The 60948-nt window shown below is 37.5% G+C and overlaps 4 protein-coding genes across 5 annotated transcripts in view; 2 read left to right on the forward strand and 2 right to left on the reverse strand.

Moving 5' to 3' along the window:
* Positions 1–956, reverse strand: part of LOC127639913 (CCR4-NOT transcription complex subunit 9) — a 4416-nt gene extending 3460 nt beyond the window's left edge. The window contains exon 1 of the mRNA XM_052122248.1: positions 806–956. Within this exon, the coding sequence (XP_051978208.1) occupies positions 806–823 (18 nt within the window). The 5' untranslated portion in view covers positions 824–956. The remainder of the gene's footprint in view (positions 1–805) is intronic.
* An 11619-nt stretch (positions 957–12575) lies between these two features.
* On the forward strand, positions 12576–16828 carry LOC127639665 (growth/differentiation factor 8-like). The gene is made up of 3 exons (XM_052121799.1): positions 12576–12985; positions 14488–14855; positions 15524–16828. Exons 1-3 carry the CDS (start codon positions 12631–12633, stop codon positions 15890–15892), a joined length of 1092 nt encoding a protein of 363 aa, XP_051977759.1. The 5' UTR covers positions 12576–12630; the 3' UTR covers positions 15893–16828.
* Positions 16829–19973: 3145 nt separating this feature from the next.
* LOC127639572 (signal transducer and activator of transcription 1-alpha/beta-like) lies at positions 19974–36546 on the forward strand. Its single transcript, XM_052121649.1, has 25 exons — positions 19974–20159; positions 21792–21936; positions 22502–22652; positions 23767–23862; positions 24296–24385; positions 26506–26584; positions 26898–26989; positions 27092–27243; positions 27387–27545; positions 28683–28775; positions 28879–28938; positions 29656–29679; positions 30415–30502; positions 30606–30647; positions 30748–30831; positions 30999–31097; positions 31430–31565; positions 32017–32072; positions 32196–32287; positions 33431–33570; positions 33865–34053; positions 34355–34430; positions 34892–34961; positions 35239–35271; positions 35467–36546. The coding sequence occupies exons 2-25, from the start codon at positions 21809–21811 to the stop codon at positions 35485–35487; spliced, it is 2250 nt and encodes a 749-aa protein (XP_051977609.1). The 5' UTR covers positions 19974–20159; positions 21792–21808; the 3' UTR covers positions 35488–36546.
* A 311-nt stretch (positions 36547–36857) lies between these two features.
* On the reverse strand, positions 36858–59275 carry LOC127639707 (glutaminase kidney isoform, mitochondrial-like). Of its 2 annotated transcripts, XM_052121877.1 has the most exons (18): positions 58993–59275; positions 54067–54163; positions 52353–52471; positions 51556–51685; positions 51337–51416; positions 51028–51191; positions 50716–50774; positions 48016–48048; positions 47869–47927; positions 47505–47571; positions 47367–47417; positions 46127–46303; positions 45868–45999; positions 44829–44921; positions 40316–40377; positions 40090–40166; positions 39874–39937; positions 36858–38829 (listed from the first exon to the last, which is right to left on the reverse strand). In XM_052121877.1, the coding sequence occupies exons 1-18, from the start codon at positions 59181–59183 to the stop codon at positions 38676–38678; spliced, it is 1809 nt and encodes a 602-aa protein (XP_051977837.1). In that variant the 5' UTR covers positions 59184–59275; the 3' UTR covers positions 36858–38675. The 2 variants fall into 2 exon arrangements, with proteins under 2 accessions (XP_051977837.1, XP_051977836.1); XM_052121876.1 differs by lacking the exons at positions 51028–51191; positions 51337–51416; positions 51556–51685; ... (1 more) ...; positions 54067–54163; positions 58993–59275 and adding an exon at positions 48857–48905 and having other exon boundaries at positions 50716–50748.
* Between the last annotated feature and the right edge of the window lie 1673 nt (positions 59276–60948).

The following is a 60948-nucleotide window of genomic DNA, read 5'->3' on the forward strand; positions in this document are numbered from 1 at the left end:
TCAATATCTATTCATATACATTTTTAAATGTATTCTTTATTTAAATATCCTTTATTGTTGTAACTACTAATTTTCATAAAATTAGAACATCATTTTTTATATATATTCATTTTAACAATAAATATATTATATTACATTTATAACATTATAAGTAAATATATAAAATACATACATTTTACATTGTATTTTTTCATTTTAATATTTATTATTTAACTTTCCACCTATTTGTACCTACTTTTACAGTTTTGTATGATTGGTGTTCTGATAAAAGCATATTACTACTAATATAGAGAAACACTTTATAATAAAGATGTATTTGGTAACATCAATAAATGCAGTAGGTATCGAACCAACCAATGAACAATATATTTTACAGTATTTATTAATGGATAAAGTTAATTTGAAAACTTACAATTGTTTATTGCAAGTTCATTTTAGTTCATACTGCATTAAATGTTAACATACTGTGTGTGCCTGAACAGTGGGAATATATGTATAAAGTACTGCAGCTTTCCAAACATGATATATGATGTACATTTGTATTAGTATCACATTTATAACTACTGAAACTAAAACAACCACGTTTACCATCTGAAACTCAAACCAAAGACTCAATATGACTGCATTACTGCACAGTTAAGCACACTTTAACAATTATTCACCCAGAAATTAAGATAATTATATGAATATAATGGCATAAACAAGGCAGTAAATATGTTTTAGTGAATCACCATAGTAACTGACTACATTAGCTTTAGCCGCTTTAGCTCTTACAGTCCTCACACAAAGACCATCCCAAACTCACCGCTCCTGTAGCCAACATCCTCCCTATCACTTGACTGTGATCTCCAGAGTAAATATGAGCAGCAGGTTTAAAAATATCGAGAAATAAATCGGGTTTACATGAGCAGAGATGCTAACAGACAACAGACCGCCTTCCGCTCCTGCTACTTCTTCTGTTTGAGTAGAACGCGGGTAATTACGGATCACGTGCTCATTACTGCCCTCTATAGACTTTATTCAGAATAGCACCATGCGTAATATTTGGCGGGAATGAAAATGAGGCTGGAAAAGATCGAATTTACGCTCTATACCACGCGTATAAATGTCCTAGGTCACATCTGATGAACTAGTGTTGTCTGCTGGAATCTTTTGGAAAGTTGTTTTTTCAATGTTTCATCATGTGAGCCTAGAAACCTACAATAGAGGTCTGCACAGGCCTTACAATGAAACCTGACCCATACCTGAGACCCTAACCGGCCGAACCCCTTCAGATTTTAAGCTCAACCCGAACCCGAAATGACTTACTATCTAATTTCTTCTCCTAGTAAGTACTGTTGCATTAGGCTGTTTAATTTAAGCACATAGGCAACATTTTTAACTGTACTGAAACAGTAAACATACACAGTTTTAACAAGGCACAGCAACCCCTTAGTACACTAGAGTAGAAGAGGAAAAAGCATTGCCTTATGCGCTGAAACAACTGGTGCAGAACAATATGGAATAATACAAAACAATGCAACAGTTCCATCTTTACAGCTTGAACTTGTTCAGATTGATGAATCTTTATGACAACAGTGCAAAAAAAAGTCTACATTCTGCGCAAAGAATGAAACAGAGCACAGGTGTCTCAACATGCGTTTTTGACAAGTTGAAGTTGTTGTTTTTTTATCCGCCTTTTCTCCCAATTTGAAATGCCTAATTCCCACTACTTAGTAGGTCCTCGTGGTGGCGCGGTTACTCACCTCAATCCAGGTGGCGGAGGACATGTCTCAGTTGCCTCCGTTTCTGAGACAGTCAATCCACACATCTATCACGTGACTCATTGTGCATGACACCGCTGAGACTCTAAGCGTGTGGAGGCTCATGCTACGCTCCGTGATCCACACACAACTTACACACCCCATTGAGAGCAAGAACCACTAATCGTAACCAGGCCCGGATTACCCAATGGGCATTATGGGCATTATGGGCACGGGCCCAGGGGCCCATGCGCACTTGGGGCCCAAGCGAGGGGAAGATTTTTCCGAAAACGGAGCGTATATTTGCACTACGTGCCGGCCCGGTGCCTGTCTTCTTAGCAAAAAGACGCTCGACACAAAATAACTACTGTAGCGTAAGGCGTGAGGTGCATGATGGTAGCTTTTGACGCGTTCGGCCAGAGTTCGAATCCGCCTTTTGCCGAACTTCGCTCTTCTCCCTTTTCCCAACACATGCAGGTACTTACTGCTGGTGGTGACACGTACTGCGTGCATTTGAGCAACACTGGCAACAAAACTAGCACTAGTGTAATTGCTAAATAAGTCAATTGCCATTATGCAACGTTTTAGAATAGTATGAATTAGCAGAATATCCAGTGTTATGAAAACAGTAGGTCAACATAACTACAATGCATTCTTTAATTCCCTGTCTTATTCTGCCCTCTGGCATATCGAAATTAATACAAACCTTAACATAAAGAGACGGACAGTGTTATTAACAGACAGTAAAAATCATACTAATAATACTATGTAAAAAAATCTGATGAGCCCAGAATATAAACTCAACGTGTTTAATTACACGTTATAAGCATTGCCGAATACACTCAAATGAGATCGACTCAGAAAAGACGTCAATAAATGCACGCGTCACCTGCTACATCCTCTTTGTTGCATGCACAAATTATGATCACTAATACAAAATACAACATTTTATTCACAAAAATGTCTCTATTTGTAGAAATTGCTGCACATTCGTTGAATTCTGAATTTTGCACACAAAAGTTGAAAGCAATTTGTTTGTGAGAACATATCTATTGTTAGAAGAACATATCTGCAACATTTATCAAGTTCACGGATAATTGTGCGTGCATCTGATCTATTAAATTAGTATTATTAATCATTATGATACTAAAATCATAATAAAGTATGTATACTACAAAAAATCAGATGAGTCCAGAATATGAACGTAACGCGTTTAATTTCACGTTAAGTATTTTCCTCCCATATAAAACATTATAAGAAGCTAAATGTGGCTTTATGCATATTAGAATGTCCCCTTATTATGTCAAAATAACGACTTATTATTATATTGAAATAACGAGATAAGTTATTTTTCTTCCTCTTTTTCACCTTAAAAATGAACTTAGAACAACACAAACACAAAAGCGCCTCAGTGCACTGTCACTGATGGCCATTGAATCTCAGCTGGTCATGGACTTGGATTTTGATGACATTGTAACTGAGTTTGCTAACAGGAAAGCCAGGAAGAAGTCTTTTAAGGGCAGCCGGAGAGAGGAGAGGAGGAGAGACAGACAGACAGACAAAAAAGTGAGGAGAGGAGGAGAAAGAAAGACAGACAGACAGACAGACAGACCCTGAGGAGAGAAGGAGAGGATGAGACAGACAGCCCCTGAGGAGAGGAGGAGAAAGACAGACAGACAGCCCCTGAGGAGAGGAGGAGAGCATGAGACAGACAGACAGACCCTGAGGAGAGGATGAGACAGACAGCCCCTGAGGAGAGGATGAGACAGACAGCCCCTGAGGAGAGGAGGAGAGGATGAGACAGACAGCCCCTGAGGAGAGGAGGAGAGGATGAGACAGACAGCCCCTGAGGAGAGGAGGAGAAAGACAGACCCTGAGACTGAGGAGAGGAGGAGAAAGACAGACAGACAGCCCCTGAGGAGAGGAGGAGAGCATGAGACAGACAGACAGACCCTGAGGAGAGGATGAGACAGACAGCCCCTGAGGAGAGGATGAGACAGACAGCCCCTGAGGAGAGGAGGAGAGGATGAGACAGACAGCCCCTGAGGAGAGGATGAGACAGACAGCCCCTGAGGAGAGGATGAGACAGACAGCCCCTGAGGAGAGGAGGAGAGGATGAGACAGACAGCCCCTGAGGAGAGGAGGAGAGGATGAGACAGACAGCCCCTGAGGAGAGGAGGAGAGGATGAGACAGACAGCCCCTGAGGAGAGGAGGAGAAAGACAGACCCTGAGACTGAGGAGAGGAGGAGAAAGACAGACCCTGAGACTGAGGAGAGGAGGAGAAAGACAGACAGATAGACAGACAGCCCCTGAGGAGAGCATGAGACAGACAGACAGACCCTGAGGAGAGGAGGAGGTATTGTGTGTGTGTGTGTGTGTGTGTGTGTGTGTGTGTGAGAGAGAGAGAGAGAACAACTTACATGAAATATAGTATTATCAAAAAAAACAAAAACAAGCTGCTTTATTTTACATTTGATTTCCATTTACATTTAGGGCATTTGGCAGATGCTTTTATCCAAAGCGACTTACATGTAGTACAGTTGTCAATAGTTGGACAGGTCATACACCAGCAATTGTAATTTGTATTGTAAGCAACCAATATTATACCATAATACTTACAGCATCATGTAATGTGTCTACTACCATTTCACTATCATTCAATCATCAAACAAATAATTTTTTTAGTATAAAGAAGAGAGAGTATAAAGAAGAGTAAAAAAGTTGAGTTAAGATGATCTATACTGTTTGCATCCTTTTCATCACAGGAAGAGGAGAGGGGGAGAGAGACAAAGAGCGGCAGCCCCTGTAGAGCCGAGGAGTAGAGGACAGGAGAGGAGGAGAGAGACAGACAGGAAAGCTACATTAATGGGTGTGTGTACGTGTTTGTGTGTTAATTATGGAAGAATTTGATTCATATAACTGGATTGGTAAAGGTGAGGCACTATGTGCTTGCATATGCCAGCTAGTTGCTCGCTATAGGTGTTATCAGCAAATAGTATCCAAAAATACAAAAGCTTGATTGTGTGGGTGGGGTGGGGGGCCCTACAAGACATTGTGCCCAGGGGCCTCTGAATTCTTAATCCGGGCCTGTTCATAACCACGAGGAGGTTACCCCATGTGACTCTACCCTCCCTAGTAAATGGGCCAATTTGGTTGCTTAGGAGACCTGGCTGGAGTCACTCAGCACACCCTGGATTCGAACTCGCAACTCCAGTGGTGGTAGTCAGCGTCAATACTGCTTGTGCTACCAAATTTTTTTTATTTGACATGGTGTTTAAAATGTGCTGGTCCTGTGAGAGATGCGGTGCAAATGTAAAAGACATGCATCCATCATGCATTTAAACAACAAAACACGTTCGCAGTGAAAGGCCCCTAACTCCGTTTACACGTGTCTGTGACTGTGAGTGAGAGGGTATGCACGAAACAAGTTCGGTAATCCTGTTTATTTTTTCATTGATTGCAAACCCAAACCCGATGTCCTACTTGAAACCCATCAGGCACGGGTCAGGTTGCAGACCTCTAGCATACAACCCATTGACTGTACTTCTATCCTTCAACGCCTCATTTTAATTCACGTCAAAAATCTAATATGGTGCTACTCTGACGTCCATATATTTGATACGCTGGTCTACTCAACGCCAGCACTCCGACTTCGATACGGCGATCATCCAAATGGCGTAAATTATGGTTTCTTCGCAGGTTTTCTTTAAGCTGTAGGGTCGTTCCCAACAGAGTTTTCAAAAAAATAAAGACAAGCTCTGAGTTTTTGAGCCCCACGCTTTTCATCCAGCCGAAGCTCTTGCAAGAGTTAAACAGGGATGGCCATTTCTGGAACGCAACCTGGCTCACAGGCAATACTCTAATATACAGTCCATAACATTAGGCATAAAAAAATTATATATATATATATATATATATATATATATATATGTACCTCATATCATATAATAATAATACATATACAGGATGAGGTTGGCACATTTGTTTAGGCCTAGGTGTCACATTTATTCAGACGATGTCCCAATTGACTATTTATTACAAAATGTGTTCATTTGTTTTTTAACCATAATTATTTCCAAAATAGTTTATTTTCTCTCTATATATTGTAAAATATAGCCCTCTATATAGTAGAAGTACTGTATATATAATTTCAATTTCAATTATATATTTTATAATTAATTATATATTTATTTGAGAAAAGTATTATAATAAATATGTGTATAGGTAAATAAAAAACCTGTTGTAAAAAAAATATGTTAAATAAAAGTGCTTTACCATGAGACAAAAGGCTGATTATTTCTCGGTTTGTGTTAGAAGGGGTATGAAAGAGCATAAAGTTGTGCTAATCTTATACATTTTTTGCCACTGACTGGATCATTTATTCCCAGACACATCAATGCATTTTTTTAATGTTACGCAACTGTTTGGGAGGTTTTCAAGAGTCATTTATTAAGAATGTCTGCCTTACCAGGAGCAACACATTGCCCTGAAGTGCTACTGAGAAACCAAGTCTATTATCACCTTACACTAATGGTCATTTTAATGGAATATATACAAACACATCATAACGCCAGATCTGTAGCTATTTAGTGTCAGAATCTCTAAATATCTTGATATGTCTGTTAGAAATTCTGCATTAACAAAGACGTCCATAAACCCCCAAACCTTTGGAAGGGTCTGGCCAATGGTTGACGAAAAAACCCTCCCAAAATGTGGATGTTTATATGTGAAGGCATGAGAATAATTGCTAACTGACCTAGATCCAATCCATAGGGCAGGTTAATTAATCTAGAAGAACGATCGCAAAATAGGATGGTTTAAAGGCTCCACTTTTTGGTAACATGGGGAGTCAGTATAGAGCTTGTAATCTCTTGCTGCCATGGCACAGATAGTGGAATATGTACCCAATTATGTAGCAAGGAGGTAAGACAAACAGAGATGGGAATTAAAGATAAAAAGAATGTTTGGGAATTTTTGTTAAAGGAATATTCTGGGTCCAATACAAGTTCAACATAATTTGTGGCATAATGTTGATTAACACACACACACACACATACACACACACACACACACACACACGTGTATAAATATTGACAATGAAGAGTTTTCCACTAGAAAGTAACTAAAGTAGTGACGCTGCGTTCAGTAGTGTTACTGTAGTTCAGCGGTTTTAAAAAGAGTTTAGTCATTCCAGTAACAAACTACTTTTCCACGAGAACTATTTTAAATGTCATATTGTATTGCACTCATAAGAAAATTTGGTTACATTGTTTGCTCATTCAAAAACCTTATTTTTTGTGACATAAAACTTTTACCACTCATTATTTCCACACGCAAATGGGCTTGCTATTCGTCACAAATGTTTGCCAGACATTTGCAGCTCTACTGACAAACACTTTTATGGCAAACCTGTGGCAACAATGAAGAGTTTGTCACAAAGCTCATTTGCATGTAAAAACAATTAGTGGGGAATTTGCAGCAAGTTTTCTAGAACTCACCATTTCTAGGGTGGGGCCGGGTTGTGATTATACACACCCTGTCCCTTATCAGGCTAATTAAGCCTCGGAGAGGGATAAAGGCCATGGCAGACGGTGGTGCGACGAGAGAGATACAGTTTACGGACATGTCAGTCATGTGTGTTTGTGTATTCTGATTTAAGTGTTATATTAAACTATTATTTGTATCGTCAAGCCGGTTCTCGCCTCCTCCTTCCCATTGATCCCTTTACAGGGTGGCTCTGATTTAATTATAAAATTTGTAATTTGATTATTATGTATTAAAGAATTTCCCCTGTAAGTACTGTAGCTTCAAATTAGTTAGCTAGAAACTTTTAGGGTCTTTTGTTTAACTTTGTAGCCTGAAGTGTAGCAAAATACTTTTAAAATAAGTACCCTTACAAAAATTGAGAGTTCGCTGCAAACTTGTGGCAAATTGTCCATTGTTGCCAAAGGTTTGCTGCAGGTTCACCAATACCAGTGAAGAGCTGCAAACTTCTGGCAAACATTTGCGGCAAATTATAAGCTAAAGTACGGCAAGTTTGCAGATAGTTTGTTTTCTTGTAAGGGTAGCTTAATGTAGTGCAACTACTGTAAATTATGAGTAGCTTTTAGCTTGCCAAGCTAGTTTCAAAATTGCTTGCCCAACACTGCTATACACTATAGTCTTGAATTAATAATTTAATAAGTGTCATTTAGAAAGGTTTGTTAATAGCTGCTGTTTCCTTTGTTTCAGGCAGCACAGAAACTGCCCAGAGGCACACTAGATGCAATTAAAAGGTACTGTTCCTCAGTTCTGTAATGCTTAAACAGAATTAACCCATGCGTGTGTTGTCATGTTATGTTTTCCAACCATCAGTCTGCAGACAATAAATGTCACCGGGGCATTAAGGAACATTCTGTATCATGTTAAACCAGTTTAAGAACTTGATTAATGTGAAAACAAGCCATGAAACACAAAGAGAAACAGGAAAGACAGAAGAATTGGCATATATTTGCAGACATGGGCCTGACAAAACACTCCAACACATTCAACCTGCTTTCAAGGCAAACATTCTCCTTTGTGGAAGGTAGTTAAGGAATAGGGACATGCCATGAGGGTCTACTAGTCCTTGTCCATTACCTGACTAGTAAATTTTAAAAAATGTATCCCTTTGAAGGCACCACCTCTGATTTTGAAAGTATGTCGTTTTGCATATCCCCATTACAGAATGGATCAATTCATAACAGTATTGGCAAAAACACACATTTGCATTGGCAAAATAACGCACATCTTTGCATAGCAGCTGATGCCGAATGCCCCAAATCTGGCTAAAAGTATCTTGAGCTATTTTAAATCAAATGATTAATTAGACAAAAATGGAAACCTGCATTTAGATGCACAGGTAGCAGCAAAATCATTGGAAACCGCAGCATATGGAGCTCACTACAATGTCATTATTAACCTGAAGGACAGACACTTCATTTAGGGCTGCTGTGAGTAAAAATATTCAAAGAGCATTGTTTTAAGATCAAGGTTCCCATGATTTCTTTTCTGCCCCAAATTTATGAAAGCACACATTAAGTGATATGAAACTTGTTTTAAGGAACTCACAAATGCCAAATAATAGCCCCTCTGAAATATTCGTGATAATGGTGTTTTTGTGTGATTTTTGTGGTTTGTTGGTTCTGAAGCGTGAATGTCTGCGCTGTTGGAGGCCACAGAGAATGCCAGTGCAGTACTGGAGACTGCAAACCACAGAAAATAATGTCATAGTCAGACTCAAACTCACAGCAGAGAGAATTAATGTGTGTGTATATATATATATATATATATATATATATATATATATACACACACTCACCTAAAGGATTATTAGGAACACCTGTTCAATTTCTCATTAATGCAATTATCTAATCAACCAATCACATGGCAGTTGCTTCAATGCATTTAGGGGTGTGGTCCTGGTCAAGACAATCTCCTGAACTCCAAACTGAATGTCAGAATGGGAAAGAAAGGTGATTTAAGCAATTTTGAGCGTGGCATGGTTGTTGGTGCCAGACGGGCCGGTCTGAGTATTTCACAATCTGCTCAGTTACTGGGATTTTCACGCACAACCATTTCTAGGGTTTACAAAGAACGGTGTGAAAAGGGAAAAACATCCAGTATGCAGCAGTCCTGTGGGCGAAAATGCCTTGTTGATGCTAGAGGTCAGAGGAGAATGGGCCGACTGATTCAAGCTGATAGAAGAGCAACTTTTCCTGAAATAACCACTCGTTACAACCGAGGTATGCAGCAAAGCATTTGTGAAGCCACAACACGCACAACCTTGAGGCGGATGGGCTACAACAGCAGAAGACCCCACCGGATACCACTCATCTCCACTACAAATAGGAAAAGGAGGCTACAATTTGCAAGAGCTCACCAAAATTGGACAGTTGAAGACTGGAAGAATGTTGCCTGGTCTGATGAGTCTCGATTTCTGTTGAGACATTCAGATGGTAGAGTCAGAATTTGGCGTAAACAGAATGAGAACATGGATCCATCATGCCTTGTTACCACTGTGCAGGCTGGTGGTGGTGGTGTAATGGTGTGGGGGATGTTTTCTTGGCACACTTTAGGCCCCTTAGTGCCAATTGGGCATCGTTTAAATGCCACGGCCTACCTGAGCATTGTTTCTGACCATGTCCATCCCTTTATGGCCACCATGTACCCATCCTCTGATGGCTACTTCCAGCAGGATAATGCACCATGTCACAAAGCTCGAATCATTTCAAATTGGTTTCTTGAACATGACAATGAGTTCACTATACTAAAATGGCCCCCACAGTCACCAGATCTCAACCCAATAGAGCATCTTTGGGATGTGGTGGAATGGGAGCTTCGTGCCCTGGATATGCATCCCACAAATCTCCATCAACTGCAAGATGCTATCCTATCAATATGGGCCAACATTTCTAAAGAATGCTTTCAGCACCTTGTTGAATCAATGCCACGTAGAATTAAGGCAGTTCTGAAGGCGAAAGGGGCTCAAACACAGTATTAGTATGGTGTTCCTAATAATCCTTTAGGTGAGTGTGTATATATATATATATATACACACTCACCTATATATATATATATATATATATATACAGATATATGTTATGGAATATTCCAGGTTATTTACCACATCGACACAATCTCAAATCTTTGAAATGAAATATTTAATATTTTTAGCTAGTAATAGCTGTTTAAATGCATATGATAATGCATATTCTAAAAACACCAAAGCACAAAGTTCTATGCTGCAGCTGCAATCTTTGAGAGAGAAGAGAGCCTGTTCCCACTACAAATTTGTGGATCCATTTTCAGGTGCTTTAAAAGCTATTGTGTATCAATGTACACAATAGCGTAGAAGCAACTACCTAGCAACAATCTTGAAATGCCCAAGCAACTGCATTGCAACCATGCTAAAAGATCTAAGAAGACCTTAGCAACTACCTAGCAGCCATCCAGAACACCCAAGTAACTACATAACAGCACACTAAAAAACACTCAGAACACCTCAGTAACCAAACAGTAACATCCTAGCAAACACCCAGAAGACCATAGCAACCACACTAACATGCTAAAAACCACCCAAAACATCCTAGCAACCGCATAGCAACTGTTATATTATCAATGACCTAGCAAACACCTAGAGCACCCAAGCAACTGCATAGCAACATACTAAAAATCACTCAGAATACATTTGCAACCATCCAGAACACCCTAGCAACTTCATAGCAACAAGCTAAATAACACCCTAGCAACAAAACAGCAAAATCAACCACCGAGAAGAACATAGCAACCACATGGTGACATACTACAATACACCCAGAAGACCCTAGCAGCCATTAAACAACCATTCAGAACGCACTAGCAACTGCACAGTAACATGATAAAGAACATTTAGAACACCTTAGCAACCAAACAGCAACAATCCTAGCAACCACCCAGAAGACCATAGCAACATGTAAAACAGCCTAGCAACCACATAGAAACTGTTACAACTATACTATCTATGCCCTAGCAAACACCTAGAGCACCCTAGAATCCACATAGCAAAACACAAAAAAATCTCTCAGAACACCTTAGCAACCATCCAGAACACCATAGCAACTGCAAAGCAACACACTAAAGAACACTCAGAACACCTTCGTAACCAAACAGAAAAACCTAGTAACCACCCAGAATACCATAGCAACCACCTAGCAACATAATGCAAACTACCCAGAAGACACTAGCAACCCTCTAGCAACCATCCAGAATACCCCAGCAACCACACAGCAACATGTTAAAAAACACTCCGAACATCTGCAACCACCTTAATATAGCATATTGCTACAACAATCCAATCAATGCCCTAGTAGACACCTAGAGCACCTCAGCAACTACATAGCAACATACTAAAAACCACTTAGAACACCCTAGCAACCACCTTAACAACCATCAATCAGTCTCCTAGCAAACACCTAGAGCACTTTAGCAAATGCAAAGCAACAATGAAACCACTTAGAACACCCTATCAACCACGTATCAGTGCCCTAGCAAACACCTAGAGCATCCTTGCAACCAAATAGCAACATGCTAAAAATCACTGGAACACCTTAGCAACCATCCAGAAGACCCTAGCAACCTACTAAAAAAACCACACAGAATACACAAGCCACCATCTAGCAAATACCTAGAACACCCAATCAACCACATAGCAACAATAAAAATCACTTAGCAACCAAACAGCAACTCCCTAACAACCACCCAGATAACCCTAGCAACTGCATAGCACCTGCCAATAATCATTCAGAACAAATGAGCAAACAACATAATCACCCTAGAAACTAACCCAGACAAACCTATCAACCACATTGCAACAACTAATAGCCACTCAGAACACCTTGGCAACCACATAGCAACACCACAACAATCCCCCAGAAGACCCTGGCAACTGAATTACAATAACTCAAAACCCCACAAATACCTTAACAACTACAGTACATAGCTATGTCCTAGCAAGCTGAAAGACTATATACATGGTTCCATCAGATCTAAATTGATAGTAATCACAAATAATGTTAAACATGCTATTTATTTAGGACATTTACATGATCAAATTAATGGTAAGTGCTACTAAATTGGACCCTGAAAAGCTAATTTTTTTTCCAAAAACTACTGATTTCAGGAACCCCGAAAACCGCAGGACAACTCTGTCCTACAGTATCTCATCTGGACTTCTTCTTAACAAATCAACCAATCAAAAGATATCTAACAGCAGGGAATCTTAAGTATAAAACTGCCTGGAGGCTGTACATCTGTCCAGTGCTGTTTGGAGAGAGTGCATTAAGGTGCCTTCGATTCCCAAAGCGTCTCCAAAAGTGCAGTAGATATAACATGTTTCTTATTCTTTATCTGAGTCTTTGGAGTGTGTTGGGTTCAAACAGCCAGACCTCGAGTACAATGTCAACATCGCAAACATTTGTGACATCTGGAGAGGAGAATGGACAGTGTACAACCTGTCAGTTCAGACAGCAGAGTAAACTCATGCGTTTGCAGTCTATAAAGTCTCAAATTTTGAGCATCCTCCGTTTGGAACAGGCTCCGAACATCAGCAGAGACACGGTGAAGCTGCTCCTACCTAAAGCACCTCCATTGCAGGAGCTCCTGGATCAGTATGACCAAAACGGAGGCATTAGTGAGGATGAAGAGCAAGGTAGCAGTGAGACCATCATCACTATGGCCACAGAACGTAAGTTTACTGCAATTTATATACTCTGTGATATGTTCTACTGAACCAACTGGCAGGGTCATTCATTCAGTTGTTGTTGGAAGACATCCAAACTCAACAACACATGTTTCATCCTGAGCTGTGCACTGACAGACAACATTCAATGCATTTTTGGCCTGCATAATATGAGGGCCCCCAGGGGAAAATTATAATCCTCAGAGGTTGCTCTTTAAAAAGTCAGGAGACTTATTGAAGATCTCAATCATGTTTCATTTCAGTAGTGATGTAGGCTACATTGCAAACACACCCAAAGTAGGGTTTGAACCTGTACCTTTCCGATCCTCAACCCAGCACACTATCCACTCTCAACTTAGCATCAAATGGAGGTACCACGTTGAAAGTACAAAATGATTTCTGAGAAAATTTTGTTGTTAGAGCGAAGTGGTTTTTAATTTAATCAGAAATGATGAGGTGAAGGATGGCCTATGGTGTAGTATGCACAATGTGAAGACCCAAATTACACCATAATGGCAATGAGACATGTCAAGTTTAGAGTCAGTGCTTAAAAGTGATGGTTAGTTATCTTTTGAACTATAGGTGGTGCTTTCTTCAAACATTTCAGATGTTTGACGATGTCAGAGAAAAAAAATTGTACTATCGAAAGCTTCATGACTCAAGGAATCCACACACACCAACCTCATTATTTTAGGCAAAATTGTTTAGAATTAATGAGCTAAATTAGCCATTTTTTAGATTTCTTGACCCATAGGTGGCACTGTCACCAAACTTGGCATACATCTTCAGATCATGTCCCTAATGAAGCATACCAAGTTTAATTTCGATAAATCAAAGTGTTGCAGAGATACTGCCTCACTCCCTGTTTCACGTCCATATTGTTAACATAGTGTTGTCATAACTTCAACAAAGGTGAAAGCATATTTTCTCTGTGGCTCAGTTTGGAGATCATCTGAGCCCATTTGTGGGCAAATCGGACAAAGTCTGTAGGAGAAGTTGCATAAAACAAACAAACAATAAACGTTACAATCCAAGATGGCTGCCACTGAAAATGGTGGAGTTTTAATCTAAGGGGTTCATTACAATCACCGTGAGGGGAAAAACAGTAGAATTTTGTTTCTTTGCCAAACGGTTCAAAAGTAGGAAGCAAAAGAAAAGTAAATATTTTAACTGGTGGTGGCACTATAGAGTTTGTCCAAAAGACCCCACAATTTGTCAGGAGGCTATTTATACTCACCCCTATCAGTGTGCCAAAGTTCCTCATTTTCCTATGTACGTTTCGGAATTGTGCAAGAAATTGGTTGTAATGTAGACCAACACAGTTTTGTTCAAACAACTTTGTTCCCACAAAGGTTGCTATGACTTTGATGCTGCTTTTAACAAAAAACATATTCATGATACCTTCAGGGCTTGGACCCTTATTTCGGTACATGGGAGAAACTATGATTTCTGATATATTTTTTGAAGGGGAAAACAGCCCATATTCAAAGTAATCTTCACTTTTCCAGCTCAAGCTATTACCCAAGAAGGAATGCCCAAATGTTGCATGTTCTCACTGAGCCCAAAGATTCTACCTGACAACATCATGAAGGCCCAGCTGTGGATCTACCTCCGACCAGCCGTGGAACCAACCACAGTCTTCATCCAGATATCCTGTCTGAGGCTGTCTTCTGAAAGCAAAAGTTGCTCAAGAATACGTTCACAAAAAATCGATGTGAATGCCCAGACAAACTCCTGGCAACACATCGACATGAAACAGCTATTGCAATTGTGGCTCAAACAACCAGAGAGCAACTTTGGAATAGAAATCAAGGCCTTTGATGCAAAAGGAAATTATCTGGCTGTAACCTCTGCAGAATCGGGAGAGGAAGGACTGGTGAGTATTTGCCTGTGCATGCATGGGTGCATACTGTAAGGTAATGCTTGCTACAAAATACTGATTGCTTGATCTGCCAATGGTTTACCTGGGATGGTATAGCTTAGTGCTTAAAAGCATAGATCATGGAGGGAAAATGTACATTCATACTATACAAGGGGCAATTCGTAAACTATCACCATTATACCATTATACCCTCGAGCAAAGCACTACACACTCTTGAACAAAGCCCAGTTTTCTGAGGGTGTCTGTTCATATACAGTAGTAAGAGTATTGTAAGTCAAATGAGAACTGACAACTAACTCAAATGCACAGAATGAAATTAAAGTTGTTATTTGCCATCAAATCAAATCATCAATAAAGTACTTCAATATGGTGGCTACGCCAAGAACATCAAAGCTCATTGGTTCTTATCGGATCTTGCTACTAAATGTCATGACTTCATGTTGCACGTTTGGTTATGAGGCATAAGGAGAACCAATGAGGTTTGCTGTTTAAATGCTTTATTAATGATTGGAGAGTCAATAATGGCTTAAATTTCATTCTTATCCTGCCTGGTCTCTTAAAAGGTCACAATAGTATGAGATGTTACTGCGATTTGTTCTAACCATAAGTGTAACCCTTTATGTAAACCCTAGACCTAATTTTCATATATCCATCTTTTTCAGCAACCATTCTTGGAGGTCAAAATATCGGACACTGGGAAGCGGTCGAGACGGGACACTGGCCTCGACTGCGATGAGCATTCAACCGAATCTCGGTGCTGCCGCTATCCGCTCACTGTCGACTTTGAGGACTTTGGTTGGGACTGGATAATTGCGCCCAAGCGCTACAAGGCCAATTACTGTTCTGGCGAATGTGTGCAAAAGTACCCCCATGGTCACATCGTGAACAAGGCCAACCCACGGGGTAGCGCTGGTCCCTGCTGCACACCCACCAAGATGTCACCCATAAACATGCTGTATTTCAATGACCGTGAGCAAATAATCTATGGAAAAATCCCTTCAATGGTAGTAGACCTCTGTGGATGCTCCTGAACCCTAAACAAGGGCTTCTAGAGTTAATAAGACCTTATCGATCTGGACTAGAGGGAAGTGAACATAACCTTTACATTGTCCCTGACAAAATAGTTCCTGATAAACCAATCCCAACTCTCCAGCTTAGCCAATTACTTTTAGTTTGGACTGTTGCACACAAAGACAATATTAGTGAGGTGACAAGGGTTTCTTTGTGTATGTTGGCGTAAATGCTTCCTCTGTAAATGTATTTGAGCATCGAGATGACCTGATGGGGTTTACTAGAATGTAAATCATTTATAAATTAATGTTGAACAAAAGGCTGTACAGATGATTATTTATATAGAGTCGCTTATTCCCTGTGACCCAAAAACAGAAACACTGACCCAGAAACTCACTCAACATGACGTCCGAACAAACCTCTTCCACATGACTTTAGGAATTCTGTAGTCGATCCAAATCAGCAAATGGGTAGTTGACAAATAATGTGGACTCTTTGGTTAAATTTTTTTTTATAAATGTTTAAAGGAAAGTAAAAAGTAGTTATAGATGCTATAACTGGGTTTTCACCACTTTAATCACCTTTTTGCTTATTGGAGCTAACTTAAATAGTAATGTTGTGTGGAAAATGAATTTTTAAAAGAACAAATTTACCATGTTGTCAAAAAATAAATGTATAGCATAAAAAAATGCTCTTCTTAAATTATTTAAAATAGAAAATAACTAGATGTCAATATGCAACATTTTATGTTCTTGTCAAAAATGCTGTTTTAAATTGCCAGTTTTCAATAGTTCTGCTGCATAATGTCTTAGTCTAGAGATGGATATAGCTATTTTGGATAGTTTCGTTATTATTATGGATATAGAATAATCGGTTTTATTATTATTTGTTTTAAATAAAGAGTTTTCAGTTAGTATTTGGAGTAACTCTTGGTTACTGTTCAAAATCATATTGTTGGGGTGTAGTTTTGATCTCAAGTTAATAAAATGACTGTTACTAATGTTTTTGATGAGTTGTTTTCGTGTGTCCTGAAGGGACCTCTTCAAAGCTGTCCCTCCACAACCCTTAACAGAGTGACACCTCTGACACCGTTCCAAGCATGTGGATCAAATTATGACTCTCAAAAGCAACAAACCCGTATTACAGGGAAGTTTAACTTCCCTCTTCACCATTATTTTGTTCTTTGAAGGGCACCCTGCAGTTGGGCCCCTTGATGCAACAACAGTAGAAGTTTGTCCTCAGCCTGAGGACAATGAGTGCACATAGTTATGTCCTGATTTGCATTGCTGTATACTTTGTTGCATGATTTAACCATTGCATTACAATGCATGAAAATATAACATTAATTATCATCAGTTTAAGTAATTAGCATGCTAAGTCAGGCGAAAAGACACAAAAGATCAGGTCTTGAAACAACACATTTACATTTATGCATTTGGCAGATGCTTTTATCCAAAGCGACTTACAGTGCAATTATTACAGGGACAATCCCCCCGGAGCAACCGGGGGGATTGTCCCTGTAATTAAGTGCCTTGCTCAAGGACACAATGCTGGGGATTGTGGTGGGGATCGAACCAGCGACCTTCTGTTTAACAGTTCAGTGCTTTAGCCCACTACACCACCACACCTCTACAACACAAACAACTTCTATACTTGTACATGGAGAGCAAAATAAACAGGCTTAGCAACTCTTAAAGGGAGAGGAGAAGGCTTCCCATTTCTTTCATAGTTGGTGTCAAAGGCAATACCTCCACAGTATTTCAAAGTAAATTCATCTGTCACTTTGTAGAAGCTCCTCAAAAACCATTAACAAATCTATGCACGATAACAGAACATATGACCTCAAGACATGAAATATGAATTGTTGGATACATATTAGAGTGGTTGATTTAACATGTTAATATAGTGCAATGTTTTACATAGAAATTATGTGATAAAAACACACACACAATTACTCACAGTATGCCTCTTTAACATACGCAAATTCTATAATAAAAGCAATGAGAAGCATCAGCAGGGGGCAGTCGGCGCACCACAACAAACCTCACAAGCGGTGCAGACACAGAATAAGAGCTGCTCACACAGATTGTGTTCTTGACAGTTGGACGAAGCACAACGTAATGCTGGGATCTCAAACTACTTTTAACTTGACACCGCATTCTAAAAAAACAGCATTTATGATGCTGAAAACCAGTGAGACGGTTCAAAAGTGTCCATCTGACATATATGTTCATAGACTGACAACTGAATAAAATAACACAGATGGAACACAAGAAAGCGTCCTGTGGAAACAGAACAGATTGACGAACTCAACTGTAAAATGTATTGCTGTGAACTGTAGGTTTGTGCAATGAAATGGGAATACAAATATATATATTTACACTGGTGGCCAAAAGTTTGGAATAATGTACAGATTTAGCTGTTTCGGAAGGAAATTGGTACTTCAATTCACCAAAGTGGCATTCAACAGATCACAAAGTACAGTCAGGAAATTACTGATGTAATAAACAGCACCATCATTATTTGAAAAAAGTCATTTTTGATCAAATCTAGAAAGGTCCTATTTCCAGCAGCCATCACTCCAACACCTTATCCTTGAGTAATCATGCTAAATTGATAATTTGGTACTAGCAAATCACTTGCCATTATATCAAACACAGTTGAAAGATATTTGGTTCATTAAATGAAGCTTAACGTTGTCTTTGTGTTTGTTTGAGTTACCACAGTATGCAATAGACTGGCATGTCTTAAGGTCATTATTAGGTCAGAAATGGCAAAAAAGAAACAACTTTCTCTAGAGACTCGTCAGTCAATCATTGTTTTGAGGAATGACAATGCTTGAAATTGCCAAATAACTGAAGATTTCATACAGAGATGTACACTACATTCTTCAAAGACAAAGCACAACTGTCTCTAACAAGGACAGAAAGAGATGTGGAAGTCCAGATGTGCAACTAAACAAGAGGATAAGTACATCAGAGTCTCTAGTTTGAGAAATAGACGCCTCTCATGTCCTCCGCTGACAGCTTCATTGAATTCTACCCGCTCAACACCAGTTTCATGTACAACAGTAAAGAGAAGACTCAGGAGGCCTTATGGGACGAATTGCAAAGAAAAAGTCACTTTTGAAACAGAAAAACACAAATAAAAGGTTTGAGTGGGCAAAGAAACACAGACATTGGACAACAGATAATTGGAAAAGAGTGTTATGGATCTTAACCCCATTGAGCTTTTGTGGGATCAGCTAGACTGTAAGGTGCGTGAGAAGTGCCCGACAAGACAGTCAAATATATGGCAAGTGCTACAGGAAGTGTGGGGTGAAAGGTCACCTGAGTATCTGGACAAACTGACAGCTAGAATATTAAGGATCTGCAAAGCTGTCATTACTGCAGGTGGATGTTTTGATGAGAGCTCTTTAAAGTAGTTTAAGAAGTTCTGAACATCTTTTTTCAAATTGTAATAGTAATTTTTCACCTTATTAATGTCCTGATTATACATTGTGATCAGTTGAATGACACTTTGGTGAATAAAAGTACCAATTTCTTTCAATAAGTGCAAAATCTGTACATTATTCCAAACTTTTGTCTGCCAGTGTATACACACACACACACACACACACACACACACCTGTATATAATACAGTAGATAACGATATTGCTAAGTTAATAATTTATAAAAATTAAAAACAATGTACTGTAGCTTTGAAATTTTGACTGCACAATAGTTACACAATAGTTACACAATAGGGCTCTTTTCAAACAGAAATGGACACAACTGACCAACAAGCCACATTCACACAAACACAGTATCATTATACATATGTTTCTACCGCTTATGTAAAATACAAAATCTTTTATTTTTTTATCTTTCTTGTATAAAACATTATGATGCCTATAATAAAACATATTCTCCCGCAGATTTTTTTTTTAACCAGGATATAAATCAAGTTTCAGTTTCTTATAAATCACGTGGGATCCGCAAGTGCTCAGTCCAAAATTCCACCCAACGTCATAGAACACATCCCAGCGCGCGGATTGGCTTGCGGTTGTGGGCACAAACACAATCCAGCTCTCTGATTGGTTCTTTCACCTGTCACTCAACCACACACGCTCTACGCACAGAAGTGCGTTCCTGCAAGAGTCGGAGAAAAACGCGTACTGTAAAATTAAACGCAAAACTACAATTACGGGGAACTGACCTGTTCTTCCCTATTATTTCTGCGCATAGAAGAAAATAACTTATACCTGTGGATTTTTGCGTTAAACCGACGCATCTGAATAAGTGGGGGTGAGTAACACAATAATAGCTGTTATTTCCGCGTTCAGCATTTTTTCTGCATTGAACTTAACAGGAAGTTTTGATCGTGATTGATTGATTAATGCTTGATATTATAACGATAAAGAATAAATGATATTTGAGGCTATTAGAGGACATCAGTAGATGTGCACTGGCCATCTGCAATCGGTCATGTTTATGATTTACATGTGTACATCAGTGCAGGCAAAACAAAACATTATGAGTTCCTGTTATTGTGTTATGTCATATAATAATAATGGATCTGTCAGCTTTCATCCTTAAGGAATAATAAGAGAAACGTCAAACTTGCTGTGCTTTTTGGGATTTTAAAGTTGCAATAGGCCCATTTAATATTACTGTAATAAAGCATACAATTATCATAACGTGTTACCATAGATTTAGGAAACATGCTAAATTGAAATAATGGAGTTTATAAAAACAATTCTACAGCCAGTATTTTCTACTTTGAAATGTCCATTTCTGTTTGTGTTTTGGCATGTGTGATCCATTCACCAATAGTATTTCGACACCCTGGGTTGCCATATTTGAAACAAGTTAGCAGCAAACACAGCGCGCTACACCAGGGAAGCCAGCAATACATCTAGCTAATATGGACAGAGTTATAAAAAAATCCACACAAGCTGGTTTATAATTTGCAAACAATAAAAACATTGCAAACTTATACATTAGCTGATCAAATTAGTGTAAGGCTCGTCGCTTGCCATTGTCAGTTTTCTCATTCCTGTTGCGTGCTCCTGCAACCTGCACAAGCTTCGAGTCTGGTGCGGAGGGGGTGGACGAGATAACACTCCAATATTTTTAATTTGGACCGCAGTACCCATTTTAAACGCTTGATGTTAATGTTACATATAGCTCCTTCAAAGCACATAAACACACACAAGCACACTTTTGTAGCCCATTATGCCCATCTTTATGCATATCTGTGGTAATAAATATCAATATAATATTGTAAGGAATAATTGACGATGGACCGTTGAATTATTGAAAAATAATGCACACCCGAGGTGGTAATGCGGTCATGATGCGCAGCATGGTTACCACAGCGCAAGACATTTAAAACGTTTCAAGACATTTTCTGGATTTCGTCCCTAAAACACTCTTGTGAGTGAACTACTTTCTTCCTCCATGGATTCCGCGTCGTGCTTTGATACAGGATGAGCCTTCATTGCTAGTTCGAAAAACGTCACTTTAGAACTAGCAACGGAGAACGTGCTACTTTTCAGCATTGGAGTAGCAGGGCACTTTTCAACCACATTACCCCCGTATTCTGGTTGGTCACACCTCCTGCGTTCAGATTGGCTACTAAGAGCTACTTACAAGTGGTCTGTGATTGGCCAGTTGAGAAGTCGTTCGTATAGTTGTAGTAACAATAGTAAACAGAAGGACATCATATCGTATAAGTTGCAGAAAAACAAACAGCCACTAAGTTCAAAGTTCAGTGTGAATTTTAAATGGTTAACATTAGACAAGACAATACTATCACATGTCTTTATACATAAAAAAAAAGAGAGAATACACCCAATAAACCACCCCTCTGCCCCAGCCGTTATAAAGACACTTCTCATTTCTTGCTCATTTACTTTTACTGTTCAATTCTCTCAGCCTACAGAGTCGCAGAAATGAGTCAGTGGTTGGAGCTTCAGCAACTGGATTCAAAGTTTTTGGAACAGGTGGACCAGCTGTACGATGACAACTTCCCAATGGCCATTCGCCAGTATCTAAGCACCTGGATAGAGAGTCATGACTGGTGCGGACGATTGCCTTTATGGCTTCCATTGCTTTACAACTACATTTGACAAATATACAGATTTGAAAGCAAATCGTAAACATCCTGTTAATGCTGGGTTTTATTTCTTCAGTTTTGTGTCTTTTAGTTTATGTCTAGTTGCATTGAAGGCATTTATATATGCTAGTGTATAGAGGCTAACCGATAATTGATTTTGCCGATACTGATAACTGAGGGGATGGAAAAGGCTGAAAACTGATCAGAGTATAATTTGCCATTTAGTAGTTTTATAATTTGACGAAGTTATTGAATGCAAACACTGTAGATGAACTTACCTCAAACTCAACATTTAAAAGTGAATTAGCGGTAGCATCACAAACATCATATGTGCTCCAGACCTAGTGGGGGCAGTAGAGAGCCTAATGCTTTCATTTCAGTTGTTGACTGCAAAGCGTAAATGAAAAATGTACTTTGTGCTCTTTTAATTCTAGGGAAGACAATATATTACTTCTGTTCAGTAATAGAATCAATTTAAACTTAATCTGATGTAAATCATCTGATGTGAAATATTATTCGTTGCCCATAGGGACAATGTTGCTAATGTGGAGAACGAGTCCCTGGCCACCGTGAGGTTCCATGACCTGTTGACCCAGCTGGATCACCAACACAGCCGTTTCGCGATGGAGAAAGACTTCTTGAACCAACATAACATCCGCAAGATCAAACGGAACTTGCAGGTGTCCGTCCACAATTGACCACTTCCTTTTCAGGCCTCGATATACTTCCTGAGAACTTCCTTTTCGCTATTCGTTCAGGGGTAAAAACGCATAGCAACAGTATACTGTTTCTGAACATTCAGACACACCGCCGTGGGAGGCATTCACCATTTAGAAGTACATTTAAATATGAGGACGCCACATGTTAAACCTGAAAAATGTGTTATCAATGACTTTATGCCTCATTCGGAGTAGAATTCAGATGAGATCAGTAAAATAAGCAGTTTTAATCACTCGATGATTATTTAAAGTAATATATATGCACTAGAAAAAAAAAATATTTTTCTGGTTTATATTCATGACGCTAATGCCCTAACACAGTATACGTGGCCATAATATGCACCGGTTAATCTCTGCTATTGTGATTTATGATAGCACTGATACTACTGCAAATATGAGTGTATAAAAGTGTTATTGTGCAGAATAAAGTCAAAACAAAAATCATGGGCATATGTTACTTAAGACAGATGTGTGAATGGCTTTCGCTGCATATGGCACATGAGTGAATGGGCACTTGAGAGTATTTGATTCCTTTAGTAGACTAATTAAACAAAAAATAAATTGCATGACATGGTCATGGAAAATCTCTCTAAGCTAACAATTATACAGATGTAGGTCAGTTGTACCAGGTCTCTAATAACTCTACACGCTGATAACAAACATAAACAGAACTTGCTGTTGGCATCAAGGTAGGTGGAGCTCTAGGTCACACCTTCCCTTGATGTGGACCAATAGCAGTAAGAAGGTGTTTTGCTGTCGAATAGAACTTTTCCTAAAAGTTCGCCCCAGTGAGCTAAAACGAATCACCGAAACGAACGCAAAAGCAGCTTCTTTTTGGCCAGATTTGTTTTTAATGGCGTCACACCTTTTCGTTCTTCGATTTCACAGGAAGTGTATCGAGGCGTTTAGTGTCAAGTTTCACCAATCTCTGAATCTTAAGTCTAACAACAGCAAAACAAGTTATAATTGAGACACTTTTACCTTTTGAATGTACTTTATTAAATGTCAGAACCGATTTAAATGTGAAGTTTAATTTGCATGGGGGATTTGGAGTCATCTGAAACCTTTTTTCTAGAGCCTCTTCCAAGATAATCCTGTTTCCATGGCGATGATCATCAGTAGGAATCTTAACGAGGAAAGGAAGATTCTGGCCTCTGCTCAAACAACAGAGGTCAGTAATAAAGTGCAACAGTCTGAAAAAAAGTGCAACAGTTTTTTTCCATATGCAAATACATTTTTAAAGATATCTTACAAACCTTTAAAGACAGACCTACCGTGAGCTCTGAGGTAGTTAATCAATGGTATATGCTTCTGTTGAAGCTATCACTCCATGTTATTTTGCTTATTAATGCAATTCTTAGTGAATAACTACACTACCCATGAACCTGAAGGAAAACGTTCCACCAATCAGAGAATCATGGTCAACAAAGTGTTCAAAAGAGCTCTGATTACACAAGAACTAGTTTTAAATGGAGATAGAATGGCTCAGCATGCCAAGCTTTTATTACGTTGTACATTTATGCAATATTAACATGCACATTGCAAAATCTAGCAGAGAGTAAAGTGGTGTGTTGAATTGAATGTGTCTGTTTGTTTTGTTCCAGAATCAAGCAGAGAGCACCCAAAACGACATGATCGTGGAGAAACATCGAGAGATGGACGGAAAGGTGAAGGAAATAAAGCTGAAAGTACAGGTGATTTTCTCACACATGAATGCTCAATTACACCTCTTAGCAGGGCTGTATATACGCTGTTTTTATATTTACTATTGTAATTTACTACTTCTACTACAATGTTGTTTTGAAACAACAAAATATATTTTTTACAACAGGGCTGTACAGTGCAATATGTACAGAGTGCCCTCGCAATAAGTTTTGCGTGCCCTCAACATAATTTTTGCACTCTCTCAGAATAGTCTTGCGCTCTCTCAGAATAGTTTTGCGCTCTCTCGCAATAGATTTGCGCTCTCTCGCAATAGATTTGCGCTCTCTCGGAATAGTTTTGCGCTCTCTCTCGCAATAGTTTTGCGCTCTCTCGCAATAGATTTGCGCTCTCTCGGAATAGTTTTGCGCTCTCTCTCGCAATAGTTTTGCGCTCTCTCGCAATAGATTTGCGCTCTCTCGCAATAGATTTGCGCGCTCTCGGAATAGTTTTGCGCGCTCTCTCGCAATAGTTTTGTGCTCTCGCAATAGATTTGTGCTCTCGCAATAGATTTGCGCTCTCTCGCAATAGATTTGCGCTCTCTCGGAATAGTTTTGCGCTCTCTCTCGCAATAGTTTTGCGCTCTCTCGCAATAGTTTTGTGCTCTCTCAGAATAGTTTTGCGCTCTCTCAGAATAGTTTTGCGCTCTCTCGGAATAGTTTTGCGCTCTCTCGGAATAGATTTGCGCTCTCTCGCAATAGTTTTGCGCTCTCGGAATAGATTTGCGCTCTCTGCAATAGAGTTAGCTCTCTCGAATAGTTTTGCGCTCTCTCTCGCAATAGTTTTGCGCTCTCTCGCAATAGTTTTGTGCTCTCTCAGAATAGTTTTGCGCTCTCTCGCAATAGTTTTGTGCTCTCTCAGAATAGTTTTGCGCTCTCTCGCAATAGTTTTGCGCTCTCTCAGAATAGTTTTGCGCTCTCTCGGAATAGTTTTGCGCTCTCTCGGAATAGATTTGCGCTCTCTCGCAATAGTTTTGCGCTCTCTCGGAATAGATTTGCGCTCTCTCGCAATAGAGTTGCGCTCTCTCGGAATAGTTTTGCGCTCTCTCTCGCAATAGTTTTGCGCTCTCTCGCAATAGTTTTGTGCTCTCTCAGAATAGTTTTGCGCTCTCTCGCAATAGTTTTGTGCTCTCTCAGAATAGTTTTGTGCTCTCTCGCAATAGTTTTGTGCTCTCTCAGAATAGTTTTGTGCTCTCTCGCAATAGTTTTAAGCAAAGCAAACGCTATTTTTTTTTTATACGTTTGATTCAAATTTGTTAGGGTGAAGTTAAATGTATATATGTTGTATAGCCATTTTGTTTATTTATTTTTTCTTTATATTTAATGTTTTTCTGATGTGTTGTGAATAGGATTGTAAATGAAAATATTTAAAGAGAGAACATAAAACTAGAGAGGTAAAAATGGGTAGGCATAATAATGTTTGGCTTCAGCTTATTCCTTTTTGGACATTTAAAAAAGATGATGTTGGATGATTGAACTGTCATGAATTGTATAAATGCATAAATAAATAAATAAATGAAAATGAAATAATACAGTATGCTTTAAAACCAGGGTTTCTGCCAAAACAAACTTACAAACAAATCATAAACTTACTTTAAATAGTTACTACAGTATTACTTTAGTGAAAGCATTTGTTAATGCCAAAAAATAAAACATGGTTCGCTTACAACAGTCATGGTTACTACAATATTACTATAGAAAACTTATTTTCACCAAAAACTACAGTTACAGTCTACAATGTTACTAGAGTAAAACCATAGTTAAACTATGATGTTTGTATAGTAAAATGAAACTAACCACAATATTATGGTTTTTATTACCATAATTTAAAATTTTCTGTATTATTACTATGGTTTTACTACAAATATCAAGGTTAAAATATGGTTAATGTTGTAAAACCATGGTAAATTTATTTCAAGGGAACCCAAAGCTACTGTGAGGGAACGCAAACTATTGTGAGAGTACGCAAAACCTTTTGCAAAGCACGCAAAACTATTTCTCGGGAAAAAACTAAATCCCTCCCTGTCCTCTGTAAATATGTGTGCTTGCGTTTGCAATTCATCTTTACTCCTCCAAATGATCCTGTAAAATATTTTTGTTTAATCTCTCATCAGGAAACTGAGCAAAACATCAAAAATCTCGAGGACCTGCAAGACGAATATGACTTTAAGAGCAAAACTCTCCAAAGCAGAGGTGACAGAATTAGTGTTTTCAACAGTGTCAAATGATTTGATTTGATTTGAGAGTTAATAACTTGACTTTACTTAAACGTAAATGTATTTAATTTGGGTTAAAACAGTACACAAGTCACATCAACTGCATTTACTGTGGCTTTTGATGTTTTTTGTCCATTATGGAGCTTGACAGCCCAGAGTCACTTCACTGTCATTAAATGGCAAAAACACATGAAAGATTTTTATTTTTTAAATTCATATTTTTTAAAGGATGTTTGGGTCTAAAGACATTTTGTAATGCATTTCGATTTTTAATTGTTTCTATTCATCAGAGGAGCTGAACGGGACCATTTCAAAAGAGGTCTTGAATCGTGAGAGATTGGTCATTCGTGCCATGTTCATGAAACTCAACGACATGAGAGAGGTGAGAACATTGCAGACAGGTTGCAATGATGCTTATAGTTTAATGAAGAGAACTGTAAGTGTACTGTTGTGTTAAATCTCATGTATGTGTGTGTCTATGCAGAGTGTGATTAGTCAGATGTCGGAGGTGTTGAATCTCATGGATCAGGTGGTGTTCGAGTTAATCTCATCAGAACTGGCTGAATGGAGGCGTCGACAGCAAATGTCCTGTATCGGTGGACTAACCAATGTTTGCTTGGACCAGCTGCAGAACTGGTAACACACACACACACACACACACGATGTTTAATAAACAGCTATTCGGATCAATAAGATTTCACTGTGGGTGGGGCTATGCTAAAATGCTTTATACTTAGTTAGGACTTTCGTTTAAAGCTCCTTTCCTTTTTCTGTCTCAGGTTTACTTCCGTAGGAGAGTCTCTGCTTCAGCTCAGACAGCAACACAAGAAGCTTCAAGAACTTGAGCAGAAATTCACATACGACAGTGATCCCATCACTCACAGCAAAAGCACTCTGCATGACAGGATAACATCAAATCTCAAAACTCTCATCACAAAGTAAGAGTCCTTTGCAGCTTTTAGGTACACTGGTATGTTTACATACACTTTAATAGTTCAGTTTCAGTCAGACTAAAACAATAATTCATCTTTTTAAATGTCATGTAAATGCTTTAAATTGAAACAGTCCAATTTTTGCGAAGTCGGACTAACCGACCTAGATAATGCGATTGAAGCTCGGCTTTGTACACCGTCTACACGTTAATCAGACAACAATCCAACCTCAGCATTGTGCACATGCTCCGAAAGACAGAGCTATGTAATCGAACATTTAAAGGAAGGACGTCAGCTTGTCAGCTGATGTCGTCCGATTAACACGTATACATGATGTACGAAGTAGAGATTGGCCGATAGTGGATTTCACCAGTACCGATAACTAAGGTGCTGGGAAAGGTAGATAACGGAGTACGTTTTTATCTATTTATTTATTTATTTTGTATGCCCTTTTCTCCCAATTTGGAATGCCCAATTCCCACTACTTTAGTAGGTCCTCGTGGTGGCACGGTTACTCACCCAAACAGGATGGTGGAGGACAAGTCTCAGTTGCCTCCGCTTCTGAGATCGTCAATCCACGTATCTTATATCATGCATAAAGTGCATCTGGAATTTAATCAAATTTGGACTCTTGTAGCCTCTGTCTGGCCCTCCCATCACAGGAAGGAAAGACTAAAAACATTTAATATTGGCTACCAATTTAAAAACACTTTTGGCAGACTTTCAACACATTATCAAATCAGCACAATCCAATATCAGTCAAACTCTTATTTGTATTTGTTTATATAATGGTACATAAACCAATGTGATATACTGTATACGTGAAAAACATGTCTTGAGTATTTTAAACTTGCTTACAGCCTACCCTGTTTTACTGATGAGCGATGTTAAGTCCATGTTGAATGTGTGCATGTTTAAGTTTAAGTGAGAGTCTGTGACACATTATTTATTTTGAGCTTGTGTTGGTTTGTTTTTGTATGGGGATACGGTATTAATTGTATTTGTTCGGGTCTTGAAAAAGGTCTTAAAAAGTCTTAAATTGGATTTAAAAAACTCTGCAACAATCCTGTTGCATGTGCTTGACCTAATCATAATTGTCTAATCATAATTGGTGCTTGTGTGTGTTTTTGTGTATGTGTTCAGCTCCTTGGTAGTTGAGAGACAGCCGTGTATGCCGACCCAACTCCAACGACCACTGGTGCTGAAGACGGGAGTACTGTTTACCCTCAAAATCCGGTAAACTTTAACACGTTAGCGTCTTTGCTGACTTGTCTATCTCTGGAAATAGAGCCAGACTATATCATTAAGTTCTAACGAGTCAAGTTCCTTTATGTTCCAGGCTGCTTGTAAAACTTCCGGAATTCAACCACACAGTTCGAGTGAAGGTGCAATTCGATAAGTAAGTGTAGTCCAAACTCTGACTCAAACTGAAGTCATAAACGCCAACTTTTCTCTAGATAACTTCAGTATTTAATATATTCCTTTAGCATACTTTTATTTAACATTAATATTTATGCAAACAAGACAGTACTGTATTGATATTCCTCAAACATTTGGGTTAGTGGTTGTACAAAATTCCCAACCCAAGTATTAAACTATTTATTTAAATTAATTGAGCCAGATCTGCTTAACTTACAGACTTTGTGTCTGTAAGTTGACTGATGGGTTTCTAGAGAAAGCCGTTTCTTTTTTGCCATTTTTAGCTAATATTGACCTTAAGACATGCCAGTCTATTGCATACTGTGTCAACTCAAACACAAAAACAATGTTAAGCTTCATTTAATGAGCCAAATAGCTTTCAACTGTGTTTGATATAATAGACTATACTTTGAGATCAGTTGAATTCCACTTTGGTGAATTAAAGTACCAATTTCCTTTCGAAAATGCTAAATCTCTACATTATTCCAAACTTTTGTGCGCCAATGTATAGGTATAATTAAAAGTACAATTTGCAGAATTGGGTAAGAAAAATAATATAGAACTAAAGCCTAAAAACTAAATTGACCTAAAACCATAACACTGTTCTTTTACCTTCATTTCCTTCATGAAAGGGAAATCTTGTTGAAAATGCATATAGAATATTTATTTAACAATTTGTTGTCTTTTTGTCTTCCAGGGATGTTGTTGAGAAACGGAAAGGGTGCGTTCTTCATACTGTTTTCAATATTTACATACCATAATAATTACGTTTATTTCAGTAACAAATCACTTTACAAAAAAAGCTCTATTTCTTAACAATGCATTAGGTATCATGAACTAACACAGAGCAATATTTTTACAGCATTTAATCAATCATAATTATATATACATATATAAATATGTATGTGTGTGTGTGTGTGTGTTTATATACACAGTATATATACATCGATAAGCCACAACATTATAACAGCCTGCCTAATATCGTGCAGGTCCCCTTCGTGCCGCCAAAACAGCTCTCAATTATGCCAAAAACAAACAAACATCTAGTGAGCGGCAGTTCTGTGGGCAGAAACGCCTTGTTGATGAGAGAGGTCAATAGAGAATGGCCAGACTGGTTTGAACCGACAAAGTCTACAGTAACTCAGATAACCCCTCAGTACAATTGTGTTGAGAAGAATATAATCTCAGAATGCTACTCTGAGATGCGGGTTGGCGCTGTTTTGGCGGTACGAGGGAGACCTACATGATATTAGGCAGGTGGTTTTAATGTTGTGGCTGATCGGTGTATATACACACACTGATATATAATTTTTACCGATTAATTGTGCCGATAGTTGCTTTTTGGAAACGTTAACGAATACAACATTTTTGTAAATTGATACCGTTGATTTTAAATTGGTCAAAATCTACTTAAATTATTGGAATTTCTCTTACTTGGAACCGTTCCCTGTTTTAGGTTTCGAAAATTCAACATCTTGGGAACAGCCATGAAGGTCATGAACATGGAGGAATCCAATGGAATGGCAGCAGAATTCCGTCACTTGGTAAAGTGGAAAAAGAAAGCAGCAAATTATGGTTCCAGTTAAAAGAGCATATTCAGTCAAATATGCAGTTTGTTGTACTCAAAAATATGTTTTTCTTACCCAGCAATTGAAAGAGCAGAAAGTTGCCGGAAACAGAACCAGTGAGGTGAGAAATTTCTTTGTAATCAACATAAGATTACCCAAATCATTTTTCTGTTCATAGTTATGTCATTGACATACACAACTATTGATGTAATGTTTGACAGGGTCCACTGATTGTCACAGAAGAACTTCACTCCATCACCTTTGAAGCAGAAATCTGTTGGTCTGGACTGGTCATGAACTTTGAGGTTAGAAGATCCTTCACATGTAACATTTCAATCTTGTCTTTTGCCCTCTATTTATTCACCAACTACACAAAGCTCAATTAATAAACTCTATAATAATATAAATAATTCAGGCTACCAAATGGCTTGTCATTAAACTTTTTTCCCTACAACTCTCTCTCTGTCTTTAGACCACATCTCTGCCCATTGTCGTGATCTCCAACGTCAGTCAGCTACCCAGTGGATGGGCTTCCATCTTGTGGTATAACATGCTGATCTCTGAGGCCAAGGTTAGCCTGACCACTCTTAGTGCAGGCCCACGTTTTTAGTAGTCTTCAACACTGACTACTTCTGGTTACTGTTTACTTCCTTCCCCATTGGCCACCTCTCAGTGTGGTATCCTGTAATGGTACAGTGTTTATCTCGGCAGCTTTTGTTGTCTTCAGCCTAGATAGTTTCACTTACATGACTAGAAAATAGCCCCTCGGTGGTGTTATCTAGATGGCCGCCAAGTGAGCTGACTAGCCAGAATGGCACACTCTATTTGGCGTAAACCTCAGTTCTCCTTGTATGATCACCATTTTTCTCTGTCTCCATCTTTCTCTTTGCCTTGTTTCTCCAGAACCTTTCGTTCTTTGTGAGTCCTCCTCCGGCAACATGGGCACATCTATCAGAGGTGCTGAGCTGGCAGTTTTCATCCATCACCAAAAGAGGCCTCAATCAAGAACAGCTAAGCATGCTGGGTGCTAAACTCCTGGGTATGTATGATGACTAAAGATGAATAATTACTTGTTATAGAGCTGTTCAGTCATGACGTCAATATGTAGGCTAATTTACCATGGGTTTCCTTGGGAATTTCTATAAGGATTTTATAGTAGCGTTACAACTGTGGTTCGCTAAATTAGACATCATTTGTCAAGCTAATGTGAGCTTACTTGCTTGATGAATTATGCGTAATTAAGCGTGAGCGGACAAACATTGTAGTTCTTAAGACCTTACGAGGCAGTTAGACCTCTTATAGAACAAAATGGGAACTCTTCAAGTCTCTTCAAGTAATGTTAAAACCAGACCTCATTTTACTCTTTAAAATAACAGCTAATTTAATAACCCATTGGAAATTCCCAATTGTCCCTCGTTCGCCAATTCCACCATTTTCTTTCTGGTTGATGCTGTAAATTAAGCATATAGTTGTGACACTTTGACCAACAGGTCCCAAAGCAATGATGGACCCTGAAGCTCAGATTCCTTGGAATAAATTCTGCAAGGTGGGTATACACTTTGTATATCTGGCACTGATTCGTTTAGCCATTTAACTTCTCAAGAGTTGAAAGGTCGCAAATTCTCATTAAATCAGATTTGACAGGATGGTTTTCTTCCTTAATGTGTAGGCTGGCAATGAGAAGAACTTCACCTTTTGGTTGTGGATTGAAGGAATTATTGACCTTATTAAGAGACACCTGCTGAGTCTGTGGGATGATGGGTAAGAATTCAGATGTTTGGATTATGTTACTCCCTAAAAACACATGCATCCCTGCTGAAAAATCTTCTGGTTGTTTCTAGCAGGTCATTTACAATCAACTCAAGCTGGTCTAGATGGTTGATCACCTAGACTAGCAGATGGTGGCACCGAGGTTGACCTGTGGACAAGCTGGTTAGCGCTAGTACACCATCTTGCACCACAAACAAACCAGCTACCCAGTTTGAAAAATGTATTTGACCACAATAAGTAGGTCTGACCTGGTTTTTCCTCACAGAAATTTCAAGAAACCTGGAAAATCCAGCCTTAAACAATGGTAGGTGGTTTACATGGTTGGCTTCTAGCTGGTCATTTACAATCATCTCAATCTGGTCTAGATGGTTGATCACATAGACTTGCAGATGCTGGTGCTGAGGTTGACTTGTAGACCATCTTGTTCAAGCTGGTTAGAGCTGGAAGACCACTTTGGACCTACAACAAACCAGTTACCATGTTCTAAAAACATACTTGACCACCATAAGCAGCTCTGATCAAGTTTTTTCCTGGAGGTATCTCAAGAAACCTGGAAAATCCAGCTATAACCTTATTTTAATGGTAGGTGGTTTACATGGTTGGCTTCTAGATGGTCATTTACAATCAACAAAATTTGGTCTAGATGGTGGATCACCTGGACTAGCAGATGGTTGCACCAAGGTTGACTGGTTTGAGCTCGTACACCACTTTGGACCAGTAACAAACCAGCTACCATGTTCGAAAAACCCATTTGACCACCATAAGCAGGTCTGACCTTGTTTGTCTCGCAGTCATCTCAAGAAATCTGGAAATTCCAGCTGGTTTTATATGGTTGGTTTCTAGCTGGTTATTTACAGTTATAACAAGCTGGTCAAGACGGTTGATCACCTGGACTAACAGATGGTGGCGCCGAGGTCGACCTGTAGACAATTTTGATCTAGCTTTTAGACCACTTTGGACTAGCTACCATGCTCTAAAAAGCCATTTGACCATATTCTGCTATGACCAGGTTTTTCTAGCAGGAATCTAAAGAAAACTTTCCCTTTTTTATGCTTAGACATCACTTTACCCTTGCGTCTGCTCAATTTCGAACCCTTTGAAAATTTCCCACTTAATCCTGCTTCTCTCTCTTAGGTGTATAATGGGGTTCGTGACTAAGGACTCAACTAGAGCGCTGCTACATGACAAAGCTCCTGGGACATTTCTGTTGCGCTTCAGTGAGAGCAATCGTGATGGAGCCATTACGTTCAGCTGGGTTGAACATGATGCAAACGGTGAGATATTTCTTCACTCTGGTGCCACGTGATAAAGTGACCATCAAACGCACGCATCAAAAAGGTCTAAATCCATAAAGACTGAGCACCAGGCAACACAGGCGTGTTCGATTGAGGATTGAAATCACAAAGTATTATCTGTGAAACTCAAATTTAGCAAACATCTTCAGGGAAAACAATTGCCTTCTCAATAGGTTTAAGGAAACTATAGCACATCAGGAGTTTTGCTTTGGGCACTTGAGCAAAAAAACATCCCATACTTTGTTGGTTGATTACTGGGTTTTGTGTGTTTAGAAGAGCCACAGATCCGCTCCGTGGAGCCCTACACGAAGAAGGAACTCTCCGCCGTCTCACTTCCCGACATCATTCGGAACTATCGCGTGATGGCAGCTGACAACGTCCCAGAAAACCCTCTGCGCTTCCTCTACCCCAATTTACCCAAAGACGAAGCCTTCCAAAAATACTATTCCAAACCTACAGACAGTAAGAAACCTGCTACACTCTTAACACTCTTGGCAGTGGTGGCTCAGTGGTTGAGGCTCAGGGTTACTGACCAGAAGGTCGGGGGGTTCAAGCCCCAGCACAACCAAGATGCCACTGTTGGGCCCTTGAGCAAGGCCCTTAACCCTATCTGCACCAGGGGCGCCGTATCATGGCTGACCCTGCACTCTGACTCCAGCTTAGCTGGGATATGTGAAAACTAATACATTTCACTGTATATATGCAAAAAAATGGTGTGTATAATGTGTGACCAAAATAAAGGATTCTATTCTATTAAATCCAGAACAAGAACCAATGGATGTTGATAAGAAGTCAGATGAGGGCTACATCAGCACCACCCTCATCTCCATCTCTGAAATGTGAGTCAATTTTAAAACAGGTTGAAAAGTGGTTAATTTGGGAAATTAAAAAGGGAGCTCTTCATTAAATTTGGGACATGTATGCAGGATGTCTTTCAGAAAGCAGTATATCATATTTTGTGAAAATCCTCACACTGGTGGCACTATAGTAAGGAAAAGTTTGTTTTTAGCTTATATTGACTAATTGATCTTTATCTTCTAAATGCACAGTCTAAACTTAACAAAACTTGGTACACATGTACACCAGGATAGTCTGTGGTCACATCCCACATTTCATGAAATGATGGTCATGGGGAGGTTCTATGACAAAAAAATTTGCCACCATCGGACATCTGTATCTACAGTATAGTATCTAATCAACCAAATTTGTAAACTGTGGCCTACAATTTTTCTACTATCTGGGCCCTAATAATGACAATTTTTGGTGCAATTCCCAAAATGTACTTTGAATGTGATTTCAGGAAAACAGCCGAATATAACGACACACTCATGCCAATGTCCCCTGAGGTTTACGGCGAGCTGGAGCGCATGGTATGTAAATTGTTACCAAATGTAAATATCTAAATATAAATTGTGGTCCAAAAGTCCACACAGCTCGAGGGCAAGCTGCCATTGAAGCTGAAGTGGGACAGTCCAAATACTAACAAATTTAAAGTCACATTTTTTCACAAAAATGATCATGTTGACAATACAATTTATTTTATGAAAAATAAAAGTATTACATTTGAAAAAAATAAAAGCATTATCATAAGTGGACTTGTATAAATGTTGTCAAATTTTCATTGTAAGTCTTTCTGCTTGACTCTAGAATCGATACATAGGAGATTTCAAATCTTTGGAGGTAGAGTACAATTATTCCCTTTGCGTGTCTACTTTTTTTTAAGTGTACGTTTGTGTATATTGCGTAGATTTATTATTAGGTTAACACTTTTTTATAATGTTAGAATTTATAATATTATTTATATTTTACATTTAAACTTTAATATGAATTTATGTATACAGTAAGACGCTAATATACTTTTATTTTGGCTTGCAGTTGCCAGAAAACTTCCAATAAGTTATTTGAAAGAACAGACGACTGGCAAAAAGACGACTTCAATCATTGTGTGCATTCTTGTAATATCACAGACAATACAAGAGGAATACACATAGACATTTGTGTCCAGCAGTCCTTTGTTTTATTATAATGTTGAGAAATGTCTTGAAAAACACTGTATACTTGCTGTCATCTGAAACAAAAACATAATTCACCCAAATATGAGAATTCAGTCATTTACTCGCCTTCATATTGTTCCAAAACTGAGCAGTGAAATTGAATGGTGATCGAGGCTGTCAGCCTCTAACTGGAACAACATGTTTTTGGGTGAATTATTCCTTTAAGTTCATATTAATGCTCTTGATACTTCAGAACTTAATCCATCAAATATAAACAACTTGTTAATGTGTGGCAGGGAAGTTGTGTATTATTATCACTTCATTTATCTTAGCAAACTTGCTAAGTATCAGAACAAATCAGAGGTGATGATATAGGAAGCTAGAAGGGTGAATCTGTCGATAACCTGCCAAGAACATCTTCATCCCACCACCCCTTTAGTAATGTCAAATGTGCTTGTTTGCATAGAACGTGTGCTTGTAGTAATGAAACCATCCATCTCCAGTGGGATTTAGTGCAGATTTACACAGCTAGTGGCACCAAAGCAGTCAGTGTTATAACCAGTGCATTTATTTGTTTTTATCAGTTAACTTTTCACGTGTACAGTAATGATACAAAAGCATGTTCTGACAATAAAACAGTAAATTTATAAAAATTGTTGCTTGGTTTATGTACACAACATGATCATTACATAAAATCACGTGTGACAATGGCTTATCAATAGTTAGTTGCTAGTTTTGTTGCAAAAACGAGTTTGTCTAATTGTAGAGATGAAGTCCATTTGAAGCGTCATGGAGTTTGTTGTTTGCAAAAGAATTAAATGCAACATCGCAACTATCCAGTTTCTGGAAAACTTAGTGTTGGTATTACAAATAATTATCCATTAAGATTTCATGTTTGCTTAAGTTCTGAGATATTTAGTTTTTTAGGTGATGTTTTTTTTCTTCTGATTAACATTTCTTAATGATTCAAACATTTAACAAAGAAAAGAAAAACATGTATTCACAGAAACAACATTTAACTCCCACTATTACCCCTCCCAATCCCCAACCCAACACTGACCCTCAACAAACATCCCTGTGGTCACACATGAGTATACACACACACACACACTATATATATATATATATATATATATATATATATATATATATATATATATATATATATATATATATATATATATATATATATATATATATATATATATATATACATTATATATATATATATATATATAAATATCACACATTTAAAAGTATACTTCTCTCTCCACTGCCTCTCCCCAAGAGCCTTCCAGGAATGACAAATAACTGCCCCATTTCCCATCAAAGGTATCAAAGTTCCCCAGCCTTCTAGATGACACTTCCTTGAAAGCCGCCACACTCCCCATCTCCGTGCGTAACTCTTGAAATGAGGGCGCTCCAGCCGACTTCCATCCCCTTAAAACAATCTGTCTGCCGATCATAACACCGGCCAGGACCCATTTTTTTTATGTTTTCATCCCCTATATTGATGACCGCCTCATTGCCTAAAATACAAAGTCTGGGGCAGAATGCAATTTGAGTGCCCCATACGACACACATAAAACTCTGAACCTTCAACCAAAGTTCTTGTATCTTAACATGCCCCCAAAAAACATTGGTTGTGTTTCCATCTTCTGATTGGCATCACCAGCAGGTGGGTGTGTCTATAAGACCAAGCCTATACATTGTAGAGGGGGTCCAATAGAATTTAACTTCTTGAATTGCATAAGGCACACCCTTGCATCTCTAGATAAAGACTTGATGTCTTTTACAATCTTAGCCAACACTCCCTCCTCCAATACTAAGTATACATACAGTCTCTTGATAGAAGATAAAGCTCCGTCCCCCAGACTCTGAATTAGCAGGGGGTAATACACTGATGCCTCGTGACATATTCCAAAAGCAGTAATCACTGCTACCAAAGTATCTGCAGCTTAAAGGGGGAGTATGTTACTCCCAAAAATAGTACAGAGCAGATGGTGCAGCTGTAAATACCTATAGATGATATGGCCTTGAAAGTACAGAAAATAGTTGCACAAACAGACAGCTATAGAAGTGGTCTTTCCAAAGCTTAAAATTAATTACAAACAAATAAATAAATGAATAAATATATAAAATAAGTGCAAATATTTCTTGACAATCAAAAGAACATTGTCATATTTGAAACATATTCACAAGATGATAAACAATCAATAATGGCATACAGACCTGCTACTCTTTTTCATACTGATGTTAAAATAAGACCAAGTAGGCAATATTTTAAATAAATATTAATAAAAAATAAAATTAAAAAGGTAAATAGAAATACACATCCCTGTAACTGCTACCCCAGTCCTGCCTTTTCTTAGATATCTTATCTTAAATATCTATTTGACATCTTTATGCTACTATAAAACAAAACCCCCAAAAGGTTTTCAAATCATACATGAAATGTACATGGGTAACACTTTACAATAAGGCTTAATAGTTTACCATTCGTTTAAACATTAGATATTATACTCAGCATTTATTTATCTGGATGTTCATTTATAAATATCCCTTTTCTACATCCCTATAATTGTATGCCTTAATCTACTAACCAATACTAAATCTAACTTTTAAAAACTAACTTATAGAAATATTTGTATATGTAAAAATGAACATTAACCAAGATTAATAAATGCTGTAAAAGTATTGTTCAATGTTATTTAATGTTAACTATTGTGTTAATGTTAATGTATACATCCTTATTGTAAACTGTAATCCCTACTTGAACTGTGCAATATATATGTATATTTTTTACATCTATTAACTATTTATATTATTCACGTGGAGATACAGCTAAAAAGACCTTTATGAGGCTACATTCCTCTGAGTGAATGATAAAACAAAACGACATAGTTTAAACAGGTTATACCGGTATAAACCATGCATACACATACTGTACAAACACCACAAAACGGGGTTAAAAGGGGCCAAACACTTATTTTTTTGGTGTTTTCGTGTCTTACAAATGCATACCTTAGACACAGACTCACTGGGATAATTCTGGAGTGTAATGTTTTAAAAGCGGAGACTAGATTGTGTCTACAGCATCCCGTCCAAGTTCTTCTCAGCTGTCTCTTTTTCCCCATCAGGTGTGATCTCCTTGGGGCTGTAGGTGCTGTGATAGTCCTGCAGGATTGTTACCACGTCGTGATGGCCGAAATGAAAAGCCTCGTCCATGGGAGTGTTACCCCACCTGTATGGGATTTTAACCCGAAATGTAACTAAACTGATCATTCATTTGAATGAAAAATCGATTATGAATATTTCAGGAAATGGACTAATACCTATGATGAATACAAGAGGGACTTACTATGCGCAATTTCTTGAATACTACCATAAGAAATAGGACTGGGTAAAAATATCGATTTTCTGATGCATCGCGATCTTCCTTTGAACAATCTCGATATCGATTCTTTAATCCCAAAATCGATATTTTACTCTATGCGCAACCCACAAAATTTCATACTATATGACTGAAATGTCTGTGATTAGCCACTAGCTGCGAAATGTTACAAGATCCACACAACTAATTTGTCATTGAATACGTCTCTTTAAATACACTTTCTGTTCTTTGCGGTCAATTGTTCATTAAAAATAAAAAAATTATATATTTATGTAATTCTAATTACAAATTGAACAGATGAAATAAAGCCACAAGTCCTTCCTCATTAACATGCGCTCATTTACAGAACTGCAGGTTTTCTTAAAGAGACAGTACCAGTTTTTAGAATGTGTTCAACAAATCAATTTAAATACTTGTAAATAGTACATATGATGCATGTAAACTATAAACATGCAACAAAATATAATAAATGCAATATAAAATCATTTATTAGTTGAATACATGGATTAAAAAAAAAAAAATCAATTAAAATGTGTCCAAATTTTTATTTTAAACATTTGATATATCATTAGTAAAATAATTGTTTTCATAAATGTACCTAGTTACAAGTTCCCTGTATATTTAACAGTATTAGCTTAGCTGAGAGAGAATTTCTTTCAGCAAAATGGACATGACTGAATCTTATGAAACTGAAATTTACCCATTTGAATTGCTATCGAATCGGGAAATCTATATCAATACCCAGCCCTAATAAGAAGGTTACCTAGCTTTGGCAAAGATTAACTACAATTGTTCAACTTTTTACTTAAATATTGTTTCCCAACTTTCATAATATGGTAAGCTGTTAAAATATAATGTAACAAAGATCTGCGTTGACGACATTGAGATTTGTACCTGTCCCGGGGCACTGGGTTCACCTTACAGGCTTCCAGGAGAAAACGCACAACCTCAGTGTGACCTGAAAAACAGGCACTTATGAGCTTGATTGCCAAAGAGAATACTCTTACACTAAAAAAATATAAACAGAATGACAATTAGGTCAATGACAGGAAACAATCTGACCAAGCTGGAAAGCCTGGGCTGAATGACGTAATATCTTTTGCACACTACCTTCAGCGGAGGCTACATGGAGCGCAGTCCTTGAGTCGTAGTTTCTTTGCTCCATATCCATGGATGACAGTGCAAACCTATACCCGTGAGCGTGCAAGTAAATAGAAAAACCTCATTAGGTAATGGCAAATGTGTAGAAATGGTTTAATTATGTTACACAGTGTCAAATACTTAAAATAAGCTATCAGCGTTCACTAAAACACATTCATTTTTGGTGTCACGATACCTCCTCAGGGCCGACACGTCTCCTGTGTAGGCCGCAAACAGAAGGTTGATAACCGACTTGACCTGGAAAAGAACAGAGGAGTTGTTGCACATGAATGACGTGGTAAACTGGGCATGAACCACTGGTATAAGACCTCAATCATTTGAATTCAGGCTGTGTCAAAATGACCTCATAGTTAAGCAGTTTAACAAAATGACAGTTGTAGACATACGTAGAAAATCTGTACAAAGCATAAACAGCAAAAATCAAGGAAAAATAACCACACTGGGTAAATCGAAAATGTGTGTTTACCAATCATTTATTAAAGCAGTAAACCATGATGACAAAATAAATTAAAAAAAAAAAAGACAAAAACAAAAAAAATGAGAGATAGTAAAACCCTGCCTAATATAGAGCAGATAACAAATAATTTGAGTGTTTGATGGTAGAAATGTTCAATCGGTTTCAATCATCAATCATATATTCTTCAATCTTACATTATAGAAACATTCTACAATGTCAACGTTGATACTTTATGGTGGTTTGATTCCCGGCCCACATGACTCCACATGCCGAAGTGTCCTTGGGCAAGACACTGAACCCCAAGTTGCTCCCAATGGCAGGCCTAGCACTTACATAGCAGCTCTGCCGTCATTGGTGTATGAATGTGTGTGTGTGAATGGGTGAATGAGTCACAGTGTAAAGCACTTTGAATACCGTTAAGGTTAAAAAGATGCTATATAAGTGCAGACCATTTACCATCTTTTAAAAAAACTCAAGTTTAAACTAAAAAAAGTTTGTCATCATACACATTTTTAAAATATATATTTGAGCCCATTTTTAAGATTTACCAATTTGAATTTAATACAAACGTTACATCAAATTGAATTGTGCAATTTTTAACTAATTCAAATGACTAAAAATGTAGCTATTTTATTTTATTTTGTTGACAGCTCAAATTGATGGAATTTTATTATGAAATTGAAATGCATAAATCGTAATATTGTTTTTTAAATGTATCTTGCTCCATTATGGATCAGCTTGAAAACACATTTCAGACATTTCAAAGTAGCAATTCATGGTGTTAGAGATAAAACAGAATTAGGTTTCAAGAGGCACACTGTCAGAAACTAAATGAATCCTCATTTTAACAAAATACAGTATTAGATCAAAGACACAGACATAAACACACATTCAACAGCAAGACAAATCTGAATTGTGATGCTTCTGTTACGCAATCTTGCTTCCCTTTCTCATCAAGTAATCTGATCAAGGTCGACCAGATCGTTAAACACTTGTTTGCTTTCAAAATAATATGTTTGCATTTTAACTTGAATGTATGTTACTTATAGAATATAACATTTTAACAAATCTGTATGGGTTATTATAAAAAACTAAATAAAAATGAAGCAAAATTGGCTGTTGGGTTGTACCCAGATAACACTTTATAATGTTATAGAGATTCTTAAGAGTTAAATGTTATCTTAAACAAACTCAGAGTTTGACTTTTCACATTTTACTGTCATGTGCCAGATTTATAATGAACATCTAAACCATTAAATGTTCAATTTGAGCCACAAAACCACCAGAAATATGTTAAAAGAACTTACAAAATAACATACATGCACCAAAACATTTGGATAACAGGAGATAAAAGAATTGGAAACCAATGATCAACATGATTGACAAAATGTAATCGTGTACAATAACAAAGAACACATTTTAAAAACAAATATATACTGTGATTCGAAGGAAGATTTTCTGAAGGTTTTTGTGATTAGCATCTGAAAGAACTATTTAAAAAAAAACAGTTCTAAAACGAAATCACATGTTCACGACTATCTTCCATCAGGTAGGATCTTTCATATAATGCAGGCAACATCCACACTAACACACATCCATTGGCGTTTTTTTCTTCAATACCGTCCAGTAACGTCATTAGATTACATTGTAGGTGGTAATGAAACGTTTTAGGAAAATGCTGTTCTAGTGTGGATTAGACACGGAAGTGTGGCAAAATGAAAACGTATTTGTGTGGATGTAGCCTCAATGTTTCAGAGTCTTCAAGGTGTTCAATTTCTGGTCTTCAGTGTTTTCACTCAGCATGTAATCTTAGCACGTAATGTGATGAAGTATTACATTTGTAAAAATATTCAAAAACATGTGCTGATACTTCCAAGTGTCGAGATGACCGTATTGTATTGACAGTGTCTCAACTGAGTGTGTAGATGGCATGAAGCGATGGTCAGAGAGGAGTTACGTTGATATCATGAACTACTTTTGAGTTGTTATGTGCAGCCAACAACTGCACAATATGAGCCTGAAATTAATTTTTCCTCCAACTAACACTTAAATGGTTGTTGTTCTCCATTTGGATCGCTCGTTTCGCTAGATTTTTACATTGCATCTCCAGACCAGAAACAGAAAACATGCAATCAATCATCATGGCACCACCCAGTGGTTGCTCAGAATAACCGTGGATTGCAAATTCTTATGGTGCGTTCATCTCAGTATGTCGAAGACATGAATGGTTTATACACACAGGAATATCATAATTACAGTAATTCCAACACAATGTAAATACAGCATTATTGTTTTTTAGTAGAAGTTTTACATTTGAAAGTTGTTGTGTGTAATCTTTGTGCCACTAGGGTCACCAAATTATCACTGTTGGTTTAAACAGTCTTCCTCCATCTGCCATCTACCAATGTGGAGATGTCGAGGTACTTCAATAAACAGGAGACAACTGAACCAGAAAGTCAACCTATGAATGGCTTACTGATAGGCTAGACGTCTCTTCACATTAAAGGGGATTCAGTATTTCAGTATCAGATTTAAAAGGTCTTTGGTATTCTCTGTACTGTGCATTTCAGGCAAAACCCGACAAACAGCGCACTTGAAAGTCAAAGTTAACAAATATGCTATTGGGCAAGTATGAAGTATAAACAGCTCTGCAACATTCTCATGGTTTTGGCAGCACCAGCCAGTAAAGACAACAATATTCCTCTCCAAGTAAACTTTGTTTTTCCACAGGATGATATGTCGCAAGCACAGTCGGGTGTTCTTTTATAGACATATTTAATGCATGCACACTACGATTTTGTGAACGATGCACACAGGTACAGGTACAAAAGGTTAGAAAAGCTAGAAATTTCCGGCATGTTTACTGAGTAAGAGAAGAAGGGACATGTGGAAAACCAAGCCTTAGGCCACATCCACACTAAATCCACTTTTGTTTGAAAACTCTGTTTTCAGTTTCCTAACTATATGGTTATGCGGTAATGGAGAGCATTTTTTAAAAACACTCCATTCCGGTGTGGATGAATGCGTTTCCAAATGAAAATGTATTAGTGCGGATGTGGCCATTATTCTGAATACAAGAAACACTGATAAATCAAAGGAAATGATTAGCTGATGGATGTCAAAACAAGGAAGTGTTTTCTCTTCTAGTTTCACTCCGCCACACTCTCCATCCTATAGACTAGAGTGGTGGAACTGTCCCCATTGGTTTCGGATGGAGAGACGTTTTTCCACACTTTGTCAGTGAGCGCTAGTTCCCTCTGAAGACTTGTACAGTCCAGCGGTCCAAGATTCTGCTGCTGCTGTTGCTGCTGGTTCAACCAATATGGAAACGGACAGATTATCAGACTAGATTATTTCATCACTAAAGTTCCTGCTTGGATTAGTATGGACGGCAGAGACATTTTTTTAATTTAAATTTAAAGCTGATGTGTGGAATTGCTAAATAATTACTGATTCCAAACAGGTTTCACGAACACACTCCTATCTTCAGGACTTTTCAGAGAAATCAACTTTAGAATGGCTTACTTTTAGTCATCTCTGCATATTCACCTGGGATAGAAGTATTTTAATATAAACATTACACACTTCAGCTTTAAGCATGGCAGTCCTAAGCACACGTATTTTTACGTCAAGCTGTAAAAGTTGAAGCATTGTAAATGAAGGCACATGGATGGTAGTGGTGTATTTAAGCAGAGGGTGCTGCAGTACCCTCAGCTGAGGGCAGACCGTGCAGAAGAGAAGAAAAAAAGGCAATTTGAAAAGAGTGTAGTTGTTCGATGATGCAGGACAAAGACAAATGTTTTGGTTTGTCAGTACTCATACACACACACACACACACACACACACACACAAAAACATTCACACACACTAGCGATTTCTGAAGGTCAGAGGATTATTTGCATTAATTACATCTAGGGGTGGGCAACATATGCAAAATTGTGCATAAATTGGATAACAATACATGTCATGACATACACATGAAAAAGTGATTTACAAGCTACTGAACAAATAAGAAAGGTTTAGATTAATAGACAAATAAATACTCAGATGATACATAATGTTCTTTCTGGAACACCCATTTGCTAGTTAGTTTCGCCCAACCCCAATTAAAACCATATTTTAAATATTTACAAATTTCCTCTGGTTTATCGCTTCAACCGGTATATCGCCCACCCCTAAATTTAATCAGTTGCATTATGTTTGCGCTTGGAAGGAAGCATCTGTCATTCACCCGTTGTTCTCCGCCCTCTCTGCGTGGATCCAGTTTCTTAGCAAAATGCCATAAATTATCATAGTTGTGGAAATTACAGAGTTGAACCAGATCCTGCAAAAAAAAAAAGAAAAAAAAGAAACAGTAAATTCAATGTAGAAAGTGGATAAGTTCACAAAGCAGCAGAATGTGGATTCAGTCCTGTTTTTGAGTGCTAAATATGGTTCTGTTCATACACAGATCAGTTATGATTGAACTAGGAAGGTCAAGTTTGTTGTTGGCAAAACTTTGATGTTGGCTTAACAAAACGTTTAAGCTACTTTCAAAAGTTTGAAGATTGATGGTTATACAGACATTACAGTAAGACAACCCGCTAGCTAACTAGCAAGATAGTGAGACAGAACAGCACATAGATTGTCAGAAATACCATCGTATGAATATATATATAGAGAGAGAGAGACTTAACATAAAACAGATCAAAGGCCTTGTATGGGTTTGTTTACATTTGAATTTGTTTATAGTTGGAGTTTGAATTAACGAGCATTCCGTTTGCATGCTTGAACATTCCTTCAATGCAAGTCTATGAGTTTTCAGATTGTTCATTGTCCGCTGTGCGAAAAATGTAAAAGTAAAGTAAAAAATACATAACCCACTATTCCAGAACAGTCTGAAGGTCTGTACCAAATTTCTGAAGCTCTATGAGGAGTTTAGGGATTTTGAAAAACCCTAAACCAATTTTATAGAATAACAGAATATAACAAGAGTGAGTGATGACCACATTCTATATTCAAAGTGACTCTATAATTCAAAATAAAGGCTGTCGATTTAACATGTTAATACCGTGCGATTCATTATATAAATGCAAACAAACGTTACAGAACCAATCATGCCCGCTGACAGTACGTAATAAGGAACGTTCCTACCAACAGAGCAATTCAAGCTTGAAGTACCACCTTCATATTTTTGCGAGTCAAAGTCAGCGCAACTCCAGCTGTACAGGTTAATTGCAAAACTTTGAATCGATAGACAGCCCTAATCTAAAAAGATTTATATTTAGTACCATGCAGAACTTGATGCCTCGCACACTGTTGCCCAGTTTGTCCAGAGGAGGAGACCAACACATGATGCCCATCACATTAGGCACCACCAGCAGAATACCCCCGGAAACACCCGATTTAGCCGGAAGACCAACCTACGGTACAAGCACACAATGCCAAATTGAAACAGAGAATTATTGCGTGTGTTTGTGCCTTTCTAATATTGAAAGTAAAACTTCCAGCCATTTCCCACATGTGTGTATGTGTGTCTGTGAAACTCACATGGAAAGCGAACTGTCCGGAGAAGTCGTACATGCCGCAGGAGTGCATGAGACTCAGCGTGTTCCGTACGGCCTCTGGGTTCAGCACACGCTCACCCGTGATCGGACAAAACCCGCCATTCGCCAGTGTAGCTGCCATCACACTGGCACTCTCGCAGGTCACCTCAATGGAGCACAGCTAAATAACCCAACCCAAACACATTTAGTCATAATGTAATATTGATTGTGTAGCTGATGTGAGATATCATTTGTAGCATAATGTTGATTACCACAGGAAATCATTTGACTCCCTCGTTTATTTAAAGAAAATAGCAAAAATCACGGTTACAATAAAACACTTACAATAAAAAGTGAATAGGGCCAGTCCACAATCATTAAAATGCACATTGTTCAAAATTATAGTCACAAAACGTAAACATTACAGGTGTTAACATGCCTTCAGTGTGATATAATCGCTTATAAATTTTACCACAATCATGCCAAAATATTTTCTTCCTGAAATATTCCGTAACTTTTATGTACAACAATCAGTGAAATTAATTTTAATGCAACATGTAAAGCAATTTTTCCCCTTTGCGATCTCTGTAGTTAATCTCGGATCTCCGTAAAGACCATATCACAAGTAGAGCGCTCGTTTCATCTGCGTTACCTGAACGCTTTTGATGACTGATAGTTTTGTGGGCTTTTTATTGTTCTTATAGAGTGAAGTAGTACACTTTGCTGCAGTCGGTAGCTACTGTTGTTGTTTGGGAAAACTTTACCCGATGAAGAAACATTATCCCGCCCTACGCCCCCTGACCTAATCGTTTCCTGCGTGGAGACCAGCAAGCTTTTGGGGCCGGTGTTGAACCAGGTTTTTGGCCCCTGAACTGCCATTTCCTGCGATGGAAAAGCACAGAACAGTTCGAGAATTCGCACCGGCCCAGGAACCCGCCTCCGGACCATGTCGGTGGAAAAGGGCTAACCGTAACCCTGATTCTTGCTTTTTTTAAAGAAAACGATAGACGAGTCGAAATCATTTTTTGTGGTAGTCAGCATTATGCCACAGATACTGTCGAGAGAGCTAAACTTGTTCTGAATGTGGAATATTCCTTTAAGTATATTTTTGGCTACTTTGACTACTAGTGAAGTATTTTTTACTGATTACTGATACTGAGTAACTGATTTACTTTCATTTAAGTACAAATTTGAAAAAGTACCCATACTTTTGAATGTAAAAAGGATGTTTAATTTATTCTGACCTGGAAGTAAAGGTCCAGGATGGAGATCATATCAGTGCCCTCGGGAAAACACTGCAGGTGTGGAAAACAAATAAAAAATGAATGCTCCGAGTAGATTTTCATTGGACTATAATTGCAACAAAATAATTAAACGCGTACCTTTTTCTCTTTCAAGTAGTAACCAATGGCAAAGTTTCTGTCACCTGACAATCTCTCTGATTGAAACCTACAGGAAAGACAACAGAAAATACATTTTAGGAAGGATTCGTAAAATGTAAAAAAAGCAGTTTCTCGGTTGTTTTTCACACCAAAAAATAGAAAAAATCAATACTAGTTTTTATACAGTATTTTTAGTACCGATGGGTAATTCCAATTGTGAAAATTCCTTGTAACAGGCATCAACTACTAAAATTTTGGTATTGTGAAAACCCTACATATCAATAATAAAAACATGTCTAATTTGCTGGATTTCTGTAATGTAGATAATTAAACTACTGTAAATAGAAAGAAAAAACAAACGTACGTTGCATTGCTGAAACCGACATACTCATTTCCGGCCAACTTCTTCATAAAGTTCATCACCTTCAATGAAACGGTGCATTAAACACATGCAGAACACAACTAAAAAAAACTTTAATGAAAATAGAAATAGATTTTTCTTTGTACTCACATAGTCAAACTTCTCAGCGTTGCTTACACCTTGCTGAAAGGCAAAAATAAACCATATGAATACATGATACCACTGCAATGAACTGTTTACAAAAGATACAAACAAACTTTTGAATGCACAGCCATACAATCAAAGCATATATTATTATACTATCATACTAATTAGCCATACACAATGTAAACAAAGAATTATGAATTGAGTTTATAGTAACAATTGTTTCGCTACTGCTAAAGAGGAAGGCAATGTCTAATGAAGCATGAAGAAACTCACACATGAGGATTGTAACTCGCTAGATGCTAGATGTAGATTTGATTGGAATAAAAGCATTCAAAGAAACAAAGGCGGTGTTTGTAAGTAATATTATTGCTGTGGATTCTCGATTGTGAGTGGTTAAGAGAGGGGTTTGGGGGGGGATTAAGGAAAAATCAGAACAAATTTGTAAATCACAAATTTGTTTTAGTAAATTTTGTGTTGTCTGTAAATTAGAGTTCTTATAACACATTGAGACATTATGATTCTTACGAGTAATGCATACTGTACATTTGAGACTCTAAAATCAATAAAACAGTCCATGTTTTTTCCCACATTGAAGAAATGTTTATTAAAATGTAATGCTACTTGTACTTGCTAAATACTTATGTAAGAAATAACATAAAAACAAAAGAATTACTTTCAAAATAAAAAATGCAGCTTGATTCTGTTGCACTAAATCATTAAACACAATTAATGTTCAAATCAAATATGCAAAACAATGAATTTGTCAGTCTTATGCTAATGGAGGTTAGCATTAGCTTAGAAATTTGTTCAATGAGGAAAAACAAATAAGTGAAAGGAAAATTACCAATGTCATTGACCTGTTGGAGGGTCAAAATTTCCCACAGTTCCTATTGCTGTAAAATATGCAACAACAATAAAACCACAAAAAAGCCTTCACACAGAAATCACATATTTCCACCTTGACAGGCCTAAGAGAAAGATATGTTTCATGCAGGGTATTTGCCTAAAAAATGTAAATTACAAACATGTTTTTGCTTGCAATTAAAATCTGCTTATGCATGTTTGTTCGTAATGTTTCTGACAGTTCCCTGTGAATTATGCGTTTTTATCAAAGGTTTAAGCAAAAATGCTAACTACAGATTGTGATTGATTCAATTAACAGAATGTGACTAAATACAACAACAACAATAGTCTTTTCTGAATGACAATACTCCGTTTTTATAACACCATCATAGGATATTCATTTTTTGGAGAAGGTGTCAATTATGCGTAATTTGACTTTAAATGGGCAACTATTGCTATTTTAACCATCCCACCACAAACACGTTTTCAAAAAAACGGTTGTGATAATGTTTTACCCTACGTACTTCATGCATCAGTTGTCGGGGAATTTTTATATAACACTACGATTTTCAAAACTTTCCTACGTTTTCATTTTTGATCTTTGATGTGAAAAATCAGTATAACTAGAACTCTATTTGTATATTGTTTTAAATACCAGATTAACTGCATGTCACAATTTTTATGTTATCGTTAGATTAATACTATTAAAAAAAATCTTACTGTAAAAAATTTATAAAAAATATCTATATTTTAAATAAAAAGCATTTCTTTTTTAAACCTGACCTAACAAAACATTTCACAAACTTTTGAAAAAATAAATAAAAGTAGTTTTGATGTTGCTTTAAGAAAACCTTTTTAGATATTTTTACAACATTCCCACAATATTCAAAGACATATTTGCATATTTCTACTAAAAATATATATTTTTTCAGTAATCCAAACACATTAGGTAATCCAAACGTCATATTTTGTTAACATTTTCTTATTATTGTTTATTTTAAAACATTTTTTACAGTAGGCGTGCTTTCTGGAATTTTTAATTATATCTATGTTTAAATTTTTTTTTTAAATCATTGAAACAATTTGTATCACTTAAAAACCTGACCTTATTTAAATATTACACAAAGATCACGTTTGTGTATTGCAGAAATAAAAAGTAGTTTTGAAGCAATATTTTAATAAAAAAAAATAGTTTAGGTTGATAAAATCAAAACATAAAAATTGCATATTTATTACTAAAATATACCTTTTCTCAAAGTTGCAATTTGTTGCAAATACATAAGGAACATCATATTTAGTTTACATTAAATTCCCTCACAGTAGGTGTGGTTTCTGGAAAGTTACGGCAACATAACCTATCTACAACTTGCATTATTGTGAAATGTAAGGGTCATCTAAATGTAATTTGGGACATTTTAATGCACTCTTCTCTTAACTTTTCCCCACTTGGCTTCACAAAACGTATTATTTAAAAAACATATTTTCACTTTCACTCACTCTCTCGCATCCGTTTGCAACGCTTTTTACTCTCTCTTTCCGCCAACTCACTTTCCTTCCTCCTGCTTGCCCACTCTACTAAATAATCCTTTCAACGTGATTAATCATAACCTTAATCTCATGATGAGAGAGAGAAAGTAATCAGATTAAATCCAATCGTCTCTCTGATCCGGTCAAACATCCTCTAACACATCATCGGCAAAGCTAAACATTTGGCAAGGCACTTTTAAAGAGATCAAATTAGGACAAATTGGGAATACTGTTCAACTTTTGAAACATTTTGTAAGAAGTACAATTAGAGAGAGTTTTGGGTCTCATTTAATCAAGACAGCAGAAGGTCAAACAGATAAGAATGTGATTTACCTTGAGGAGGGAGGTGCAAACTATGGCGCCAGCGTTTACCATGGGATTGTGAGGTTTATCTGGAAAAATAAAATAACGAATCAATAAACAAGGATGGGCGAAAAATAAAAAAACATTTCTAGACAATTAAGCACATTTTCACCTCAACTTTTTTGACTTTATCGTTATCTTTGGTGATTCTCAACTCCACACTAGGAAAATACATTAAATATTTTAAAACAATTATTTGGTTTTATCTAGCATGGAAAACCAACTTATTTCAACAAATATGTTTCAGAAACATTCATTTCAGAGAGAAATTAGAGGACTCGCCATCTTCATCGAGGAACAGTTTGTTGAATCGAAGACCGCTGGGCTCTTTCCCTATAAAGCGGTGTACATATTCCGTGCCGTGGTCGTGGACCGCGACTGCATATTTTAAGGGTTTCACACACGACTGCAGACAGAATGGAACTTTCGTGTCACCTGCAGTGTATCTGTGAGAAGCAAAAAATTAGGATGTCCCATTTATATTTATGTCGAGGGCAAAGCGTCAAATCCCAATAAATGGTTAACAGAGCAAATCCTGTTTATCTAGGCCAACATAACAAATAAATATTAAAATAAAACAGTACATCTTACCGTTGACCATCTACAGTACAGAGGGACACCGCCCAGAGATCTGGGCTGAATTTCGCGAGTTGAGGAATGTAATCTGCCACCTACGCAACGGAAAAGCGAAAAAATACAACTCACCAAAAAACCATTCACAATGTGTTCTGTAGTAAACATCAAACGATCTTGCATTTTTATTTGTTGTCATTCAGACACAAACAACTCAAAAGATTTGAAGGTGCATACCTGGCCCCCAGACAAGGATTTAGCGCTCTCGTAAATTTCATCGATGTGAGACGTGAATGATTGAAAGTCGGGAATGACGAACTTCTTGCGGAAAGCCTGAGTGAGCAGCACGATGTTGCTTTGCACGCATCTACAGGAAGAAAAGACAAAGTCAGTTTTATTGTCTTTTTTAAAAACACGGACAAAAACAAAATGCGGTTTCTTCGAGTAAGTACAGAGCAACTTTTCAAATACATCAATCAGACATTAAGCACAGTGTGCTATGGTGAGGGGAATAGCGTGAAGCCTCCACACACGCCATGTCTCCATGGCAACATGCTCAACAAGCCATGTGATAAGATGCATGGGATGATGGTCTCAGACACGGAGTGGTAAAGACGCTGGCTACCACCCCTGGAGTTTGCTAGTTCGAATCCAGGACGTGCTGAGTTAATCCATCCAGGTCTCCTAATCAACCAAATTGGCCTGGTTGCTAGGGAGGGTAGAGTCACATTGGGTAACCTCCTCGTGGTCACTATAATGTGTTTCGTTCTTGGTGGGGAGCGTGGTGAGTTGAGTGTGGGGGTGGATCATTTTTGAAGTTGCTAAATGCCATGAATGAAAATGTCACACCACTGAATGTCAATATACCGTAAGAGAGACGAGTAATATTTTGAATCCAATTGATTTATCCTAAAAGTGAGATGGACACACTACAGCCAATATATTCTTAATCTCTCAAAAACAATTGTTAGTCTTTATTCATTACAACCTTGATCAGATAGTGTTTGGATTACAATTTGCACATGTATATCTACTTTTTGAAGAGATGTCGATCCAGAGCGCCATCTGAAGTGGTTTTAAGGGTGACCTTTAACATCTCCATACATTCCTTAAGACGAGGGTCCCCGGTACGCAGACCAGTGGATTTCAATGCCTGAGAACATAAAAAAGACAGAAAATTTACAGCATAATTAATACAATCAGATATTACAGAGACTCAACAGTCTTTTTTGTATGGACAATCTATATAGAAACCAATCTTATGCTTTATTTAGGACTGTCAATTGCTTAATTGCAATTCATCGCTTTTAATAAATATTTGCTGAGAAAGCCCCTAAAATAACTACAATTCAAATTTAAAATGATAAAATAATAAAAAATATATGTGATGGGGCCTGAGATGCTCAGTGGGAAAGATGCTGGCTACCACCCCTGGAGTTTGCTGAGTGACTCCAGCCAGGTCTCCTAAGCAACCAAATTGGCCCGATGTGGTCGCTATAATGTGGTTCGTTCTCAGTGGGGCAAGCGGTGAGTTGAGCGTGGATGCCGCTATGGATGCTGTATGGATGTCTCAAGGGCAACACACTCAAGCCACATGATAAGATGCGCCGGTTGACGGTCTCAGACACGGATTTGTCCTCCGCCACTCGGATTCAGGCGAATCCCTACGTGACCATGACTTAATGCACATTGGGAATTGAGCATGACAAATTGGGAGAAAAAATTTATAAAATGTTATGATGGGGGTATGACCAAGCACTGTGTGTTGAGAGCGAGGCCGGGAGAGGAAGAGCGGTTAGGATTGACACCTGTGGAAAATGATCTCTAACAGCTGTTTTGTGTTGCAGTGAGAGCTGGAGAGTGTTAAAAATAAAGTCTTATGTTAGACAGTTTACCTGGTCTTCGCTTCCTCCTTCAGTAGAGAGCTAGTGATCTATCACAATATAATATATATATATATATATATATATATGATAAAAATTTTAATTCAGATCATTAAAATGCATAAAATTTTTGTGGCAGATGAGTAAAGCAGTGAGAAGCCAACACAAAAAGTGGCTTTAAAAAGCAATATATTGCTTATTTCAGTATTATTGAACATAAGCCTATCATTGGCATTCAGTCCAGGACGATCCATTTTTGCTATTGAATTCATCAATCTGTCAGAGATATATTTATTATAAGGGCTTTTCTGAGGATGCAGCAATTTACACATGCACTTTTATAGCGTTGACCTCATTTTAGTTGCATTACGTCATAAATGCAGCGTTTTTATTTTAGACTGTTAAACTTCTGAAACGTATATCCATGGCTCAAAACCAAAACTTCTGCATCGAAACTGCACTCCATACAGCTGTTTTTGAAGGCGAGAACGTGTTCTAATCTTGTGCTGTTGCAAGCAAACCAAGAGTGTGTTTTTGTTTTCTGTACATCAGCACGATGCCTAAACAGCTGGAGTTTCGCTTACTGTCCCCTGCTGAAAACAGACGGAAATTCAAACTTCAATTGCTCTGATAGTAGGAACATTATTTATTACAGTCCGGGGACATAATTAATTGCATTAACACATTATTTTATATAATTAATCGCACTGAATTAATGCAAAGAACCCCAACTAACAACAAAAGCATATCTATTTATATGCAGGAGAGATACTCGAGATGTGGGGTATCTATATTGGCAGTTACAGACAGTGATATGGTCGCAATGGCCTTGTCCTCATTCCCCAGTTTGTGTGTGTGCCTTTACCGTGGTGAATTTGTGGGCAGGAATTTTCTCCTGGCCCTCTGCAATGGTGTAGAACAGAAGATCTTCCAGGCTGGGTAAAATGCCTGCCTTCCTTCTCCTATGACATAGAGATACACAAAGACATTGAGAATCAGAGAGACACTGAAAAATTGACAATACTCAAGCAAATGGGTTTACTAGAAGCAGGGAGAGGTTGTGTTGAGAATTAAGCTTCAATGCAATTTGATTAGGGAACACATTTTAGAATTATTATCAAAATGCCAGGCAGTGGGTTTCACATTAAAAGGGAAAGTTTTTCTTTTAATAAAAATAACACTTTCATCTGACCAATCCAGTTTTCCATGTAAGTTTGTAAAAAGTATTTGGTCTGAAACATACTCCACATAAATACACAAATGCAAATCATCACTCAACGTTGCGGTGAGTTGTGCGTGAATGCCACAGAGAATAGCGTTAGCCACCACACGCACTAGGTCTCCGCGATAACACGCTCAAAAAGCCAAGTGATAAGATGCGTGGATTGACGTCTCAGACGCGGAGGCAACAGAGATTCGTCATCCACAACCCAGATTGAGGCGAGTTACTACGCCACCACAAGCACTTAGAGCGCATTGAGAATCGGGTATGCCAAAGTGGGGGAGAAAAAAAGCTCTCAAAAATAGTGGTGTAAAAATAGTTACGACAGTAACCCTAGAAAGCACCTTACTTACGTACAACAGGACTGCATGCTTAAAATGTGATTGCAAAGCATACATGGCTGTGTTTGTGTACCTGTGAAGAATATGTTCACGGCCTTAAAAAACATCTTTGAAAAGGGAAAATAACTTTTACTGTAAGATTGTCTGAACCCCATATTTTCTTAGAGAAGTTAGTGCGTAAGAAGAGGTAACATAATTTAATCCTGCAAAGGTTGATTAATTTGTTAAACATTTATAAGCAAAGTATAAAGCAATTGAGGAAAAACCTGGGCCTTTCATTTCAGAAGTCCAAACAAGGCTTTGCATTCTGGGATTGCCATAGTGTCCCAGATAAGGCCTGTTCCTCAGTGTTGGCTTTGAAAAGGAAGAGCTTCGATTTAAAGTCTGACTACAAACCATCCAGAAATTAACTCTAGAGCATAAGAAAATTAGCCTACACTTTGAAGTTGAGTGTGTATAGGTGGATCACTGGTGGGGTGACATAAGCTTTGCATTTTGGTAAAATTATGATCTGAAACACATTAGGAAAGCTACTCAATTGTTGGAACCAATAGACGCAACATCCATCCTGGTTCTTGAAGTGTTTTCCCCATTCATTTTATAAATAAGGAGTTCAAAGAAGAGTAATAAGCCATAAACCAAACCAAACAAACCAGCTCCAAGGTGAATCAAAACATCACAAAATTTGATTTGAAGCAAAAAAAAAAAAAAGTATTTAAAAATCGGAAGAAAAGACGAATGTATATTTAACGTCTTTCGTGAGAGAATAAAATACTATTCCTATGAAGCACTGCAAATGACGTAATTGAATAGAACAAATTTAAACAATATATAACTGCAAAATATGAATATGTTTACAAATATGTTCAAATATTTGTAGGCCACAATTCTCTGATTGGTGGATCAGAGAATTGGATCATGGGTAGTGTAGTTCTACACCAGGATTTCAGCTTTTAAATGCTTTGTGGTGATTTTTGAAGTGAAGTTCAAATAATGCAGACTGATGTCTTAAACACTGGTGTAGTGGCTAAAGCACAGGTCTGTTAATCACCCAGGTTAATCAGCAAGGTTGCTGGTTTGAACCCCACGGCCACCACCATTGTGTCCTTGAGCAAGGCACTTAACTCCAGGTTGCTCCGGGGGGATTGTCCCTGTAATAAGTGCACTGTATGTCGCTTTGGATAAAAGCGTCTGCCAAATGCATAAATGTAAATGTAAACAGAAGCATATTCCATTAATTGATACCTCGGAGCTCACGGTAGGTCTATTTTTAAAAGTTTATAAGATATTGTTAATACTCAATTCCCCTACGGAACAAAATAAATAAATGGGATTATTATTATTTTTACTTCCGGAGGCCATTGTGATGTCTTTTGGGGTAGTTTAGCAAGGGGATGTTCTACAATGGGGACATTGAAGTTCAGTGTCTAACGGGAGTAAGAGACAATTAGAAGAGAAAAAAAGGTTCACGTTTAATGCTCAAAGGAAAATGAACCAGATACTTACAACAAATGCAAAGCAAGCAGGTCAACCAAAAGGGAGAGACAATAAAAAGAGGATTGGATGAGATATCCAGCCATATAAAATATTGATAAAGTAAACAATGAGACACTAATATAAACAAAAGCATTAGCATAAAACATTGGTATTGTATTTTAATCACTATATCATCATTATGAGAATTGTAAATATTTTGTAAAACAGGATATTTAGCTACCACGTTTCAATTTTGGAGCTACTGCTTCACAGATTATCTAAAAATGACCAAATATTGGCTGGCCTTACAAAAACGTACACCCCAACACCGCTATTTTTACACACAAACACAGAACAGAAATAATCCACCACATGACACAGCAGACTAAACACACGGTTTATCTGTTTTTACTGAAGTAAATTTTCCATTTAGAGTTATGAGCCGACAAAAAGTTTCATTTGGGCTGAACAAAACATGATTAGCCCAATTAGCACTTAGCTATAGGCCTACTTGAGTAAGTTGGCATTTATATAGCTAAGTAAATGTGTGTGTGGAAGCGAGATGATTCTGTAACAATGTCTTCATTATCTCCTTCCACCTCAAGGAGTATCAGTCAAACAACCAGCAAAAACACCTGACATTCGCATAAAATCATCCTCTTACACACAGGAAAAACGAACCATCCGCCATTACTGAGATGCCACTAGCTGAAAAGTACTCATGGTACCCATGGTTATTCATTTTTTATGGTACTGTACTACGGTTACTACCATCTCTGTACAATTGTTCCCACAATAGTACTTTTCTTTGGCTTATTAATAATAAGACTGAGTCTAAAAAGTATAAAGTACAAAAACTAGGCTTTTTTACAGAGCATGAAAGAAACAGGAAGAAGTCATGGTGACAGGTGGAGGACCATAGACAATTTTACATATACAAACAGGGGGAATGACATTGAGAGAAGAACACACATACAACGACACATATACATACTGTTAGAAATATCTGAGGTATGGGATGCCATGTACCACCAGAAAGAACCTTACAGATGTAACCATAAGCTGGGCAAGACCTTCAAACGTCATTGAAAGTAGGCATGAGAGAGAAACAGATGGAGAGAAAAGGCCAACCAGTATCTCCAAGGACAAACACAAACCATGCATACCAAATGAATGAAACAAAAGCTCAGCATAGAAACGATAGTATCGACTACTCTGACACAACATCATTCAATGCGGCTAATAAATTTGACTAGAGAGCAATAGATTCCAAGAGTTTTTAAAACTTAGATTTAGGGAACCCCAGTTTCATCACTTCCAGGCTTTGAAGGCCTTCATTACAGGAAAAGGAAGAGTTTGATTTGGCAGTACAGGAAGTAACATGCATTAAAATTATCGTAACGTGTGTTAGGTAAAGAACTCAACAACCTTGCCTGTGATTGAACGATTTACCACCTAAAAAAGTAACTACGAGACTGATTACAGTACTATTTCAAATTGCAAGTGGTGTTTGACCAATAATGCGAATATCTACTGAAGAAAGCATTGCTGAATTCCGATCGAATTCTAAAATTTACGCAATACAATTTAGTAAAACAAAACATATGTTGAAATGCTAAAAGTAGAACAATATTTTACAGAATATTTACTGAAACTTTAATCAAAAATTTAGAACAACAGAAAATGTTCATTATCTACTGTCGACGCAAGGGAGCGCTAACATTTATGTTAATCGCACAGTACATTTATATACACAGTTATAATCAAGCTACAATGTGTTTTTGCATGGTCGAGCTACAATCTTCAATTGTATTTCTAAGTATACATGAAATAATTGCAGAGCAACACCAAGGCCAACTGTGGTCTGCTCAACGTGCTAAATGAAGCCGAGCTAAAGCATTTACATTGCAATTTAAAAAGACATATTATTGTTTTAGTCCAACAGAAATTGAGTTTTCCAAGTGCAAGTAAACTCACTGACGATCTCAAAACAATCAAATATCGGCCGATTAATCGTTCTTGCCAATATATGGCTTTCACTAATTGCATGCAAAATAAGGAGAATATTTAAAATCAGTGGTTTAAAGCAAGGCATAACTACCAAAGACACTATAAAAGACAAGTACTACCCCATTATTCAGAATAGCAGTCGATAAATATGTTTTTTTTTAATGATGATTCATACATTTTTACATTTGGTCCCACCCCAATCTTGACTTGGTTACATCCTTGACCTTGCATGAAACTGAATGCATCTAGAATCTTCCACACTTCCAGTATTCATAAAGGCCAATGCACTTCTTCCACCTTCAAATTAATTGAAATCCACATTTTGAAAAGCAGAAGACAAAACAATGGATTTCCAAGTATTTGCACATATCACATTGGATTTTTGGCCCCTGGGGATTTGGCCCCAGATTTGTTTTATATAATTTTTTTATTATTATATTCTGCTAAAAAAAACAACAACATGAAAATATATATATGATGGTATATATGATATATATGATGGTTGTGAAGGATTTGTCTGCTACATATATATATATCAGTCAAGTCCTTCACAACCATCATCATGACTTTAGATCATTTGGCTAAGAGAATGAATGGATGCTTCTCCATGCAATTTTTAAAGTGAAACCAACCCTAATCTCTTTAATATAATATGTTCTAACAACCCAGAGACTTTGCATGAGACTTTGAGGTTTTAACTGCTTTTATTAATGAAAAGCAGCTGGTTTTAAGCGCTACTCACTTCTCCGTGGCCGAATCGGCGGCGAGCGCATCTTTCTGGGCTTGGCCGGCCGCATCTGTCCGGGTACATAGAAGGCGTCTAAATGAAGACGCGCATGGTGGTCTTTTATATTCCGTATTATTTTTTAAATTGAGTCTTAGACTGTGTTTGCAAAACTCCTTTAAAGCCCCCGAGAACCTAAGCTGTAACATGGCAAAATAAGTCAGCTAAATAGGAACAACGTTTCCGACAACAATACTTGTAATTTAATATTTCAGGTTTTCCGAATATCCTCCTTTTTAGACAGTCGTGCCGGTTCGGTGTTTTCACGCTTCAGAATGGAAACCCCTCGGTGCAACGTTGATAGCGTTCCATTGGCCAGTGCGATTTCTCTGATTGGCTTATCCTCGAGTCAATCATCCTTGTGACGTATATCACTTCCCTTTGCTTGGTTGAGCGACTGATTGGCTGTGTCTTTTTTTTAATTTAATTTTTTATTGTGAAGGCAAAAAAGTTAACAATTGTATAATTATGATTAAATATACAAAAATTCAATAATAATAATAATAATAGAAGAAAAATAAATAAATAAATCAAAAACCTTGATTTTGTTTTCTTTTTCTGATTGGCTGTGTCTCGTTTGGAAGGATGCTCCAGAGGTCATATTGGTCGTTGGCCGCATACGTCATCGAGGATGTCTAGTTTCAGAAAAGCGAGTAGGACATTTATTTTTTTATATTGGTTGATTACATTTTTATCAACTTATTCACGAACTCTTTTACATAACATACTGGAGTCACAAGCATATTAGCATAATTCAAAACAAAAGTAGAAAAAAGGAAATAAATAAAATTAAGATGTGTAGGGTTTGATATGAGTCTAAACTTGTTTAGGTTTTAGTCATTATTTTCAGCGAGTCCACATATATATTTATTTTTTTGAAAATGTGTAATTGGGGTGATGTTTGCAATAATAAAACAAATGATCCATTGTTTCAATATCATATTCATATCTTACATGTTCTCTAATTATTCTTATCATTGGTAAAGGGGTACTTTTAATAATTTTATTATAAATCCTTTGAGGGTTGTTTAGTTTAAATTTGCTACAGAGGTCCTTATAATCCAAGATATTACCCTCTATGTCCATAATATATACCAGATCCCTTTATCCCACCGTTCTTCTATAAACAAGGATTTTCTATTAGTTAATATACATCTATTGTTCCATACTGACATATCATGTGGACTAAAATTGTGTATGAAAATGTATTTATAATATAGAAGTATCCGTTGATGAAAAGCTGAACGTTTCAAATCACATTGGAGCGCAACACTTTGAATGCGACCTTTTCCCGGGAATTCGGAGGATGCACGGGGTGTATCCTTCATGCAGTGTTGCCAGTCAACTAGTTTCACAATGGAAAGTAGCTAAAGCCTGCTCGAAAAGTAGCTAAATGTCGCTCGGTGACGTCATACGCTAACTAACACATTTGTGACGTCACTGCGTCTCATTTGCATTTTGCATAGTGTCCGCCCTTTACATGTGTTTACTTCTCTGTGCCTACCGTACATACTGTAATACCCTGTTAATTTCCAATATACAAATGTAACTAAATGTAAAGTTTGTTACGTGTTTGAATAAAGTACGATGTACAGAGTTGTCTAAGCAAGTGTCTGAATTCAGAGAGTTCAGAAACAGGAATGAACAACCGTCTAAAAATCTCCTGTGATTAAGTGCATGAAAAGAATAAAAATATGGTGTCTGTTCTCAAAGCAGAGAAAATAGGACCCATTTTTAAAGGTGTCTTTATCTACTATGTACTTAAGCATTTGATAAAATATACTAAACGTACATGTTGTTACGTTGTACTTATATTTAAAGTACCTGCATTTAATTACGTTTGCAATTGCACTGTTAATCTTACCACTAATCCTGAGCCTAACCCTAACTCCTAACCCCAACTACTCCTAATCC

Source organism: Xyrauchen texanus, chromosome 48 (assembly GCF_025860055.1).
Source record: "Xyrauchen texanus isolate HMW12.3.18 chromosome 48, RBS_HiC_50CHRs, whole genome shotgun sequence".
Lineage (NCBI taxonomy): Eukaryota > Metazoa > Chordata > Actinopteri > Cypriniformes > Catostomidae > Xyrauchen > Xyrauchen texanus.

Coding starts and splice junctions, on each gene's coding strand:
- LOC127639665 (XM_052121799.1), top strand. CDS start 12,631: ATGTTTCTTATTCTTTATCTGAGTCTTTGGAGTGTGTTGGGTTCAAAC. Junction 12,986..14,487: donor CATCACTATGGCCACAGAAC/GTAAGTTTACTG, acceptor TCACTTTTCCAG/CTCAAGCTATTACCCAAGAA. Junction 14,856..15,523: donor AATCGGGAGAGGAAGGACTG/GTGAGTATTTGC, acceptor CATCTTTTTCAG/CAACCATTCTTGGAGGTCAA.
- LOC127639572 (XM_052121649.1), top strand. CDS start 21,809: ATGAGTCAGTGGTTGGAGCTTCAGCAACTGGATTCAAAGTTTTTGGAA. Junction 26,990..27,091: donor AACTCAACGACATGAGAGAG/GTGAGAACATTG, acceptor GTGTCTATGCAG/AGTGTGATTAGTCAGATGTC. Junction 31,566..32,016: donor GCTGGGTGCTAAACTCCTGG/GTATGTATGATG, acceptor TTTGACCAACAG/GTCCCAAAGCAATGATGGAC.
- LOC127639707 (XM_052121877.1), bottom strand. CDS start 59,183: ATGTTACAGCTTAGGTTCTCGGGGGCTTTAAAGGAGTTTTGCAAACAC. Junction 52,472..54,066: donor CTGCCCACAAATTCACCACG/GTAAAGGCACAC, acceptor TTATGTTCTCAG/GCATTGAAATCCACTGGTCT. Junction 39,938..40,089: donor CCATGTAGCCTCCGCTGAAG/GTAGTGTGCAAA, acceptor CCTGTTTTTCAG/GTCACACTGAGGTTGTGCGT.